General features: G+C 37.7%; 1 protein-coding gene and 1 pseudogene across 2 annotated transcripts; one reads left to right on the top strand and one right to left on the bottom strand.

The window, feature by feature from the left end:
• The first annotated feature begins 28,713 nt into the window (after nt 1-28,713).
• LOC125092612 (AP-1 complex subunit sigma-2-like) lies at nt 28,714-60,867 on the top strand. 2 transcript variants are annotated; one of them, XM_047717018.1, is made up of 5 exons: nt 28,714-29,310; nt 30,806-30,984; nt 38,920-39,028; nt 39,603-39,740; nt 59,237-60,867. In XM_047717018.1, the coding sequence occupies exons 2-5, from the start codon at nt 30,806-30,808 to the stop codon at nt 59,282-59,284; spliced, it is 474 nt and encodes a 157-aa protein (XP_047572974.1). In that variant the 5' UTR covers nt 28,714-29,310; the 3' UTR covers nt 59,285-60,867. The 2 variants fall into 2 exon arrangements, with proteins under 2 accessions (XP_047572974.1, XP_047572973.1); XM_047717017.1 differs by lacking the exon at nt 28,714-29,310 and adding an exon at nt 29,324-29,592.
• A 6,783-nt stretch (nt 60,868-67,650) lies between these two features.
• LOC125092620 (syncytin-1-like) lies at nt 67,651-69,107 on the bottom strand (annotated as a pseudogene).
• Nucleotides 69,108-72,089: the final 2,982 nt, after the last annotated feature.

Here is a 72,089-nt window from a genome sequence, read left to right as displayed (position 1 = left end):
TCGTCTCCTCTGGCAGGAGAAACAAAAGCAAAATGAAGTTTTCAGGACCATACCAAAAGAAAATCCTTTTGCAAAGTGAAGGAAACCATCTAGAAAACAATTAGACCACCTTCTGAATGGGAGAAGATATTTGCAAATAATATACCTAATAAGGGGTTAAAAGCCCAAATATAAAAAGAACATATACAAATCAATGCTAAAAAGCCCCACAAACAATCCAGTTAAAAAGCAGGCAAAGGACACGAATAGACAACTTTTCAAGGAAGACATCCAGATGACCAACAGACACATGAAAAGATGTTCAACATCACTATCAGGGAACGGCAAATCAAAACACAATGAGATACTAACTCACGGTTGCCAGAATGGCTGAAATAAAAGAGACAAGGAATAACAAGTGTTTGGGAGGATGTGGATGAAAATGAACCCTCTGCACTGTTATTGAGAATGCAAACTTGTGCAGCAACTGTGTAAAGCAGTATGGAGTGTCCCCAAAAAATCAAAAATGGAATTACCATATTGTCTAGTAATTCCACTTTTGGGTATTCATCCAAAGGAAATGGAACCACTAATTTGAAAAGATACATGGTAGCCTGTGTTTATTGCAACACTATTTACGATAATTATAAGATATGAAGGCAACCCAAAAGTGTGTGTGTGTGTATGTATACATACATATACACACATACATACACACATACATATTTGTGTCTATATACGTATATATAGATATACATACACAATGTATTTTACTCAGCATAAAAAAGGCTGAAATCTTGCCACTTGCAACAACATGGGTGGATCTTAAGGGTATTATGCTAAGTGAAATAAGTCAGTCAGAGAAAGACGAACATCATATGATTTTACTCATATATGGAATATAAGAAACAAAACAAACCTGGGGGGGAAAAAGCCAAACAAAAAAAAAACATTTTTAACTATAGAGAATAAATTGATGGTTACCAGAGGAGAGTTGGATGAGGGGATGGGTGAAATTAGTGAAGGGTATTAAGAGAACACTTATTTTATTAAAAAAAGGAAAGAGAGGGCGCCTGGGTGGCTCAGTGGGTTAAGCCTCTGCCTTCAGCTCAGGTCATGATCCCAGGGTCCTGGGATCAAGCCCCGCATCGGGCTCTCTGCTCTGCGGGGAGCCTGCTTCCCCCTCTCTATCTGCCTGCCTATCTGCCTACTTGTGATCTCTGTAAAATAAATAAAATCTTTAAAAAAAAAAACAGTTATTGTGAAATAACTGTCTGTCAAATAAATAAATAAAATCTTAAAAAAAAAAGAAAGAGAGAGAGAGAGAGTACACTCATCTTGATAAGGACTAAGCAATGTAAGAGTTGTCAAGTCACTATATTGTACACTTGAAATTAATATAGCATGTTTGTTAACTATACTGGAAATAACTAAAATTTTAAAAAAGAATAAATACCTACTCACATTAAAGAATACATTTTTTTGATGAGCACTAAGTGATAATAGAATTATTGAATGATTATATTGTACACTCAGCATTAATATAACACAGTATCTTAATTATACTTGAGTTTAAAAACAGAAGATATCACAAAAAGACGAATACCATGTGATTTCACTTATATCTGGAATCTAAAAAACAAAAGAAACACAAACCTAACTCATAGATACAGAGAGCAAACTGGTGATTGACATAGCTAGTTTCAGAGTGGGCAAAAGGGCAGCAGGGGGTCAAAAGTTATAATTTTCCATTTATAATATAAATAAATAATTAGGAGTAAGGTACACCATGATGATTAACTATAGGTAATCATATGTTGATTAATCATATTAACTATATCAGTTAATCAGTTATCAGTTATTATCAGTTGATCATATTAACTGTAGTTAATCATATGTTGCTAAGAGAGTAAATAAAAATCGTCATCAGAATAAGAAAGTTATGTAAATATGTTTGAGATAGATATTAACTAGACATACTGTCAGGATCATTTTGCAGTATATTCAAATATCAAATAGTTGCAGTACACATGAAACTTGTTCTATTTTTGACAGCATCAAAAACAAGAAATACTTAGGAATACAATTAACCAGGAAGCAAAAGACTTATACATTGAAAAGTAGAAAACGTTGCTAAAAGAAATTTATTTGTTTTATTATTTCTTTTCTTTACTTGAATTCAAACTATTTAACTTATAGTGTATTTTTAGTCTTGGGGGTGTAATTCAGTGATTCATCAGTTCCATATTCTACCCAGTGATCATCCCAGTGAGCGCCCTCCTTAATGCCCATCCCTCCTTTTCCCCATTCCCCCATCCCCCCAGCAACCCTCAGTTTGTTCCCTATAATTAAAGTCTCTTATGGTTTGTCCCCCTCTCTGATTTCATCTTATTTTGTTTTCCCTTCCCTTCCCCTATGTTCATCTGTCTTGTTTCTTAAATTCCACATATGGTGAAGTCATATGGTATTTGTTTTTCTCTGAATGACTTATTTCACTCAGAATTATACCCTCTAGCTCCATCCACATCATCATAAATGATAAGAATTCATTCTTTTTGATGGCTGAATAATCCCTGTGTGTGTGTGTGTGTGTGTGTGTTTGTGTGTATACCACATCTTATTTTTTTTTTTTTAAGATTTAGCTATTTATTTTTGGAGAGAGAGAGCATGAGTGGAGGGAGGGGCAGAAGTAGAAGGAGAATGACAGAAGCAGGCTTCCCACTGAATGTGGTACCCAAGGCAGGGTTTGATTTCTTAACCCAGAGATCATGATCTAAGCTGACTTCAAAAGCTGGATGTTTAACTGACTGAGCCACCTTAGGTGCCTCCCACATCTTCTTTAATCATTCACCAGATATTGGACATTTGGGCTCTCCATATTTGGCTATTGCAGATTGTGTGCTTATAAATACTCGGGTGGGGTGTATGTGCCCCTTTGAATCACTATTTTTATATCATTTGGTTATATACCTAGAAGTGCAATTGCTGACTTGTAGGGTAGCTCTACTTTTTTTAACCCTTTATTTATTTTTTGTTTATTTATTTATTTTTAATTTTTTTTCTCACCATAGCACATACCCTCCCTAATGTCTACCACCCAGCCACCCCATGCCTCCCCCACACCCAGCAACCCTCAGTTTATTTCCTGAGATTAAGAGTCTCTTAAAAAAAAAAAAAAAAAGAGAGTCTCTTATGGTTTGTCTCCTTCTCTGGTTTCATCTTGTTTCATTTTTCCCTCTCTCCCCCATGACCCTCTATCCTGTTTCTCAAATTCCTCATATCAGTGAGATCATCTGATAATTGTCTTTCTCTGATTGACTTATTCTACTTAGCTTAATACCCTCTAGTTCCATCCAGGTTACTGCAAAGGATAGCTCCATTTTAAACTTTTTGAAAAACCTCCACTATTTCCCAGAATAACTGCACCAGCTTGCGTTCCCAACAGTATAAGATGGTTCCTCTTTCTCTGCATCCTCACCAACATCTATTGTTTCCTGACTTTTAATTTTAGCATTCTGACCACTGTGAGGCAGTAACTCATTGTATTTCCCTGAGGGTGAGTAACGTTGAACAGTTTTCTATGTCTGTTAGGCATTTGTATATCTTCTTTGGAGAAATGTCTGTTCATGTCTTCTGCCCAATTCTTAACTGAATTTTTTTTGAGGGGGGGGAGGGTGGTGTTGAATTTGATAAGTTCCTTATAGGTTTTGGGTAAAAGAAATCTTGAAGAATAAAGGAAATACATCCTGCGTTCATGGGTTGGAAGACTTACTATTGTTAAAATGCCTATACCACCCAAAGCAACATATAGACTTAAAGCAATACTTATCATACTCTTGATTTTTTTTTGGTAGAAATATAAAAATGGTCCCATCAGAAGGGAACCAGAGTACTTATAGAAAGACTACTTAGGAGTGTACCACAATTGTCTGGGAGGTAGTTTTATCTTATGAAGCTGTCAGCTGTCATAGATAAAGCGTAGGCATATCTGTAAAGGTACAGCCCATAGAGCTTTATGATACATCACAATGGATAATGACACAGAAAAAAGCGACAGGTGGCTCTCACCTTACTTGACTTGTGAAACTGAGTGAATATTGATATCATGCATTATACGAAGACAAGTTCTAGGAGAGATAATCATGACTTTTCAATCATGGTTATGTTTGGCCATCCTGTAATGCGCTTATAAGTGATCACTGAAGCCATCCATGCACATGGATGATACTGGCTAGGAAAGGATATCATAAAAACAGAGAAGATCTGGACTGAGTCTTGAGAAGCTACATTATTTGATGGAAGACAAAACTGCAGAGTAGAGATGGTCTGGGTGGTAGGAAGAAAACCATAATAGGATAGAGTTTAGAGAGGTAGGTGTATCAAATATTTTTCATTGGGCATCAGTGAGAATGGCATGGAAGGAAGCTCCAAGGATACATTCCTTGAATGAAGCAATGAATAAGTTGTCAAAAACTGAAAATCAACTGTGTTAGAACTCTGGAATCAAAGCAAAGAGCTACCTCAGCCAGTTGGTACTTACGGAAGAAAGTAACTACTAAGTTTTGGTAGGAGAGAATTATGGTGTGTTGTTTACCTGCTTATCATTCTCCATTCTCTAGCTAAGTGGCCCTACTTTACTGTAGTATTAGACTTTGATGTCAAGGAATTATGGTTAGGTATTTTGTTCTGTGTGGCAATACCCTAAGAGATGAGCTGTTTTGCCCCTTTTGGGACTCTCCCAGGCTGTAACAACCTCCTAGGTGGCATTCAATAGTCAGTCTCTTGAATTACTGTTGAGAGGAGACTATACAGACAATGGATTTCCATATATACAAACTGAACTATGCCCCACAGCCTGCAGCAAAGATTGTGGTTGTGGTTGTAGTTTCCACAACCAGCCCAGAAAACCAACTCATTTTCTACAGTTAGAAGTCTTGGAAGCCAGGTTACTATCTATATATCAGCTTATAGACGGATCACTGTCTGTAGCAACTAGCTGTGGGAGCCAAATAATAACCCCTCTGATAATTGACCCATAAATATCCAAGACTTGATTAATAACTGAGGGCTTCTGTAATTTTAGCCCCTGCTTTTCTTCCAAGCTGGGCCCAAGTAGAGGAAGTCAGAAGTACACCTCTAGCCAAATACATAAAATCTCCTCTTCCAAGGAACCAAATTACAGCATTCCATGCAAACAGCCTCTAATCAGGACATACATAAGACCTTCCATTTTTTCACTGTGAAGTGTTCCTACTCTTTTGTTTGTCTTTGAGTATCTGCCAAAACACAGGTGATGGTGGTGACTCCCTTGCTATAGCAGGCTCTTAATAAATTGCCTTTGTCTATTTTCATTTTGTTGATGTTTGGCCAAGTGTGGTATTCTTAAAGACACTTACGCCATGCTGCTTGTAGCTTGCTGAGACTAGGAGAGTCACCAGATCTGAATTTTCACATCTTTGTGTTGATTTCCTTGGTTATTTTGTTTGTCATCCTTAGTAGAATCAAGCTATTGTTTTCCTGTCTTTTGTTAGTGTTTTCTGTTGTGTTGTCTTAACATGTTGTTTGTTATGAAAAGAAACCTTATAGGGTATACACCTATAAGTTCAAGCAGGTCTCCCAGACTTGTGAGTTTGCAGTTCTCACCTCACCAGTATGTACTCAAAGAAACTTTGCTGTGTGTCACTAGTAAATCCAAGTGAGGCCCCCCTTCTATCTCAATTTTGTGATCAGAAATATTGGTTTTGATCAGAGAGAGATGACTCTGTGGATTTCTGTCTACTATCTTGTGAAAATAAAAAGAAAACAAAAATCCATTAATTCAGATGATGGTGTCTGAAGAAAGAAAAAGCACCTCAAATCCTGCCATGCTCTTAAACATTCAAAATGAATCATCTATAAATCCAGATGTTCATCCTCATGAATTTCTGATCCGTAGGGGTGCTACTCTTTCTACAGTTAACTGTATCACTTCTTCCTCTGAGTAAACATATCACACAGGTAGTAGATAATTGAAATAACTCATAGATGTTACCTACTCCTCAGCCCTTCAACACTTAACTGGAAAACATTCCTTCCTTTTCTGTGGTACAACAGCTACAAATATAACAGGGAGAGATTCACTTTGCAAATGAAATTATAACCCCCAATGTACATCATAGGACTCTTTCCTGGGATTCTGGGAACGTCTCTATTCATAATCAAATCGTGTGTGGTCTGCCTGTACTTTTGCTTTCTCCACCATATTTGATGCATAACCCAGATAAGGGTTTTGACAGTGTACCAGAAAGACCATGGGCTAAAAATTTCACTGACATAAGAAAAATATTTAGAACAGAATTTATAAAAGTTCAGATAAAATACTGTCAAACCATCACCTAAATTTCCCCTAATATGTCTTGAAGCCACAGCAAAAGAAGGGATCAAATTTGTAGTAGAAAACCTTATATCTAAAGGCCTTTTTCATATCCTGCACTAGTCCCTGTCTTCCTTCTCTCCATCAGTAAACAAAACAGGCAAGGATATCAATGTGTTTATAGCCATCATACACTATGTGTCTTGTCATAGTCAAATTGATTATACAGAATCAGTATTGGAGAGGAAACTCTGCAATACAGCTGAGGCTCTATTTGGGTCATGGGTCACCTGTCGACAATATAATCTTGGAAGAAGTATTAGAGAGACATGGTTACAGAAACACTTTGTACACCTTCACAGGGGTCTTACCCACTTTCTACCCTCTAGTAAGTTGGATTATGTTTTAGTTATTGCATTCCTAATTTTAGGATGGGTTGAAGCACTTCCCTAACCAAAACTTCAGCCCTTATAGTCACTCAGAGCTTGGCTAGTTCTTCAGCTATTTGTTCTCAGTTTAGTACCTTGGTTTGTCATTGGTTTTGATTTGCTTGGCATCCTGGGTAAAATCAGGCTATTGTATTTCCTTTTTTTGACTGTCTTTGTGCTACTCTTTCCAACTTGGGGCATCAAAGTACACACTTTATAGGAACTATTAACGTTATCTCTTACTAAAATCGCACTGGCCTTATGCACACCATCTTCCAGAGAGGTTGAAAATACCAGTGGCACCCCTTTATTAAAATTAGTAAAACTTTCAGTAATTCTTGAACTCCACTGGGCAAAAGGACTCATATTACACCTTCTGACCCCTTCTGACCACACAGCCCCATCTCTTGAAGACACATTAGTCACTTTGCATAAAGCAATAACTGGAAGGTTCGTGTATCTAAGGATTTCACTTCCAGTACTAGACTTATGCCCTCCTGCATGCAAACATGGCAAAGTATTGGCAGAAATTCATATACTATTCCAAGTCACCAAGGCAGCCTTCCCACAGCATCTTCCTAAAGCATGTCTTTATAATCTTCAACTAGGATATTGAAAGACGTATCAGAGAAAAACTGTTTTTGAACCTTGTATCATATACTGTTTACAAAAATGAAAGCAGTGAAATTCCAAGGAGTTAATCTTTGGGTGCATGTGTCACAAGTAAAGAAGAATTTCAAAATGCACACAAATATCCCCTTTCTCCATTAGTGGGCCTTAAACTGAGAATTCTCAGAGATCCTTTAGAGGCAGATGATACACTTCTCCTCCTTTGTTGTTGTTGTTGTTATTTTAATCTTCTTTCTTATAATCCTTCTTCTCATTTTCTATAGCCTTTTTGTTGTCAGCTATGCATAATGGTCCTCTTACTCCTTTTTCTCCCCCCATTTCTTAGAAGTATTAGGTCAGAACGTACTCACTTTAATACCATTCTTAGATTATCCCAAACAGTAGCCATTGTTGCCAAACTTACTGGATGACAGATATGCCCTCCCTCAACAGATTTATATGATAAAAACTTCTGGGCAAATGAAGTCATAAGCAAGGGCATTTCCACTTGAAACTACATGGACAATTGACCATAATAAGTAAGTCAACCGTAACTTTGCTTGCTTGCATCTCTCTGTTAGAAAAAGAAACAATTACTACAGTCTGCAGGTAATTCTAAATTTAATTCAACAAACTTCATAGAGCTACAGGCCAAATACCATCTGGAAGGGACTGAGATGCAAACATGTAGCCTAGGTAAGGTAAGGCCCTGGTTCCGATATCATGTCATGATGACAGAATAAATAACTCCTTTATTTTTGAAATATCCATTTGCCCTTGCTATGTGCCCTTACTACTTCCTTATAGCCAGGATTCCTGGTTTCGTTGATCTCATATACTTAGGAATAGTATTCCAAGGTGTCTGGACATGGAGGCCTATTCTATAAATAACCCCTTTTGGAAATCCTGACTCAAACATGAGCTCCAAATAACACTATTCCCAATTACTTAGGCATACTACTAGGAAATTACTGACTCATTACTCTTATATAAACAATCAAGAGCAGTGTTCCCATCATCGAAATACAAATTCAAAAAGACTACCAAAAAAAAAAAAAAAACTCTCAATAACCATGGCAGAATTAGTGAACCTATCCCTGCCCTAGATGGAATATAGATCAGTCTCAATTCATTAGCCCATGCTAGGCCCCTATGAACTAAAGTAAAACTGAGTAAAAGGACAAAGTTAAGGAACAAAGCACGCTCATAAAAGTGCCCAAAAATTTATAATCAATGTGTACGTAGCACTCTTGAACTAAATAAGGAAACCAGTATTTGGTGGTAAAAGACTGGAAAGTCTATTTGGATGGAGTAGTTAAGAAAGTCACTTAGTTGCTTTGATGAAACTCTTTTCACAGCAGTAATAGAAAGGAAAGTTTGGTTGAAAGAGGTTCAAAAGTCTTTAAGAAGGAGAAATGGGTACAGTAATTTTCTCTGGAAAAATGTGTCAATTAGAGGTAACATGAGGTCTGCCAAGGCTGTGTTTGTGTGTGTGTGTGTGTGTGTGTGTGTGTGTGTGTGTGTATTTGAGATAGAGGCATCTTATATATAAGGTATCTTGGGGTATGTACATGGGAAGAGTAATGGTGAACATATTAGTCAAAGAAATACTGGAGGAAGCAATATCCTTATTCTAAGGGAAATGGGATGGCATGAATCTTGAAGGTGAGTTGAAGTGTGAGGTATTGTCAAAGTAAATAATTGGTTGACCAGTAGAAATCTCAGTAGACATGTGATTCCATTTTAAAGAATAAGTTTTATAGAGCTCAAACCCAAATCCATCTTACTATACAGATTAGCCAATCTTACAAAGTACAATAAGAAGCACTTCTGTCCCTGTCTGCCTAAAACTAGTAACTCTTGCAGCAGCATATTTTATTTGGGGTACAGGAACTTTTAGAGAGCACTCACAAAGTGACAGACATGATTTTCTCCAAAAAATATAATCATCTGAAGGGAATTTATCCCTTTACAGAAGTTAACTATTCAAACAGGTTTTTATAGATACCTCTTTGAAGACTTATGGTTACAACCACACTTGTCTTTGCTATTGGATATATGAGCTCTTTAGGAGGAAGTTTAAATCTTATGAGGAGCAAAAGGAATTGAAAGTGAGAAGGTGTGTCAAACTTGCCAAAAACAAAGAAATGAAAAGAACCAAAGAATGAATTGCAGGAAAAGAGGACTATAGAAGCACTGGAGAAGTTAACCATTTACAGGCAACTATTTCAGGCTCTAGCTCTTTGCTTGATATTATCTCCTGACCTATAATTCCTCTTGTTTCCTGTTTACAAATCTGTGTGATAACTAGTTGATAACAACTAGTTATGATAACAACTAGTTATCAGCAACTAGTTGATAACAACTAGTTGATAACAACTAGTTATCAACTACTCATGTAGTAGTTGATAACTCTACAGCAATCAAGAATTCCACCAAAGCAATTTTACTAGGAAAACCTTGAAAACGTGCTGTTAAATTCAGAGATACTCCCACACCACTTGGTAAATACCTGCTACTCCAGACCCCTTCACCTCTTTCCCATACTGACTGAACCACCTCAGGTCGGGAGAGCTCCAAGTTGGTAGGTGGCTGCCTGAGCACTTGGTGCCCAGTAGCCTTCCAGCCAGCCCACTACAACTCCCATATACCAGTGCCTATCTATATGTGTCCTCCCAGACAAGGCCCAGTCCACAGCTGGGAAGATGCCACTCTAGTGGGCAGTTTGGCACCCAATGGACAAATGCCCAGTACCCCTCTAGACCCTGAGTCATGGACAATCATCATAGGTTTTTTAACCCTTGAGTATTGCCCCTGCGTAACCACCTAATAAAACTACATCCTCCACAAGGTACCCAAGAAGTTATTTTATATATATATTTTTTAAAGATTTTATTTATTTTATTTTGATAGAGAGAGATCAGTAGGCAGAGAGGCAGGCAGAGAGAGAGAGGAGGAGGAGGCAGGCTCCCTGCTGAGCAGACAGCCCAATGCGGGACTCGATCCCAGGACCCTGAGATCATGACCTGAGCTGAAGGCAGAGGTGGCGTCCTCTGGGTGGCGTCCCAAAGTTATTTTATATTTTGAACACCACCTCTGATTGCGATCATGCCATTTTCAACATGCGTCCTTTATGCTGAATACATTACTATTACATCTGTTTTCTTTCAGATCCTCACTCCCTCATCCTAACATGAAAAGTCCACATGAACTTTCTGAAATGAGTGATTTCATAGAAAATATAAAATGTTTCTAATTTTCCTGCATTCTCTTGGGTTTATATTTCAAATAAGATGAATTTAGGCATGGGACCAAGACATTCTCCAAAAAAGAAGAAGGAGGAGGAATAAGGCAGGGGAGAAGAGGATGACAAAGAACTACTCTATGGGCTACAATGTTGTAAAGAAGAGGGACATTTCATTAAATCATATTAATAGATGAAAATGAAATGACAGAAAATACATCTTGGATGTACAAACAAGGGCAAACTGGTTTTTCATTCAAAGCAGTGTGTCACCCAGACTGAAGTCCTTACATGTTTATGTAATAGTTTCCACTCCCTTCCTAATTATCTCTCTTGTTGAAAACAAATGACTGTCACAGAATATGCCCAAATATTACCATCTTTCCCCTTCCTACTTTCCTCATAAACTGTCTCATTCTTAGGGTGTAGTTTCATAGGATGCAAAATATTTCCGGAACATATACGGTACATTATGGCATTATGGCAGAAACAATACTATGTTGGTTTATTTCTAGTTTTTTATTTTGTACTTTCTTTTCCTTATACTTTTAAAATTCTTTACTTACTTTGTATTGGTCACTCTGTTTTTCTTTATACCCAGTTTTTAGAAACTAGAGATTCCGTTCTTCCCCCCACCCTTTAAAAATAAAAAACAACAACTCTGTTTCGAGGTTTTTTTGGTCAAATTTTTATTTAAATTATAATTAATAAACACAGAGTGTAATGCAGGTTTCAAGAGTAGAATTTAGTGATTCCTCACTTAACATACAACATTGGTTGTATGTTAACATACAACAAGTGCCCTCCCTAATGCCCCTCACCCATTTAGCTCATCCGTGACCAACCTCCCCTCCAGCAACCCTCAGTGTGTTCTCTAGAGTATCTTATGGTTTGCTTCCTCTCTTCCCCCCCCAACCCCCTTATGTTTACCTGTTTTGTTTCTTAAATTCCACAAATGAGCGAAATCATATAGTATGCCTTTCTCTGACTGACTTGTTTCACTTAGCTTAATACACTCTAGCTTCACAGACATTGTATTCCTCAAGCATTTTTGAATGATTGTCATATTTTGTTTAATAAAATTAAAATGAAATTAATCTCTATTTAGAATAATGCAATGATAATTGATTTTTCAGCTCCCCTCCACTTCTCTATTATTCCGTTCAATATTTCAGTTTTACCTACATTCTAGATCCTTATTAGTTTTTATAGATTTCACATTGTGAATGTTTTCACTTTTTCTATTCATTTTCCGTTAAAAAATTATCCTTCTTTCTTTCATCTTAATTTATTCTGGATTCAACTTAACTTCTTATACATAAATATAGCTCTTTTAGTAAGAGCACCTGAGTAATTTTGTTCCTCTAAAATGCCATTCTTTCAACTTCGTATTTCAATACAGCTTAATGAGTAGAAATTCTAGATCGATCTTGTTTCTCTCAGCATAACAGAGATTTCACTGGGGGAAGATGGCAAAGTAGGATGACCCTGAGCTCACCCCGTGCCATGTTTACAGCTGGCTATCATCCATATCCACGTCCATCAACCAGAGAGTGACGTGGAGATGGGCAGAACAAATTCCACCACTAAATACAGAGAAGCAGCTTCATCTGAATGGTTACGGAGGTCAGAAAGGGGAGGGAGACTGCTTGCTGGACGGAGGGAGCTGCATGTGGAGAGGGCCGAGAAGTGGGCCCTCACACCAAGATGCTTGCATGGGGACTACTAATCTCATGATACTTGGCTTTAAACACCAGAGTGGGTAAATTCCATTCATTTATATAAGAAGTGGGCCTTGGAGCCTGGAGCTCTGGAGGTCCACTGACTCAGCCTTGGGCAAGCTGGGAGGGCAAATGATAGCTCTTCAGGAATCAGACCCTGCACAGAGAGGCGACATACAACTGGCAATTTACACAAAGTCATGGGCAAATGGGACAGATCTGTTTGACTGAGTTTAGAACGTGTTGGGGACTCCTCTGAAAATGAGGAAGCTGGCAGGTGCCATTGTCCTGTCGCACCTCCTAACATAACCACAAAGACACCTGCAGAAGGCAGGTCTGCACAGACATTTAGAGCCTCAACTCAGGGTTCAAGACAACTTTTGTTAAAGGTGCTCATATGCCCTGTCCAGCCATAGCACAGTACCAGCCCTGTAAACCCCAGCCATTGTGATGTGCCACACCAAGATACTGACTGGGTGCATAGCTGGCACTGCACTATACCACACAAAGCCACCTGCTCAAACACACACACAAATCAGGCCCAACCTCACGCTGCCAGCAGTCCCATGTGCAGTCCCACATGCAACCCCCAGATGCCACCACTTGGGGGTATCCGGCATAGGACTAGTGGTACAATGAAAATTTTGCTGAGAGTGCTATCCCACTATCAAGTTCCCCAGCAGGCAGGCCTTTCCCAGAGCTGGATTGCCTGGGTTATGACCATAGAGAGCAAGCACAGCCTACAATAGGCAGAGAATCAGTGGAGAGGAAAGACACTAAAATTCACATTGACTCAGAAACAACAGAGGGTGGGAGGAATACACATAGAATCCTGAAGTACACTAGAGGACACTCCAGGACCTCCTCTTCACAAAATCGCTACATTCAAGAGAAAAACATACAGAGAAACAGACACAAAGAGGCAAACAAAATGAGGAGTTAGAGAAATGTCTCCCAAATGAAAGAACAAGAGGAGGCTATAGTCACAGATCTGAGTGAAACACACATATCCAATGTGCCTGATAAAAAATTTAAAATATTTTTAAAATATATTAAAATTAATTTACTTTAAAGTAAATTTAAATTTAGCAATGATCATAAGCATACTCACTGGACTTAAGAAAAAGAGTGAAGGTGGGTGGGAGGTTGGGGGAGCCAGGTGGTGGGTATTATGGAGGGCACGTTATTGCATGGAGCACTGGGTGTGGTGCATAAACAATGAATTCTGTTATGCTGAAAAGAAATAAATAGGAAAGGGAAGGGAAGGGAAGGAAAAGAGTGAAGACATGAGTTAGACCCTTAATGCAGAGATAAGGAATAACATAGCACAGATAAAGGGCACGGTATACGAAACATAAGACTTTCTAGATGGAATGATCAGCAGGCTGGAAGAAACAGAGGAATGGATTCATGACCTATAAGACACAGTATCAAGCTGAAAGTAATCAAGCTGAACAAAAACCAGGTAGAGACAATGAGAATACACTGAAGGAATTAAGTGCCTTCATTAAATTTAACAACATTTGATTCATAAGAATCTCAGAAGAAAAAGAGGGGGGAAAGAGGGAAGAAAATTTTTTGGACACAGCTGAAAACTTCCCTAATCTGGGAAAGAAAACAGACATCCAGATCCAGACAGCCAGAAAATAGGCAGAGAAATCCCTGGCAGATTCAACAGAAGCAAGCAAACACCAAGAAATATGGGTAATTAAATTTACAAAATATGAAAGTTTTAAAAGCAGCAAGGAAAAAGCAGTCCTTAACTTATAAGGGAAAACCCATTAAGATAGCATGAGTTTTTTTTCAACAGAAACTTAGCAGGGGATAGCATGATATAGTGCACGTGCTGAATGGGAAAAACATGCAGCCAAGAATACTCTACCCAGTGAGGCTGTCATTCAGAATAGAAGGAGAAATAAAAGGGTTTCCCAGAGAAACAAAACAAAACAAAAAACAGCTAAAGGAGTTTGTGTCCACTAAACAAGAAATATTAAAGGGACTCCTTGAGTGCAAAGCAGAGACCCAACGTGACAGCAACAGTAAAAATAAGTATATGTGTGTTAAAAAAAAAAAAAAAAATCAGTCAAGAAACTCACATAAAGTATGATTTTAGCTGTGGGGTTTTTTCTATATGGCCTTTATTATGTTGAGGTATGTTCCCACTAATCCTACTTTGTTGAGGGTTTTCATCATAAATGGATGTTGCAGTTTGTCAAATGCTTTTTCTGCATCTGTTGACACAATCACATGGTTCTTATCCTTCCTCTTATTAATGTGATCGATTTACAAATATTGAACCCCCTTTCAGTCCAGGAATAAATTCAACTTGATCATGGTGAATGATTTTTTTAATGGATTCTCTGTGTTAGAAAAGGTCATTAAATCTCCTGCTTCTTAAAGGAGTGTCCTATGAAGAAGGGGTCATGTATTTCCCAGGGCCTGTCACTTCAGGGAGTGTCTCTGCCTTACACTGTGTACGTTCTGCTATTTTGTTTTGGCTGCTCTATCCTTCAGACCAGTTGCCTGCAGAGGCTGTCCTTGCCTGCAGTGGTCAGTGTTTGGTCCCTGGCATGAATGTGTTGAGTTCTAACTCTGGTGATCTGGTCTGCCTGTGAAATGAGTCCACCAGAACTGAAACCCTGCAGAACACTCTAATCAATAGAATTGCAGTGGACAGAGTTTCTTGGTGGTACTGGGACCGAGGCAGGCTGGCCAAAAAGGGCAGTCCTGCCAGTCCACAAAGGTCTGGCACTTGATATAAGCAAGTTACGCAGCCACTGTTGGGACTGAGCTGCTTCCTGCCGGTACCTCTGTCTACACACTCAGGGCTGGAGAAGGGAAGGGGTGCCAGCCAGCTCATTCCCACACCTTCCAGGCATCCCCATGAATACTGCTTCTCAGGGGAAGGCTCCAAGAAGACCGAGGAAGGATCTCCCCATTGAATCCCCCCAGATAGCCTTCAGATCACTGTTTCCACCCTGTCTCCCCCTCTACTCCAGGTTTTTTGCCTGTCTTTTCACCAGCTCCCTGGACTCTATATAGCTACACTGTTGTCTGCTGTCATTTAAAATTCCAGGCCTTTAAGCCCTGCAACTCATGAAATTCAGCCCCCTTTGTTCTCCCAGCCAAAGTCCTTGGGGAAACATTCTCCTTGTGCACTCCCCAGTGTGTTCTTTCTCTCTGGCCCTTCCCGGTGATCAGGGCTCCCTCCCCTTGCAGCACCTGTGATCTGTTTCTGTGATCTGTTTCACCCCCAAACCATGTGTCTGCACTTCCTATCATCTTCAATGAGGCCTCTTCTCTCCCTTTAGTTGTGAAGTTTGTTCTGTTAGTCTTTAGGATGATTTCTGGGGTATTTAGGATGATTTCATAATTATCTCATTGTGTTGGAGGAACAAGACAATTTTAGGGTCTTCCTACTGATGTAGAAAACTGCGATGGTTCAGAGCCAACAACCAAGAAAGGATTCTTGAGACATCTTTGATGCAAAGTCGGTAGAAAGACCTGTCCTGAGATTGTGATGGGTAACTGATTATATACTTTTAACTTGGGAGTTGGGTAACCATAGTATATGTCTCTAAGGAATTTTGGAAACAAGGTATCCAGGACCTTGAGGGGCTAGCTATTGCTGGGAAAAGGTCATTTATTACCATCTAGTAAAACCTGAGTCATAAGACCCTTCAGAGGTATATCAGTGGGTCATATTCTTAGAGGATGATTACCAACATGCATATTGGAGGCGTTTGGAGATAAAGTTTCCAAAGGAATTTTTATATGATAGGATCCTGGGGGTCAGGCTAAGATTGCCTTTTGCCCTTAGCAAAGTTTCAAAATTGAGGCAGCTGAGATCCCAGACAAAGGTCACTCTGTTTCAAGGACTTGTCAATGGTCTGTAAGTAGTAAGCAAAAATTCAGCTTTTTCTTTTGCCTTTGTTTCCCATATAATTACTATGCTAACATCTTCTTTAGCTCTTGTTCTTAATTTTCTGACTGCTGAATCTGTTTACTTTTGATAAAGGGGTACTATAGTCTATGATAATGAATTCATCCATTTCTCTGAGCAATTCTATTAGTTTTTGCCTCACATTATTTGAAGTTTGCACTTAAGAACTGACCCATTTATCATTAAGCAATACTTTTCTTCATCCATGCTATTCTTGTTTAAAGTCTGTTCTGGGGGCGCCTGGGTGGCTCAGTGCGTTAAGCCTCTGCCTTCGGCTCAGGTCATGATCCCAGGGTCCTGGGATTGAGCCCCACATCGGGCTCTCTGCTCAGCAGGGAGCCTGCTTCCTCCTCTCTCTGTGCCCAGTTCTCTGCCTACTTGTGATCTCTGTCTGTCAAATGAATAAATTTTAAAAACCTTAAAAAAAAAAGTCTATTCTGTTTGAAATTAATATATCTCCCCCGTTTTTGCTTTGACTAATATTAGGATAGTGTATCTTTCTGCGTTCATTTATTTTAAGTCAGGATGTGACTTTATTTAAATAGCACTTCCTGTACAACGTTTGGTTGAATCTTCTTTTTTTTTTACTCTGTCCTGACAATCTTTTTTTTTTACTATATTCTATTTTTTCTTTTAACTATAAGCATTTTACTGAAGTAATATCATCCTCTGAATCAGAACCTAAATTCTGATTCTGATTCTCTCATCCTACTTTTGCAGGTTAAAAAAATGAGCTTACAATTTCACCATCAATATGCACTTACCCTGAATACTCTTTCTGAATAAATAGAACCATCATCCCCTAGTGCCATCTTTTATTTGCCCTGCCATATGCCTACCTAAATGGCATCAGATCAATTAATCTACATCAATCTCATCTTTTAAAATCCTATCTATCTCCTCCTTATTCCCAGTTCAGACACTTGAAGTTAGCCCCAGCAGTAAAGCATGAGGACATCAGGTAATGCCCATCACTACTACATGCCCTCATCCTTATGTACTAGACCTAGAAAAGCCATGAAGGGCACCAACAGTCCTTGTAGCCACTGTGGAACCCAGCAGTTCTCACCACAATCACGCAGATATTAATGATGTGAATCCTAGAAGTCTGAGTTGGCAACCATTATGCCCCACCAGGACCGCTAATACCCCCACACTTGGCACATGCACCACTAAGTTGGGGATCACAATATGCACAGGGAATGTGTCCCCTCTTCCCCAAGACATGCATAGGTGAAGTAATTTCCTTTCCATGTTAGTCCCTAATTCTGGAAGAAGGGACTGCTTCTTAAGATACACAAACTACACAAGACTACAAAGATTATAAAGAATCAGGAAAACAAGACACCACCAAAGAAATACATTTCCAGTAACTGATCCTAAAGAAATGGACATACAAGAATTGCCTAACAAAGAATACACAATAACTGTAAAAATGATCAGACAGGTACAAAAGAACACATAATTTAGCAAAAGGAGTAAAACAATAAAGAACAAATATGAGGTTCAACAAAGTGATAGAAAAAATAAAAAAATTAAACAGAAATTTTGGAGCTAAAAAACACAATGACTGAACTAAAGAATTTAACAGGAGCTTCAAAGTCAAACTGAATGAAGCAGAAGAAAGAATCTGTGAACTTGAACATAACAATTTGAAACTATTTACTCAGGGGAGCAAAAAGGAAAAAGAATGAAAGGGATGAAGAAAGCTTATGGGACTTACGGAACCCATATAAACAATGTATGCATTATTGGAATTACAGAAGAAGGGGGTGAAAAGGTAACAAGCTTATTTAAAGAAATAACGACTAGCAGGTTCCCAAAACTGGGAGACATTTGACATCCAACTCATGAAGCTGAGAAGTACATAAATAGATTCAACTCAATTCTCCAAAACACATTATACTAAAACCGTAAAAAATTAAAACAAAAGAGAATTTTAAAGGAGCAAGAGAAAAGAAGATTGTCACTTACAGGGGAAGGCCTATACAACTATTAGTATATTTCTTACCAGAAACCTTACAAACCAGGAGAGAGTGGAATTATTTATTGAAATTTTTAAAAGGAGAAAAAAAAAAAAAAGAAGAAGGATGCCTGGGTGGCGCAGTGGGTTAAGCCTCTGCCTTCGGCTCAGGTCATGGTCTCAGGGTCCTGGGGTCGAGCCCCTCATTGGTCTCTCTGCTCAGCAGGGAGCCTGCTTCCCTCTCTCTCTCTCTCTCTCTGTCTCTCTCTCTGCCTGCTTGTGATCTCTCTGTGTCAAATAAATAAATAAAATCTTTAAAAAAGAAAGAAAGGGGGGAAAAAAAAAAGAAACCTCAAGAATATTTAATCCAGCAAAACTGTCCTTCAGAAATGAAGGAGAGTTAAGACTTTCCCAGACAAACAAAAAGTGAGGAAATTCATCAACTAGACCCATCTTATAAGAATTTTAAGAATCAATATGCAAGCTGAAATAAAAGGATGGTAATTAGTGACAGGGAAACATGTAAAAATATAAAACACATTAATAAAATTAAGAATCTAGTGAAATTTAAAATGCTTCAATATTGTTATATAGCATTGTGTTATCTTACTCTAATAAAGAGATTAAAGACCAGAAGTTCTAAAATAGCGACAGCTACAATTTTTTAATGGATACCCAGTTTAAATCCTGACAACCAAAATGTGTGTGGGAGGGAGGAGCTCAAGGGAAGATTTTTTTTTTTTTTTTAAATGGACTGAGGTTCAATTATTAGCCTGAAAGAGACTGTTATATCTCTAAGATATTTGGGCTTTTATTTTACCTTTAAACATAAGGCCTGAGGCCATAAAAGTCCTAGAAGAAAACATAGGAAAAAAACTTGACATTGGTCTTGGCAATGGTTTTTTGGATATGAGATGAAGATAAGGCAACAAAAGCAAAAATAAACACATGTCACTACATCAAACTAAGAAATTTAAGCACAGTGAAGGAAATAAGCAATAAAATAAAAATTCAATCTACACAATGGGAGATAACATTTACCAACTATAAATCTGAAGGGTTAGTAGTCAAAACATAAAAGAAGCTTGCATAACTCAACAGCAAAAAAAAACCAAAAACAAAAAAAAGTAGTCTGATTAATAAACAGGCAAAAGACCCAAACTGTTATTTTCAGGCATCCAGATGGCTAACAGACAAATGGAAAGATGCTCAACATCATTCATCATCAGGGAAATACAAATCAAAACCATAGGAACATATCAACTTATACCTGTTAGAATGGTGTTTATCAACAAGCCAAGACATACATGCTGGTGATGATGCGGAGGAAAAACTACTTTGCAATGTTGGTAGGATTATAAACTAGCATAGCTACAATGGAGAACAGTATGGAATTTCCCCCCAAAATTAAAAATAGGACTATCATGCATCAACCTGGTTGGCTCAGTCAGTTAAGAATCTGCCTTTGGCTCAAGTCTTGATCACAGGGTCCTGACTCGCAGCTCAGCAAAGAGTCTGCTTCTCCATCTTCCTCTCCCTCCGTCCCCCTGTGCTCTTTCCCTCCCTCTCTCCCTCTCTCTATCCCTCCATCTATCAAATAAATAAGTAAAATCTTTAAAAATTAAAAAATAATGAAAAATAAAACATAAAAATAGGACTACCTCCTGATTCACCAATTTCACTTTGGTGGCTACTTATCTGAAGGAAATGAAATCATTGATATGTACACCCCCATGTTTTTGTTTGTTTGTTTGTTTTTCTGTTTTTTAAGACTTTGTTTATTTATTTTACAGAGAGAGATCACAAGCAGGCAGAGAGGCAGGCAGAGAGAGAGGAGGAAGCAGGCTCCCGGCCGAACAGAGAGCCCGATGCAAGGATCCCAGGATCCTGAGGTCATGACTTGAGCTGAAGGCAGAAGCTTTAACCCACTGAGCCACCCAGGTGCCCCGACCCCCTTGTTTATTGCAGTATTATTCATTATACTCAACATGAAGACAATCTAATTATCCATCAACAGGTAAGTGGATGGGTAGATAAACAAAATGTCATGCATATAATATGTGTGTGTATATAATTTGTATATTCAGCTACAATTTATTCAATCATAAAAAAGAAGGCTATCTGCTATTTGCAAAACATGGATGCATCTTGAGGGTATTATCCTATGTGAAATAAGCCATATAGAAAAACACTGTGATTCACTTACATGTGGACTCTAAAAAAGTCAAACTACAGAGAGTAGATATATAGATGCCAGGACTTGGATCTCAGGGAAAAAAAGACGTGACAGTAAAGGGCATAAAGTTTTAGTTATAAGAGGAATAAGTTCAGGGATCTAATATATAGCAGGATGGCCACAATTAAGGAAACTCTAGTGTATACTTGGACGTTGATAAGAGAGTAGATCTTAAAATTTCTCAGCATAACAACAACAATGGAATTACAGGTAGTGAAAAATGTGTTAACCAACCTTACTGCAATAAACATTCTCCAAATTATACATGTATAAATCATTGCATTTTGCATTTTAAACTTATGCAGTGTTATAAGTCAATTATATTCTAAAGCTGGGGCAGAGGAAATAATTTTTTCATTTCCTCTTGGTGACTTTTAAGAGAGTAAATGAAGCAATGAATATAATGTACTTAGAGCAATATCTGACAGTGAGTAAAGGGTAGTCTTCATAAAAAAGAAGTTTGGGTTTTTTTGTCTTTTAGTGTGTGGGTTTTTTTTGTTTTTTTGTTTGTTTGTTTGTTTTTCACGATAACTGGATGTGATGTGCTGGGTTTAACGAACTAAGGTAAATATATCCTAAGCAATGTGCTGGTAAGATGTGGGGGATGGGCATCATTTTGTAGTCCTAGGATTAAGGACATCTCTGTACTGTGAACTTCAATAGTGCTTCTCAGTTTTTTGCCCTGAGTAGGAGGTAGAATGGGAGTTTGGTATTTCTTTTCCCATATGGCAATTAGACTCTGATAGAACTCCAATCATTTAGGCTATGGTTAAAAAAAAAAAAAAGTTTCTTCTCAGGAAAACTTTTAACATGTGCTCTAGTATACTTTGAAAATGGTTGCCTTCCCCCAAACTCTGTCAAAAATGTAAGTTTCCTCTGATAGTTACTATGAGGGCCTGATTGAGCTCCTGCAATGTAAAACTCTTTTAAGAAAACTGTGGAGGGTTCCTAGTGATTATACCCCTGTGGAGTTTTTAACTCTGAGATGTGGCCACGATGGGTGTCTAGAAACTGGTCAGTTTTATTTAGGTCCTCCTATCCTGATATTGGTTCCAAAGGAAGACACCGCCCATGGATTTGTCTTCCAGTAAGTTGTCAGTCTCTGTATTTGCCTCTCTTCAATTTTAGTGGCAATATTTAGGTTTGTCTCTGATGGATTAGAGTTTGATGGGTCTAAGAATAGTTACTGAGTTTCAGTTTCTTAGCTTGCCACGTGAGATATCTACCTATCCATCTATATATCTATATGTGTATGTAAATATATCCTCGAAGATGACAATGCGTTATCCATTTCCTCCTTACCGCCCACTCATAATTGCCCTTAACATCTATATTTCTAAGTATCTTTTCAAGGAAATCTTAGATTTTGCGATCAATTGTCTCAAAATTCTTTTAGCATGTATCTATTTACCAGTTCCATAGCAATCGCCACATTTTCGGTAGTTGTTACAGCAGTGCCAAAATATATATTAATTTCCTAGGGTTTAGTAATTGTTGCTAAATGTTCATGATGACATGTTTTTATTTCCTGTCCCTCCTGAAACATCATTAAGTGAAAATAAAGGACTATTTAAGGACATAGAAACAAGAGGAGATATTAAGATTAGAATGTCAACAAAATTTTGCAAGATAAAGTAGACACTGATAAGTGGTAACTGATATAGAAAAGCAGAGAAAGTTCTTGCAGAAAAGGCAACTAAATAAGTGCGAGCCAATTTATATGACAGACAAATAGGGGTGTACTGGAACTAGAGGCACTAACAGTGGAAGACTGAACCACAGCATGGTGTGAAAACTGAGAACTGTTTGAAAGCATGTACACAAAATGAGCAGACAACCAAGACTGAAACCCCAATAGACCAGTAAAACCAAGAATATGTACAAGAATGAAAACATTCATGATATACTTAGCTTTATAGAGAAAACTATACTTACATCATCATAACTTATACACTGAAAATATATGCAAAACATACACACACACACAGAGGTGGAGAGAGAGAAGATGGGAGAGCACTGTATTGTTTCAGGCAGTTAAATAGATAGCAATTCCTCAGTGTTTACACAGAGGTGTCTGAGAGCACAAAAATGAGAACAGACATAGAGAACTCATGACTCTATGAAGTATAATAACATTTGCATTAAAGGGACCCTAGAAAGAGTGAAAGAAAAAAAAAAAAAAAGCGGCCGGGAGGCAGAAAATGTATTTGAATAATAGCTGAAAACTTCCTGAATCCATGGAGGGAAACACACATCCAGATCCAGGAGGCACAGAGGTCTCATAACAAATTCAAAGCAAGGAGGTCCACATCAAGACACATAGTAATTAAAATGGCAAAACATAGTGATAAAGAAAGAAATTTAAAGCTTGCAAGAGAAGTCAATTGCATACAAAGGAAACCCCATAAAGTTGTCAGATGATTATTTAGCAAGCCAGAAGAAAGAAGCATGATTTAAAGTGCTGAACAGGAAAAATCTACAGCCAAAAATAAGTAATCCAACAATGCTTTCATTCATTCAGAGTAGAAAGAGAGATAGTTTCTAAGACAAACAGAAACTGAAGGACTTTGTGACTACTAAACCAGCCCTGCCAGAAATATTAATGGGCACTCTGTGAGTACAAAAGAGAGACCCTGAGTGAGACTATGAAAAGTAGGAAACACAAAAGCAGCAAAAACAACTATTCCTGTAAAAAAATTAGTCAAATGACACAGGAAATAAAAGAATGTAGAATAGGGGCACCTGGGTGGCTCAGTGGGTTAAGCCGCTGCTTTCAGCTCAGGTCAGGATCCCAGGTCCTGGGTTCGAGCACCACATCGGGCTTTCTGTTCAGCAGGGAGCCTGCTTCCTCCTCTCTCTCTGTCTGCCTCTGCCTACTTGTGATTTCTCTCTGTCAAATAAATAAATAAAATCTTTGGAAAAAAAAAAAAAAGAATGTAGAATATAACAACATATGCCTAAACAGGGGCGATGGGATTAAAGAATGAGTCAAAATCTAAGTGACCATCAACTTAATATAGACCGCTACTACAGAATACTTTGTATACAAACTTAATGGTAACCACAAAACAAAAACTACTAATACACAAAGAAAGGGAAAGGTTCTCAGTATATCACTAAAGGAAACCAGTAAACCATGAAAGAGAACAAGAAAGGATCCAACAAAAGCTTTGAAAAAAACATAAAACAAACAACAAAATGATATTAAATACATATCTATCAATAATTACTTTGAATGTAAATGGACTAAACAATCAAAAGATACGTTGACAGTGTGCATTAATATCAAGACTCTTCTCTATGCTGTCTACAAGAGACTCACTTCAAACCTAAGGACACCTGAGGATTGGAAGTGAGGGGATGGAGAAACATTTATCATGAAAATAGATGTCAAAAGAAAACCCGAGTAGTGATATTTGCTTTGGACAGAACAGACTTTAAAACAAAAACTGTTGGGGCACCTGGGTGGCTCAGTGGGTTAAGCCTTTGCCTTCAGCTCAGGTCATGGTCTCAGGGTCCTGGGACTGAGCCCCACAACGGGCTCTCTGCTCAGCAGGGAGCCTGCCTCCCCCACCCCCTCTCTCTCTCTGCCGCTCTTCCTACTTCTGACCTCTGTCAAGTAAATAAATAATACAAAGACTGTAATGAGACAAAGAAGGACATTATATAATCATAAAGGGGATAACAGAATAAGAAGGATATAGCAATTATAAATATTTATGCACCTAAAATGGGAGCACCCGAATACCTAAAACATTTAATAATTAACATAAAGGAACTAATCAATAACAATGCAATTATAGTAGAGGATCCCAACACCCCAATTCTATCAATAGACAGATTTTCCAAACAAAAAATAAAGAACAATGGCCTTGAATGACACACTGGACCAGATGGACATCACAGATATATTCAAAACATTCCATCCTAAAGCAACAGAATACATACTCTTCTCGAGTGCACATGGAATATTCTCCAGAATAGATCACATATAAGTCACAAATCAGGCTTCAGCAAATTCAAAAAGACTGAGATCAAACCATGAATCTCTTCTGAGCACAGCGCTATGAAACTTGAAGTCAACCATAATAAAAAGATCTGGAAAGATCACAAATATGTGGAGGTTAAATAATATACTACTAAACAATGAGTGGGCAAACCAAGAAGTCAAAGAAGAAATTAAAAAGTATATGGAAATAAATGAAAATGAAAATACAATGGACCAAAATCATTGGGATGTATCAAAAGCAGTCCTAAGAGATAAGTATATAGCAATACAAGCCTATCTTAAGAAGCAAGTCTGAAGTAAACCACCTGACCTTGAACCTAAGGGAGCTAGAAAAAGAATAGCAAACAAAACCCAAAACCATCAGAAGGAAAAGAAAAAATGTTAGAGCAAAATAAATGATATAGAAACTGAAAAAAGCATGAGTCAATGAAACCAGGGACTGGTTTTTTGGGAAAAAAAAAAAAAACAAACAATAAAATTAACAAATCTCTGGCCAGACTCACCAAGAATAAAAGAGAAAGAATTAAAAAAAAAAAAATCACAAAGGAGGCAGAAATAATAATCAGATCATAGGAATATAATTATTTAATGCCAATGTTATAATTATACATAATTATGGAAAACTATATGCCAATAAATTGGACAACCTAGAAGAAATGGATAAATTCCTGGAAACATATAATCTACCAAAACTGAAACATTAAGAAAGAAATATTTTGAACACACTGATAACCAGCAGAAAAATTTCATTGGTAATCAAAAATCTGCCAGCAAAGTCGTGCCCTAGATGGCTTCCCAGGTAAAGTACATCAAACATTTAAAGAAAAGTTAATATCTATTCTTCTCAAACTATTTGAAAAACAGAAAAGGAAGAAAAATTTCCAGACTCATTCTATGAGGCATTACCTCGATGCTGAAACTAGATAAAGACACCACAAACAGAGAGGACTGCAGGTCAGTATCTCTGATGAAAATGGATATTAAAAAATCCTGAATAAAGTACTCGCAAACTACATCCAAGAACACATTAAAAAAAAAAAAAATCATTCACCATGATGAAGTGGGACTCATTCCTTGGTTGCAAGTGTGGATATTTATGCGCAAGTCAATCAATGTGATACATCACATCAATAAGAGAAAGGATAAGAGCCATGTGATCATTTCAATAGATGCAGACAAAGCAGTTGACAAAGTACAATATCCATCTGTGATTAAAAAAAAAAAAATCCTCAATAAAGTATGCATAGAGGGACATACCGCCACATAATAAAAGCCATCTATGAAAAACCCACTGCTAACATCACCCACAATGGGGAAAAACAGAGAGCTTTCCCCTAAGGTCAGGAAAACAACAAATATGCCCCCTATCTCACCACTGCTATTCAACATAGTACTAGAAGTCCTAGCAATGGCAATCAGACAGCAAAAAGAAATAAAAGGCATCCAAATCGGCAAAGAATTAGTTAATCTCTCTCTCTGCAGATGAAATAATATATATAGAAAACCCAAAAGACCACTAAAAAATTGCTAGAACTAACAAATGAATTCAGTAAAGTTGCAGGATAAGTAAATCAATGTGTAGAAATCTGCTGAATTTCTGTACACTAAAAATGAAGTAGCAGAAAGAAAAATTAAAACAATTCCATTTACAATTGCACCAAAACCCATTAGGTACCTAGGAATAAATCTAACCAAAGAGTGAAAGACCTGTACTCTGAAATATAAAATGCTGAAGAAAGAAACTGAAGAGAATACAAAGAAATGGAAAGTCCATAGTCAGGGATTGGAAGAATAGATATTTTAAAAATATCTATACTATCCAAAGCCATCTACACATTTAAATGCAATTCATATGAAAATACCACCAGGATTTTTCACAGAGCTCAAACAAACAACCCTAATATTTACATGGAACCACAAATGACCCTGAATAGCTAAAGGAATGTTGAAAAAGGAAAAGATAGCTGGGGGCATCACAGTTCCAGACTTCAAGTTATATTACAAAGCTGTCGTAATCAAAACAGTACAGTACTGGCACAAAATACAGAATTAGATCAATGGGGCAAAATAAAAAACCCAGAAATAAACCCACAATTACATGGCAATTAATCTTCAACAAAGCAGGAAAGAATATCCAGTAGAAAAAAGACAGTCTCTTCAACAAATGGTGTTGGGAAAATGGACAGCCACATGCAGAAGAATGAACCTGGACCACTTTCTTACACCATACACAAAAATAAATTCAAAATGGATGAAAGACCTAAATGTGAGAGGAGAGTCATAAATGTAGATATTAGAGAACACAGATAGTAAACTCTTTGACATCAGTCACAGCAACTTCTTTCTGTATGTCCCCTGTGACAAGAAAAATGAAAGCAAAAATAAACTATCAGGACTACCTCAAGATAAAAAGCTTCTGCGCAGGAAAGGAAACATTCAATGAAAGTAAAAAGGAACCTACAGAATGGGGCAGATATTTGCAAATGATGTATCTGATAAAGGATTAGTATCCAAAATATATGAAGAAATGATATAACTTAACACGCAAAACCTAAATAATCCAATTTTAAAATGGGCAGGAGACATGAACAGACATTTCTCCAAAAACATGTCCAGATGGTAACAGACCCATTAAAAGATGCTCATCATACTTGTAACAGGGAAATGCAAATCAAAAGTGTGCAGCATCACCTCATATTTGTCAGAATGGCTAAACTCAGAAGCATAAGAAGCAACATATATTGGCAAGGAGGTAGGAACAAAGAAACCCTCTTTCACTATAGGTGGAAATGCAAACTGGTGCAGCCACTCTGGAAAACAGTATGGAGTGTCCTGAAAAAGTTAGCAGTAGAACTATGTTATGATCCACCAATGCCATTACTAGGTGTTTAGCTAAGGAATATAAAAAACTAATTGAAAGGAATACATGCGCTTCAATGTTTATAACAGCATTATTTATAATAGCTAAGTTATGGAAGAACCCTAATATCCATGAACAGATGAATGGATAAAGATGTGATGTATTAGAAAAAAAAAAGATGTGATGTATATATGCAATGAAATATTATTCAGCCACAAAAATGAAATCTTGCCATTTGCAACAACAAGGATGGAAATAGACAGTAGGATGCAAAGTGAGTAAGAGTAAGACAAATACAGTATGATTTCACTCATATTGGAAATTTAAGGAACAAAATAGGGGAAAAGAGATAGAGAAGGAGACCAGGAACCACTCTCTTTAATTATAGGGAAACAAACCGATGGTTTCACAAAGGAGGTCAGTGAGAGGATGGATGAAATAGATGATGGGGGATTAAAGAATTTACGATGAAAAGTAAAATATGCACAGAATGGCTAAATCAATATATTGAAACCTGAAACTAATAGAACACTAGATGTTGTTATACTGAAAATAAAATAATACCTAAAAAAAATTACTTGTAATTCACTCCCTTAATATAAGTACACTTATGATAAATGAGGATTTACCACTGCATAGAATTGTTCAATTCCTATATAGTATACCTGAAACTAATGCAACACTGTATATTAAATATACTGTAATTATAATTAAATGCTCAATTGAAAAAAGACCTTCTAGTTTTGAAAAAGATTCTGATGATTTATGTTTGGAATATTCAACAAAAAGTTTATGGGCCAACGTCCACTTTTTATTTCCTTTTTTAAGAAGCATTGATTGGTAATTAGTATTGCAGATGTGAAAACTCACGTGTATAAGGCTCCTCTTTAGTCAAGTGTATAAGAGAAGTTAGACTTGAGGGATCATATTTTTTTCCATTTAAAAAGAAGAAGAGGAAAAAAGAACACCCATTAGGTAGAAGACACTATGCTAAGCGGTATAGTTCTCTTCCTTTTAAATTTATTTTTTTTAAGATTTTGTTTATTTATTTGACAGACAGAGATCACAAGTAGGCAGAGAGGCAGGCAGAGAGAGAGAGAAGCAGGCTCCCCGCATAGCAGAGAGCCCGATGTGGGGTTCCATCCGAGGACCCTGGGATCATGACCTGAGCCGAAGGCAGAGCTTAACCCACTGAGCCACCTAGGCGCCCTTGAGCACTATAGTTCTTAACAAATCTATACTTTTATGTTCCTTGTCCGTCAACTGATTTTTTTTTTAAGTTTTTTCCAAATAGTGTATGAAGCTTATGTTACAAAATGAATGCTGAAATTGATGTGCCACAGACAGGAATGGGCGAATGGGTGAAAAAGAGAGAGTTTTGCAATGTTTGGACAGAGCCGTAGTGTGTGGATTCACATCCAAGTTGGGTTGGAAGGTAGCATGGCAGTGTTTAGTGCAGAAAGGAATGGGATTCATCTCGGAGATGAGCGGCTGTTTGGGTTATCACCAGTTTGTCACCAGGAGGACGGGCGAAGCAATCTATAGAAGACTGTCATGGAGAAGTGTGAGACAAAATGTAGAGCAGTATACTCCGGTTGGGGGGTGCTTCCCATTTTGAGTTTCAGGCGGTTTTGTAGCAGAAAAACTTGCAAAAGGTACTTCTAACGCCGGCAGTAACTTCATGAAAAGATCCCAGTTGTTTCATTCAGGGTAACAGCCCCGTTACCCCTATCATGCCCCAACGGAGACAAATTACTAGTCTTTTTGTTCACGGAGAATTACGCGGTGATTGAACCTGGAACTTAATTTGCAAAGCTACACAAACTTTCTACATTACCTAAGACAAATTCCTTCCGGGAGCTTCTTAGAAAGAAATGCGCAGGCGCGCAGCAGCACCAACGCCCTACCGCGGAAGCTGTTTCCGGGATACGCCTCCTTTGCCATTCCGGCTTCCTCGGATTGTGAGGTCAGTGCGCATGCTTCCAAGCGGTTGCTTGACCGCGGAGGTGCTTTCCTCGCGTAGAGCGGTGCGCCCTTACTGTTGGCACAACCTCGCCCCTTCTCTCCTCGGGTCCTTGGGGTGGCCCTGTTGGCGCACCTTCCCCTAGCCGCCTAAAACTTGCCTCGGTTAACTGGCTCCCCGCCCTACTGCAAAACGGCTTCTTCTCAGCCTGGCGACAGGGGCTTCCCCTCAACTGCCGCCAATGCGGCAGAACGAGCTCCAGAGAGCCCGCGGCCCTCGGCCGCAGTAAGTACTGGGGAACAAGCAGGGCGTCGAGAGCGGTGAACTAGTGTTGAGCACTGTTTCAGTCCGCGTTACCTTGGGAATGCGAAAGCCAGTGACGGACGTTGTGTGTCCTAACCCTAGTTATCTTTGGTTCTGGAATCATGAAATTTCGCTGGTCATATTGGGGAGGCGCTCGCGAAGAGGATTATGTGCACATCTGCGAATTTCTTAGTAGCTTTGCAAATTGACTATTCTTTTTCTAGTCTTTTTCTGTAAATTAACCCTTATTCAAATCTAAGAAGTGGAAAATATTGTTGATATCAGGCTTGAATTTTACTTGCAGTACCAAAATTAAAGAATTTTTTCTTATAATTAATGGAAACTTAACAAAGTGGAAAAAAAGACTGCCAATGTAAATTCTACCTTTAATCTTTCTAGAAATGGCACTTTTGTTTGCATTTCTACAGCCAGTTGAATTACAAGGGCTTTTCTTCAAAAGCTAAAGATGAACATAACATGCTTTCTAGATTCTAAATAAAAATATAAACGAAACGGCTTACAGATTTGCTAGATGTCAACACCCACTCCAAATGTACAAGCTCCTATTTATTATTTTGAAGGAAGACTGTGTAATACTTGTGGATCTACCTCTTTTCGCTTTTAAAGGCTTGTTTACTCTTATTGCATCAGTTCTGTATTGTATTCGTATTTGTGTTGGATTTTCTTAAAAGTGACAGGACAATACATACCTAAAAATTACCTTTTCAAGAAAATCCTGTATTAATAGGACTTGAGGTTTGTTTTTTTTTTCACTGTTTTTAGATTTTTAATGTTTGCTCAAAATATGCTAGCTGCCATTAACTGAAAAAACATTGTAAGTGAAACTATAAATGATTCTTTCTGGAAATGGAAACACCCAAGTGCCAGAAATTCTGGGTCTCTTTTTCTTCTTTATTTGTCTAAGCCAATTGATGGATAGAGTACTCTTTTTGTTGAAAATGGACTATGGAATGTACAGAAAACAGAAAATAGTTTTTTCAGTTGCATAGTTGACTGCAACAGGCAGTGCTTTTCTTCTTTTCTCCATTAATTTTTTTACACACCAAAGTAGGTTGGCAAAATTTTTCTACAAGAATTATCTATTTTGATTTTCTTCAGAGGCCTTTTATTTTGTACTCTTAACTGTATTGAATAAAAGCACCAAAGGTAACTTTGGTTTTATTTATCTTAACAGATGCAGTTTATGTTGCTTTTTAGTCGTCAGGGAAAGCTTCGACTGCAGAAATGGTATGTCTCACTATCAGAGAGAGAGAAGAAAAAAATCACAAGGGAAATTGTTCAGAATATTTTAGCACGTAAACCTAAAATGTGCAGCTTTCTCGAGTGGCGAGATCTGAAGATTGTTTATAAAAGGTATAATTTTTTATTTGTCAGAAATTTGGAAGTAGCAGAATCAAATGTTAGGTCGTTTATAATGTTGAAATCGCAGTCTTTTGAGAGAGAACATTTATAAACAGTAAAATTCTGATAAACCTACTTAGGTAGAAACTTGTATTTTTAAAATAACATTTTTTATTACCCAGATTAAATGTTAGAAGCAGGGGAATAGTTTTAACTAAATTTGCAAATAATTTTATCTTCTAAAATGTTTACCTTCTAGAAAAATTCACTGAACTCCTTTTCTTATAAGTTATTTAGGGTCAATATTTTAAGTCATCTGTTCTCTAATTTAGATAAGAATAGATAAGAGAATGTACTACTACATTCTCACACTCCACTCCACCTCTCCTTATGACTCTGTAATGACTGATATTGATAAGGCTTTTATCTGAGTTTTCAAGTCCTGTTCAATTATAAACGCATCTTGAATAGATAGACCTGTTCAGTCATATAGTTGTTTAAACACATTTATTTCGTAACTTACTTTTGTGTACAGGATCTGGTTTTTAGTTAGGTTTATTAATTTGAATTAAAATGAAGCAGTGTTAGAATTTTGAATAAATTTTCAGTTTTGGCCAGGATAACTTCTTTAAAATTTGATCTTACAGTCTGTCTCATTGATTCCTTTTAACAATTAAGTTACCCAAAAAAATGCTATCTTAATTATTATTGGAAAATAGAATATTCATTATTTTATTAATATCTGAAGCTTTAAAAAATTAAAATTCTATTTTAAAGACTCTTAGAAACTTAAAGAATACAATTTCTTTTATAGAATATCTGGGCCACATTTACTTTGTTTCTTCCCCATTCCTCTTCCCTTTAAGCTCTTTAATTTAAAGATAAATAACTACCTTAATGAATTCCAGATAAAGACAAGACAGTTTCTGTATGTAGAAAGTTGTTTCTTACATGGGGAGTGTGCAGGGAACTAACAGTATGAATGCAGTGAGGATTAAAAAGAAGTTTGATTTTCTGATCTGCTTTCATTTATTCCACTCTGGATATGGATGGTGATGATCTTTGTTGGAATGATGGCAGGAAAAGAAATGGAGATTATAGAATATATAGTGTCGTTTAAATATTCTAACAGAATGAATTTGATCTTTTTTTTTTAAATATTTGGTGTTTATTTTAGTGTTTACTAAGAAAATATGATAGAAAAATCATAGAAATTTAGAGCTAGGAAATACCTAGTTAGGATAGAACCTTAATAAGTAGAACAAGTAGAAGGGGGACTGCAATTGTAAAATCAGGAATAGGGAATCTGTGCCTTTGTCCATTGGCTTTTATCTTCTGCACAGAGTTTCTCAGTTAGAAAACTCTTGCTGTTGACCAAACCTCAAATTCAAAGAAGGAATTAGGAGTCTTGTCTGAAGAGTGAGCTGTGTGCCACTAAAACTCACATCTTAATCATAGAGATAAAAAGACCTCACACATAAGAGATCAGAGTTACATTTCTTAAAAAGATCATAATAATAGTAAGAGTTGAAGTTGTGTACTTCTGAAACTTAGTCCTAAAGGATGATCTGACAGAGCGTATTATAATGAGGTCCTGAACAAAGATAGTGGCCCTCAAGGAGTAGAAAAGAAAGCTCTACTAAAGCTAATTCTTATAAGACTTGGTTATTTGTAGAAGTAGGGAAGGCAATAAATGACGGAGGGGAATGGGCTGATTTCTGGTTCAGCTGAGCAGAAAAATGATAAACTAGAGAACTTGGCTTATTTTTTAGATGGTTTGTGAGGCCTGTGTGATTTGGATTTGCCAGTTTTAGTTTTTGATGGAATGAGTGTGCTAAAAAGTCTGTTGAAATTTTTTATATAAATTGTTAATAGCAGCATTTAAACATTTGGCAAAAGGGTAGAAGAAAAAAACCTCTAGAGTGGAATAAGAACCAGACAATGAGTATAATCAGTGTAAAGTCCCAGACTCCCCAAGATTATCCTCAGATCTGACACCATATATAAAGTCAGGATTTCCTAAGACTACTGTAGGTTCATAGCTCACTATAAGTTAATTTTATCATAATTCACAAAATTTACTGAGAAGTAGTATATTCATGGTTACTACGGGGAAAGGATCCAGATTACAGTAAGTCAAAAAAAGAGGAGCATAGTATACAGTTGGAAAGAGTTCCATCCTTGAACTTTCTGTTTTCTCTCACTGGAGTTAGGACATTGTCTATGCTGTAAATGTCAAGAAATATGAATGAAACATTCCAACCAGGGGAGTCTTGGTGACCACTTTTTATTGGAGTTTTCTTGGTTACATAAATGTAACTGAATGGCCAGCTTCAGGTGGTAAGTGGTGGCCCAGAATTCCCACATAAATGACTCTCAGCATAGACCATGTGACATCCCCAAGGCTTCCAGGTAAACAGAGATACTCTCATCAGACAGGGAATTGCAAAATGTTAGATATTAGAGATAATCTTCTAGAACCCAGATGTCTTTTTGGGCAAGGCTGTTCCTCTAGTATACTATCGAGTTTTCAATCTGTAAGGTAATCTATTTAAAAATAAGATTTATTAAAAATAATTAATTTATTAAAAATAAGATTACTGGTTCAAATGTGGCTCAAAATGGCAGATAAAGTTCAATTAGAATGAAGAAATAATGCTCTAGATTTTACAGTGGGCATTTCATAAATGCCTTTTGCCAAAACATCTTCAGTAGAGTAGTAGAGGCAGAACTCCCTATGTAGTGAAATGCAATGTGAAGAAATGAAGAAATTTAAAAGGCAAGTGTAGACTATTTGGGGGAGCTTTGCCATGAAAGAAAAGAAGAGGTGGTATCCACCCATACTCATAGACTGGGAGATACGGCTTCAAAAGGATTGAGAATCTTAAGATTGTTTATACATAGAGGGAGGAGTCCCTATTAGAGAGGAAGATTTGAAAGTGCCATTAAGAGAATAAATCACAGGAGTCAAAATTCCTGTATTTGAAGGAAAAGGGTGGTTAAATGGATGAAAGGAGAAGCAGTAGTGTTCCTACACCTAATAATGAGCCTGTCCCTGCCTTTTAATAGCTGTAGTATGTAATCTTTTGTGATTGATACTTGAATTGAGGGAAAATTCACATGAAAAATTCTGTGTCATTTATAACCAGTGTACCTATTAAAATCTGCTCACCCCATTTTGTGTTGAAGGCTCATTTATGCTACTATTTAATGAAATATTTTTTGTTGGTATAAGCAGGTGATTTGTTTTCTCTAGCCCAGCTGGAAGAGGAAAGACTCTTAAGCGAGAATTACCTTTGAGCATCAGAAAAATTCTGATTTTTTACTATTCATATCAACAGGTGGTCTTCATATCTTCATTAACTTACACATTGTGTTCTGTCTTATCCATATTCTTTATCCTGAATATCTCTTACGAGATTTTCCCTGTTTGGGAAAGAAAGATAAGGAGTAAGGACAATAGAGATGCAAAAAAAACAAAACAAAACAAAACCAGATGAAAATCTAGAGACTTCAGTTTCATTCCCTGTTTCTACCACTACCATTTTCCCTTTGTTTCTTTATCTCTAAAGAAACTGTTCTTAAAGATTGCTCAAAGATAGAAGATAGAATTGAATGCTTTTTTTTTGTCGGGGGAAGAGGCTCTGGATTTACATTTACTAGAAAGTAAACATACTTCCAAATTACCATTTTGAGAATTTGTTAAAGAATGTTACTAAACAGATTTCCTTTAAAAACAAAACAATTTTTATTAATATACCAGTGGGTATTACATTTAGCTATATTCATGGGCAGTGTACATATTTAGCTGACTGAGAAATCAAGTGTTTTGAATATATGAACAGAAAGCTAATAACTTTTTTTTAGCTTTTTTTAGCTTTAAAATTTAATTTTTTGAAAGCTAATAATTAAGCTTAAAGTCACTGTTAAAAATGACCAGATAATTTCTTACTGCTCTGTTTTTTTTTCTTTAACAATTTTTTTGAGATATAACTAGCATATCACACAATTCAGTCATTCAAAGTGTATAATACAGTGGCTTTTAATATATTTACTATATTCACAGACCTGTGCATCCAGAATGATCAATTTAGAACATTTCCAGTCCCCCTCCCAAAAAAACCATGTAGCTTGTAGCAGGTGACTGCCACTCTACCCAAAATCCATCCTCCTGGACTTAAGTAACTAATAACTTAACAGCATTATAGATTTGCCTATATTTCATGTAAATTTCATATAAATGGAGTCCTAAAACATGTACATATTTCATGTAAATGGAGTCCTAAAACATGTGATCCTAAAACATGTCACTGACCTCTTTAACATAGCATTACACTTCAAAGACTTACTGTAGCATGTATTAGCATTTCATTTCTTTTCATTGTCACATGTGTTCTGTTACACGGATAGGGAACATTTTATTCATTAATGATGGATAGTCTATCATTAGTTGATGTACATTTTAGTTGTTTTTACTTCACAGTTATTATAGGTAAAGTGAGCATTTGTGTACAAACTTTTTGTAGACCTATTTTTTAATTTCTCTTAGATTTATACCTGGGAATAGAATTCTGGATCATAAAGTAACCGCTTGAGGAACTGCTAAAGTGTTTTCCAAAATATATGTACAATTTTATGTTTCTAGTAATAGGTTGTGAGGATTCCAGTTTCCATCCACTATGCCAACAGATGTTGTTCCCTGTCATTTTTTATTACAACCATTCTATTAGGTATAAATGGTATCCCGTTGTGTTTTCCTAGGTTGATAGAAAATTCACATAAACCATTAGCCCTTACATTATACATTATTTTTACTATATGTAGAGTTGTGCAGTTATTACCTGTTATCACCTCTGATTTCATCATCACCAAAGAAACTTCATGCATATATGTAACAACTATATATTTATATCTGTCATTTCCCTTGTGACACTAATCTTTTGTCTATGTAGATTTATCTTCTTCTGGACACTTCAGGTAAATGGAACCATGTGATATGGGCCCTTTGCATGTTACTTTTTTCATTTAAAATAATGTTTTCAAGATTTGACTATGCCAAAACACATATCAATACTTCACTCCTTTTTATGATTGCATAATATTCTGTACCATGGATTTACCACATTGTTTATACATTCATTTGTTGGTTGACATTTAAATTGTTTCTAATTTTTGGCCATTGAATAGTGCTACTATGAACATTCATGTGCAAGTATTTTCTTGACTACCTGTTTTCAGTTCTTCTGGCTATAGAACTAGGAGTGGAGTTGCTGAGTTGTAAGGGAATTTTGTGTTTATCTTTATGAAGTTCCGCCAGGTTATTTCTGCTATGGCTCTAGTAGTTCACAGTCCCAGTAGAAATGTAGAAGAGTTCTGGGGTACGATGGCTTAGTTGGTTCAGTGTCCGGTTCTTGATTTCAGCTCAGGGTTGATAGTTGGAGACCCATGTCAGGCTATGTGTTTAGCAGGGAGTCTCCCCAAGGATTCATTCTCTCTCTCTTTCTCTCTCTCTCTCTCTCTCTCTCTCTCACTCTTGCGCACTCCCTCTCCCTTTGCCCTCTGCCCCTCCCCCGTCAAAAAATATGTAAATACAAAAGGCGTTCAAATTTCTCTATAAGCTTACCAGTTCTTAATTTGCTTTTTTCCCTTGTTAATAGTCATCCTGGTAAGTGTGAAGTGATGTTGTGGTTTCAGTTTGCATTTTTTTTTTTAATTTTTTTTTTAAAGATTTTATTTATTTATTTGACAGAGAGAAATCACAAGTAGGCAGAGAGGCAGGCAGAGAGAGAGGAGGAAGCAGGCTCCCTGCTGAGCAGAAAGCCCGATGTGGGGCTCAAACCCAGGACCTGGGATCATGATCTGAGCCCAAGGCAGCGGCTTAACCCACTGAGCCACCCAGGCGCCCAGTTTGCATTTTTTTAATGAGTAACAATATCGATCATTTTCTTGTACTATTTGGTCATTTGTTTATCTTCTGTGGAGAAAAATCTATTCAAGTCCTTTGCCTGTTATCATAAAAAGGTGCTGGATTTTGGTTGCTTTGTGCATCACTTAAAATGATTATGTGGTTTATAGCTTTCATTCTTTTACTGTAATGTATTGTAACATTTTTTTTCTTCTGTATGTTGAGGACCCTTGAATTTTTTTGAAACCATACCTGGTCATAATGTACAGTCCTTTTAACATGTTGATGGATTCAGTTTGTTATTCTGTTGAGGAATTTTGTATTTGTATTTATAAAGGATACTGATCTGTAGTTGTCTTGTGAAATCTTTTATCTGGCTTAGCTTTCATGATAATGGTGACATCCCAAAATAAGTTAAATTCCTCCTCCTGTCTATTTGGGGAGAAATTTAGAGCTTGGTATTAATTATTCTGTAAATGTAATAGGATTTATCATTGAAGCAGTCTGCTCATGAGTGCTTCATTGTTGGGAGGTTTTGCCTACCAGTTCAGTCTCTTTACTTGATAGAAATTTATTCAGATTTTCTCTTTTTTTAGTCATTTGGAACTTTGTGTATTCCTTTGGATTTTCCATTTTTGTCTAGATTGTCTCATTTGTTGGTACTCAGTTGTTTTTAGTGTTCTGATATACTCCTTTTTTATTTCTGAAACTTAGAAGTGGTATTCCCACTTCTATTTCAGATTTTAGTGGCTGGGATCCTCTAGTTTCTTGGTTGATTTCTGTTGTTGTTTTTGAGGATTTTTGCACTTTACATATGTAATACCACTGCTGGTTTCCCGAGTTTCTGAATAGCAATCAGCACTTAATATTATCGAGGATCTATGTACTTGATGAGTTTGTTCCCTTTCGGTGTTTTCAAGATTATGTCTTTTGTCCTTTGGCAGTTTGAATATAATTTGTTTCACTATAGCTCTCTTTGAACTTTTTTGTATGGAATTGATAGGGAATATTTAAATGTGTAAATTCATTTATTTCATCACATTTGGGAAGTTTTGGGTCATTTCTTCAGATATTCCCGAGTGTCTGTCCAGACTTTTTCTGAGCATGTGTCCCGCCATGGACATGCATGTGATGTTCTAAACTGCCCAGAATACCTTAAAAACTCTCTTACCGCAGTGTCTCCTTACCCTCTCTCACACAAGTTTTTACGTCTGTCTTGCTGTCTGTTGCTTCTCCCAGCTATTATCTCCTTCCCATTGTTGCTATAGCCAATAATTTTGCCCTTAAACACTTTGGGGCGAAAGCTGCCTGTGAAGTTATCCTAGGTCCCAGTGGGAAGAAATAGACACATCCATTCCTAGTCTTCGAGGAATCCACTGGACCAGTTCTTTGTGAATTATAGTACGTATTGTACTTTCTGGCATTAGCAGCCAGCACCAGAAATGTGAGCTGCCATTAACCTGGGTAATGGGTTAGTAGGTAAAACCACACCGTGTGCTTATTTCATTGCAGCAGTTTCTTTCTTCTTTTATTATTTTATGTAAAACTTGTGGCCTGGAGTGAAATCTTTATTATATTCCTTACCCTGGGCCCCTTACTAACTAAGCCATATTCTTTGGTTAGGATTATTATGATGATTCGAATGACAATATCTTCAGTAAATCCTTTATTTTCTTCTTTGCTTACTTGTCCTTTGAATTAACTATAGAGTGTATTTTGTTTTAATTAAATAAACTCAGGAAAAAAACCTGGATCCTCAGAGTTTTAAAATACTCCTAGAAAGGAACCTGAAAGAAAGAATAGCAAAATATGGTACCCTTTCTGCTTTATGTGATTGGATGATGTTTTTCTTTCTCCTTTTGTGTACTTTTCAGAATTTCTCTTAGGAACATTTATTATTTTTTTAGTCTAGAAGAAAAATAATCTGCACTATGAGAAGAAAAAAATGTGTAAGTCTGGGGATTCTCACAATAGTGTATAAAAATGTATTTAGAAAACAAGTACAGGGTAAAATTTTATCCCACATTTATATTTTGTTACAGATATGCTAGCTTGTATTTTTGCTGTGCTATTGAGGATCAGGAAAATGAACTGATTACTCTGGAAATAATTCATCGTTATGTGGAATTACTTGACAAATACTTTGGCAGTGTGAGTAGTATTGTAAGAAATTGAATGCCTTAGTAATTTTTTAACCTTCATAATGAGTTTATTATTTGTTTTATGGATGCTATTTAAATGTTACTGTTACTGAGAGGTAAAGAATGACAACTTCCTATAAGTGTGAATAGTCCGTTAATTGTAAAATTCCATTCCCCTAGAGACCTAGTCACTTAATTACAGTACTAAGAATAAGATTTAAGATCCCGAAATTGAAAGGAGTTCAACTGCAGATATTTTAATGTTTTGAAATGTTTAGTATGAAATTTAGACTTGGATAGCAGTTACCTTTACCTTTTAAATAAGAACTGAAAAATTAGTTTTAAAGGTAGAAAATTTTTGCTGGCAACATGCAAAATCAAATATTATTTAACTCGTATACATTGTGTTTTTAGGTACTTCAAATTTGAAAAGTCAGTGATGCTTACACTGGTATAATTACTATTTTACAGGGAGTTAAGATTGATTCACTTGTGTTGGGTTTTATTTTACCAACTGATAGGGGATAAGCAAAATTTGCCTCCTTCAGTTTAACATTATCATTCTTATTATTTTTGCTTTTTAGGTGTGTGAACTTGATATCATCTTTAATTTTGAGAAGGCTTATTTTATTTTGGATGAGTTTCTTTTAGCGGGGGAAGTTCAGGAAACATCCAAGAAAAATGTCCTAAAAGCAACTGAGCAGGCAGATCTACTTCAGGAGGTAAGCTACTCTAGTAGACTTCTTTACTAGGACTATCATGTTTTGTTGTTGTTAGAGAAGTTTTGGTGATCATTTTTCATACTTTCAGAAAGTACCCAGAAAGAGGGCCACCTAGGTGGCTCGGTTAAGCCACTGCCCTCCGCTCAGGTCATGATCCCAGGGTCCTGAGATCGAGTCCCACATCTGGCTCCTTGTCCAGCTGGGGGCCTGCTTCCCTTTCTGCCTCTGCCTGCCACTCTGCCTGCTTGTGCTCTCTCTCTGACAAATAAATAAATAAAATCTGAAAAAAAAAAAGATAGTACTCAGAAACATAGTTGGAATATAGTGTCCATGTGCAGGTTGTTTGTTTCATAAAACACATGTTCAGTCACATCAACTCAGTTATCTATAGATTGTTCACTTTGAAAATAGTCTGTTGGTAAGGCTCTCTCTGTTCCTATTTTTTAGCACTCAGAATACTAGAGCCTAAACGTTAAGGAAAAAAAGGAATCAGAGTTAACATTAATTATTTCAAGAACTTTACTATGTATTGTTTCTGTTACTTAAGAAAACCTCCTCTTTTTAGGCTAGATAATTGAGCCTGGCATTTTTTTCCCAGTTGATCATTATTTTCAATTGATGCCTAATGATGCCAATGTAGCAAAGCAGATTAGAGTTTTCTTAAGGTATTGTTCTGCTTTTTCCCCTTTGGGGAAATGTATTTCACTGTTTTCTTCATATTTTTCTATTACTTCTCACAGTTGTTAGGATTTGGTAAATCAGGTATTCCCCACCCATGTATTTTTTTAAAAAGTCTTTTTTTATTGTCTTAAAGTACACGTAAAATAAAATTTACATTTTAACTGTTTCGAAGTACATAATTCAATTTCACTAATTACTTTCACAGTGTTGTATAACCATCATCACTCTCCATTTCTAGAACTTTTTATCATGCCCATACTGAAACATTCAACCATTAAATAATAGCATCTCCCTGCTACTCTTTACCAATCTCTGTAGTCTTTATTCTGTTTTTTGTCTCTTGCCTATTCTACTTCATTTTGGCCTTTTGTGTCTGGTTTATTTCACTTAGCATAATGTCCTCAAGCTTCAGCCATGTTTTACCATCAGAATTATGGCTGAATAATACTCAGTTGCATATACATGTGTTTGTCCATTCATCCATTGATGGACATTTGGATCATTTCCACCTTTTGGGTATGGTGAATAATATGCTATGATTGTGGGTATAAAGGTATCTGTCTCTACCTGCTTTCCATTTTCTTGGGTATGTATGTACCTAAAAATAAAATTCGTGAGTCATGGTAATTCTATTTAACTTATGGAAGAATAGGCAAATTATTTTTCACAGTACCTGCTCATTTATGCTTTTCTACCAGCAAAATATGAGGGTTTCAGTCTGTTCCCTCTTTGCCAATAGTTGTTTTTTGTTGTTATTGTTGTCGTTATGCTCATTGTAATAGGTATGAAGTACAATTGTGTACTTTTGATTTGTATTTCCATAATGAGTAATGATTTGGGGCATCTTTTCATGTAGTTGTTTGCAGTTTATATCTTCTTTGGAGAAATGTTTATCCAAGTTTTTTGCCATTTTGAATTGGTTGTTTGTCTTTTTATGGTTAAACTGCAGTATTTTTTTATATATTATGAAAATTAGGGCTACATGGGTGGCTCAGTCAGTTAAGTATCTCATTCTTGATTTTGGCTCAGGTCATCACCTCAGGGCTGTGAGATCAAGTCCCAAATCAGGCTCTGTGCTCATTGAGGAGTTTCCTTGAGATTCGCTCTCTCTCTGCCTTCCACTACCCTTCTCTGTCTCTTAAAGGAAGAGAGGAAAGAAAATATTAAATGCATATCAAAAATACGGTTTTCAGATGTTTTTGCCCATTCTGTATGTTAGCTTTGGATCTTGTTGATTATATCCTTTTTTGTATAGAAGTGTTAAGCTTGAGAAAGTGCAATTTATCTTTTTTCTTTTATTAGTAATGATTGTGCTGTTATACATGTGGATCTGTTGTTAAGTCCAAGGTCATCTGATCTACACCTGTGTTTTTGTCTAGGTGTTTAATGTTTTAGCTCTTACATTTATATCGGTGGTCCATTTTGAAATAATTTTTATATATAATAAAAGTTGAAATGGGTCCCTATCTCTTTTTTCATGTGGAAATCCAGTGAGTCGAGCAGCATATATTGAATAGACTATTTTTTTAACCATTTAGTGTTCTTGCCATCCTTGTCAAAAAATCAGTTGGCCAACAGGTACGTGAAAGGATTTTCAGCATTACTAATTGTTAGGGAAATGCAAATCAGAACCACAATGAAGTATTATACTTGGCCATCATCAAAAAGATAAGAGATAAATACTGGTGAAATATGAAGAAAAGGGAACCGTTGTGCCCTTTTAGAGGCATTGTAAATTGGTATAGTCACAATGGAAAACAGTTCCATTATTCCCTAAAAGATTATAATTGGAACTGTCATATCCAGCAGTTCCACTTCTGGAAATATATCCAAAAGAAATGAAAACACTAATTTGAAAAGTCATTTGCACCCCCATGTATGTAGTAGCATTATTTATAAAGCCAGAATATAGAAATACAGCCCTAAACACTCATGGCTGGATGAATGGTGAAAGAAATTGTGAGCTAGATGTGTAGGTAGGTAGATAAATATAATGGAGTATTATTCAGTCATAAAAATGAGAAAATCCTGTCAAAGGCATGTGGATGGACTGGAGGCATTATGCTGAGTAAATAAGTCCGATAAAGACAGATCTCACATGTGGAATCTAAGGGGAAAAAATCATGGAAAAAGAGGTCAGATTTGTATTTACTGAGGATGGAGGAAGGGGGGCTATGGAGGAAGATGGTTAAAAGGTACAAACTTCCATTTATAAGATAAATTAGTACTAGAGTTAGAATGTACAGCATGATAACTATAACACTTCTGCATGATATACAGGAAAGTTAAGAGTGGTATATCATTACAAGGAAGAAGTTTAGTTTCTGTTTCTTTTTATTGTATCCAAATGTTGATTGATGTTAACCAAATGTAATCATTTCACAATACATGTAAGTCAAACCTTTGTGCTGTATATCTGAAACTCATACAATGATAAATGTTAGATCTTAATAAAATTGGGGGAAATAAAAAGAATACTTGCAATAAAGATGCTTCTAGGAAAACTACTTCAGTCTGCATATATGACACAATTATTTTACCATTTGAAAGTGATCCCCATTCTGTAAGGCATGTAGTGCAGTATTTAAGAAAATTTATAATAAATAGATTACTAATAAAAACAAAAAATCAGTTGGCCACAGACGTATGATGGTCTTATTTATGGGTTCTCAGTTCTAATTGGTCTTTATGTCTTTTATGCCAGAACCACACAGTTTTGACTACAGAAGCTTTACATTAAGTTTTGAAATCAAGAAATCTGAGATCCCTGCCTTGTCGTTCTTCAAGATTGTTTTCACTTTTGAAGTTTGACTTTTTAAAATAGTTTAGACCTTTGCGATTTTATATGAATTTTAAGATAGATTTTTCAGTTTCTGCAAAGCACCATTGGGAGTGCATTGAACCTGTGGATGACTTTGTGGAGTTATGGACATCTTAATGTTAATAAGTCTTCCAGTAGTGAACACTAGATGTTTTTCCACTTGTGTTTTAATTTCTTTAGCAAAGTTTTGTATTTTTCAGTGCACAAGTCTTTTACCTCCTTGTTGGTTAGTCTGTTCCTAAATATTTTACTTTTCCCAATGCTATTGTCAATGGGTTGTTTTTTTTGTTTGTTTGTTTGGTTTTTTTTTTAGTTCCTCTTGAGATACTCATTTCTAGTGTGTGGAAATAAAAGTGATTTTTGCATGTTGATTTATCTTTCAATTTTGGTCACTTTGTTGTTTTGTGTGGAATTTGTAGGGCTTTTTACATAAGGTGTATATTACAATAGACATAATTTTACTTTTTTCTTTCTAATCTGGATTTTTTAATTCTTTTTTTTAATTGCTCTAAGACTTTAAGGACTATGCTGAATAAAGTGGAGAGAATGGGCACCCTTATCTTACTCCTGATCTTTAGAGGAAGAGCCTTTAGAGTTTTCATCACTGAATATGAATGTAGACTTGTCATATATAGCCTTATTATCTCTGTTCCTGAAATGTTGAGTTTTTTTTTTTAATCATGAAAGGGTATTAAATTTATCAGGTGATTTTATTTGCAGCAGTGGAGATGAGTATGTGGGGTTTTTTTCTCTGAATTTCTTTCAGTGTGGTTTCTTACATTGATTGACACTGACATGTTGAATGAACCTGATATTCTATGAGTAAATTGCACTTGGTTGTGGTATATAATTTTTTAATTTTGCTTTGAATTATGTTAGTAACTTGTTAAGGATTTTAAGATCAATATTTACCAGGGATACTCATTTGTAGTTTTCTTGTAGTGCTTTTGTTTGGCTTTGGTATCAAAGTAATACTGGCATTGGAATAATTTTGGAAGTGTTCTTTGCTTTTCAATTTTATTGAAGAGTATGTAAAGAATTGGTGTTCTTCTTTAAATGTTTGGATAAGTCAGCATTGAAGACATCACATATGGCTTGCTTTTCTTGATTGGGAAATTTTGATTCCTGATTCAGTCTTATTAGCTATGGATCTGTTCAGATTTTTTATTTTTTTATAACTCTTGATAGGTTATGTTTCTAGGAATACATACATCTCATTTCGTTATCCAGTTTTTAGTCAATCTAGTTAAAGTTTTATCAGTTACTTTAAATTGTTTTTTAAATTCAATTTAGTTAACATACACTGTATTAGTGCTTTCAGGGGTTGTCAATTTTGGTCTTTTCAAAGGCCAAACTTTCAGTTTCTTTGATGTTCTCTATTTTTCCATTCTATATGTTGTTTATATGCTCTAAGTCTACTATTTTTCTCCCTTCTCCTAGCTTTGGGTTTAAGTTTGTTCTTTTCTTTTTTCTGTAAGGAGTAAGTTTAGGTTGTTGGTTTTGAGATCTTTTCTCTTTTTTAATGAAAACCTGTAGCAAAAACTAGAATTTTAACATTGCTAAGAACTTTATCCCATAAGTTTTGTTATGTTTTTTTAATTGAATTATTTTTCATTTATTTTATTTCTTATTTATTTTATATTTATTTATTTTAATTGTTTTATTTTTCTTCTTTCAAGATAGTTTTTAATTTCTTTGATTTTCTCTTTGACCCATTGGGTAGTTAAGATTATATCATTTAACTTTGTGGATTTATTTGTGGATTTTTCTCATTTCTTCAGCTGTTGATTTCTAGCTTGATTCATTGTGACAGGAAAAGATAATCTCAAATGTATTAAGACTTATTTGGTGGTCTAGTACATGGTCTTATGTGCACTAGAGAAGAATACATATTCAGGTGTTGGTGCGTAGAGTATTCTTGTCTTTGTCTTTTTTTTTTTTTTTTTTTTTAGATTTATTTATTTGACAGAGGAAGATCACAAGTAGACAAAGAGGCAGGCAGAGAGAGAGGAGGAAGCAGGCTTTCTGCGGAGCAGAGCTCCCAATGTGGGGCTCAATCCCAGGACCCTGGGATCATGACCTGAGCCGAAGGCAGAGGCTTTAACCCACTGAGCCACCCAGGCACCCCTTGTCTTTGTCTTTTAAATCCACTTGTGTCATAGTATTTATTGTTCAAGCTCTAAATTTTCTTACTGAGCTTCAGTCTGATTACATGTAGAGTAGCAATAGTATTTTTTCCTCAGTGTAATTACTGAAAAATGTAAATGGGCTTACCTGGGTGATACAGTTGGTTGAGTGTCCAACTGTTAATTTTGCTTCAGGTTATGATCTCAGGGTGGTGCAATTGAGCCCTACCCGCAGCTTTACATTGGGTGTGGAACCTGCTTCAGATTTTCTCTCTCTCTTCCTCTAGTTTTTTCAGCTCACTTTCTATTCTGTGTCTTTTCCTGTAATCTCGAGTTACCCATGGGTCTGCAGCATCCCTACAACTTTTCACACACCATGGCATCTTTATTTTAAGTAGCCTCCAACTTGATACCCAAATTATGGCACTCTTCCCATCATCATTTTTTAGTTAAGTGAACAGATACCATTCCTTGGAGTAGCCCCATACAAACCAGAATATTACAAACAAGTTCCAAATTTGTTCTTCTAACTCAGAGGACCAGAAATGGGGTGGATTTGTCTCTACTGGGGTTACCACTGGTTTTAGCTTTGCTGGGGAAACATGTAATTTAAGGGTGAGATGAAGATGTTATGAAATTTCTTTTATTTGAGTTTAGCTTTTGCTTGTTTTAGTGTTTGTTTGGTTATTGCAGCTTCCTAACTGACTCTTAGAGTTAATTATCTCAGTGATAATTTGGTTTTTATTATTGCTTATTGGTGTAATAATGGGAGAACAAATGCCTGGGTCTCCCTAGTTCAGTCTTTCTTTTATTCCTCTCCAGATGTCTTTATCTGCGGGTGCCAGGGTGGCTCAGTGGGGTAAAGCCTCTGCCTTCGGCTCAGGTCATGATCCCAGTATCCTGGAATTGAGCCCTGCATTGGGCTCTCTGGTCGGTCAGCAGGGAGCCTGTTTCCTTTCCTCTCTCTCTCTGCCTGCCTCTCTGCCTGCTTGTGATGTCTGTCAAGTAAATAAATCTTTAAAAAAAAAAAAAAAGTATTTATCTGGCTTTGGATCAGAGTAATGGTGGCTTCAAAATATGTTAGGAAATGTTTCCTTCTCTTCTGTTTTTGCAAAAGTATGTTTCCCAAGAAATCTCCTATAGCTTTCCCTTAAAGCCTTAAGTAGTCCATTGTAGGTCTTACCTTTGCCCCCAAACACTTGCTAGTTTGCTTTATAGTTTTTGCCCAAAGCCCACATGAAAGCCCTTTTGCTACATGAAAGAGCCTTACATCAATTTTTCAGAGAGCCTGCAGACAGTTTAGTACAGATACAGGCTGTACTTTAGAAATAAGTTCTACTTTGCTCCTTCCAGAGCCAGAGATCAAGGTCCTATATAGTTGGATGCCTATCTGTACTTCAGAACTGCCACAATGCCCTATAGGGAGTAGGAGGAAGTATAGAAAACACTGCAAAACTTTCCTACCATTTTCAAGTTACCTTTTTCTTCATTCAGAATTTACTTGGTTCCTGTAAACTTGACTGGATTCCAGTATCCTGACAAAATTGTTTTTTGATAGTTCACCGCTTTTTTTAATATTTCTTTAGAGGAATGACAGGTTGGCAACTGCCTATGCTACCATTTTGCTGCTATCACTCCCTAATTCTTAATTTTCCTTTGACTCCAAAGATGTACTGATGTCATGAAGATCCACAATACTGAATTTCTACTTACCCCATTATAATATTTTCTTGATACAAAGAGAACAAAATGAGTTGGTTAATTTGGAGGGATATATATAATTTAACCAAAAATCAATTTTAAATATTTAAATGTCATTAAGGCATTTATTTTTGGCTGAGTCTTTCAGAGATGACTTTTTTTTTCCTTTGCATGGTTTCTTTTTTTTTTTTTTCTTTTACATTTTATTTATTTTAAGAGAGAGTGAGATGGGGAGGGGCAGAAGGAGAGGGTGAGAGAGAATCTCAAGCAAACACCATGCTGAGTGCAGAGCCAAACATGAGGCTTGATCTCAAGACTGAGAGCATGATCGGAGCAGAAATCATGAGTCAGATGATTAACTAAGCCATCCAGGCAGCCCATGGTGTCTTTGTTTTATTTTTTTGCTGCTGTTTTTTGTTTTTATTAATTAATTTTTTTAATTTTTTTTATAAACATATAATGTTTTATTAGCCCCAGGGGTACAGGTCTATGTATCACCAGGTTTACATACTTCACAGCACTCACCATAGCACATACCCTCCCCAATGTCCATAACCCCACCACCCTCTCCCTACCCTGCCCCCGCCAGCAACCCTCGATTTGTTTTGTGACATTAAGAGTTTCTTACGGTTTATGTCTCTCACGATCCCATCTTGTTTCATTTATTCTTTTCTTACCCCCAAGTCCCCCACGTTGCATCATTTTATGATAGTTGTTGTTCCCTGATTGACTGAGTTTGCTAAGCATAATACCCTCTAGTTCCATCCACGTCATCTCAGATGGCAAGATTTCATTTCTTTTGATGGCTGCATAGTATTTCATTGTCTATGTATACCACATCTTTCTTTCCATAGTTTGGCTACTGTGGACACTGCTGCTATAAATATTCGGGAGCATGTGCCCCTTCGGATCACTACATTTGTATCTTTAGGGTAGATACCCAGTAGTGCAATTGCTAGGTCATAGGGTAGCTCTATTTTCAACTTTTTGAGGAACCTCCATGCTGTTTTCCAGAGTGGTTGCACCAGTTTACATTCTCACCAATAGTGCAGGAGAGCTCTTCTTTCTCCGCATCATCACCAGCATCTGTCATTTCCTGACCTGCTAATTTTAGCCATTCTGACTGGTGTGCAGTGGTGTCTCATTGTGGTTTTGATTTGTATTTCCCTGACGCCGGGTGATGTGGAGCAATTTTTCATGTGTCTTTTGGTCATCTGGATGTCTTCTTTGCAGAAATGTCTGTTCATGTCCTCTGCCCATTTCTTGATTGGATTATTGGTTCTTTGGGTGTTGAGTTTGATAAGCTCTTTATAGATTTTGGATACTAGCCCTTTATCTGATATGTCGTTTACAAATACCTTCTCCCATTCTGTCAGTTGTCTTTTGGTTTTGATGACTGTTTCCTTTGCTGTGCAGAAGGCTTTGATCTTGATGAAGTCCCAATAGTTCATTTTTGCCCTTGCTTCACTTACCTCTGGCGATGTTCCTAGGAAGAAGTTACTACGGCTGAGGTCGAAGAGGTTGCTGCCCGTGTTCTCCTCAAGGATTTGGATGGATTCCTTACTCACATTGAGGTCCTTCATCCATTTGGAGTCTGTTTTCATGTGTGGTGTAAGGAAGTAGTCCAATTTCATTTTTCTGCATGTGGCTGTCCAGTTTCCCCAACACTATTTGTTGAAGAGGCTGTCTTTTTTCCATTGGACATTCTTTCCTGCTTTGTCAAAGATTAGTTGATCATGGAATTGAGGGTCTATTTCTGGGTTCTCTATTCCATTCCATTGATCTATCTGTTTGTTTTTGTGCCAGTACCGTACTGTCTTGATGATGACAGCTTTGTAATAGAGCTTGAAGTCTGGAATTGTGATGCCACCAACTTTGGCTTTCTTTTTCAACATTTCTCTATTTGAGGTCTTTTCTGGTTCCATATAAATTTTAGGATTATTTTTCCATTTCTTTGAAAAAAAAATGTATGGGATTTTGATAGGGATTGCATTAAATGTGTAGATTGTTTTAGGTAACATTGACATGTTCACAATATTTTTTCTTCCAATCCATGAGCATGGAACATTTTTCCATTTCTTTGTGTCTTCCTCAATTTCTTTCATGAGTATTCTATAGTTTTCTGAGTATAGAGTTTTTGTCTCCTTGGTTAGGTTTATTCCTAGGTATCTTACAGTTTTGGGTGCAATTGTAAATGGGATTGACTCCTTAATTTCTCCTTCTTCTGTCTTGTTGATGGTGTATAGAAATGGAACTGATTTCTGTGCATTGATTTTATATCCTGACACTTTACTGAATTCCTGTACAAGTTCTAGCAGATTTGGAGTGGAGTCTTTTGGGTTTTCCACATATAGTATCATATCATCTGCGAAGAGTGAGAGTTTGACTTCTTCTTTGCCGTTTGGATGCCTTTAATTGCCTTTTGTTGTCTGATTGCTGAGGCTAGGACTTCTAGTACTGTGTTGAATAGCAGTGGTGATAATGGACATCCCTGCCATGTTCCTGACCTTAGCGGAAAAGCTTTCAATTTTTCTCCAATGAGAATGATATTTGTGGTGGGATTTTCATAGATGGCTTTGATAATATTGAGGTATATGCCCTCTGTCCCTACACTTTGAAGAGTTTTGATCAGGAAGGGACGCTGTACTTTGTGAAATGCTTTTTCAGCATCTATTGAGAGTATCATATGGTTCTTGTTCTTTCTTTTATTAATGTATTGTATCACATTGATTTGCGGATATCGAACCAACCTTGCAGCCCTGGAATAAATCCCACTTGGTCGTGGTGAATAATCCTTTTTATGTACTAATGGGTCCTATTGGCTAGTATTTCGGTGAGAATTTTTGCATCTGTGTGCATCAAGGATATTGGTCTGTAATTCTCTTTTTTGATGGGATCCTTGTCTGGTTTTGGGATCAAGGTGATGCTGGCCTCATAAAATGAGTTTGGAAGTTTTCCTTCCATTTCTATTTTTTGGAACAGTTTCAGGAGAACAGGAATTAATTCTTTAAATATTTGGTACAATTCCCTTGGGAAGCCATTTGGCCCTGGCCTTTGTTTGTTTGGACATTTTTGATAATTCCTTCAATCTCCTTACTGGTCATGGGTTTGTTCAGGTTTTCTATTTCTTCCTGGTTCAATTGTGGTAGTTCTTTCCAAATTTCCTCCTGTGATTGAGTTCTAGCTTCAGAGCATTGTGATCTGAAAATATGCAAGGAATGATCCCAATCTTTTGATACCAGTTGAGACTCGATTTATGATCCAGGATATGATCTATTCTGGAGAATGTTCCACATGCAGTAGTGAAGAATGTGTATTCTGTTGCTTTGGGATGGAATGTTCTGAATATATCTGTGATGTCCATCTGGTCCAGTGTGTCATATAAGGCCTTTATTTCCTTGTTGATCTTTTGCTTGATCTGTCCATTTCAGTAAGGGGAATGTTAATGTCCCCTACTATTATTATATTATTTTCGATGCGTTTCTTTGATTTTGTTATTAATTTGTTTATATAGTTGGCTGCTCCCACGTTAGGGGCATAGATATAAAATTGTTAGATCTTCTTGTTGGACAAACCCTTTGAGTATGATATAGTGTCCTTCCTCATCTCTTATTTTTGTCTTTGGCTTAAAATCCTCATTGATCTGATATAAGGATTGCCACCCCAGCTTTCTTTTGATGTCCATTAGCATGGTAAATTGTTTTCCACCCCCTCGCTTTAAATCTGGAGGTGTCTTTGGGTCTAAAATGAATTTCTTTTAGACAGCACATTGATGTGGGGGTTTTTTTTGTTTTTGTTTTTGTTTTTTTTTAGATTTTTATTTATTTATTTGACAGACAGAGATCACAGGTAGGCAGAGAGGCAGGCAGAGAGAGGAAGGGAAGCAGGCTCCCCGCTGAGCAGAGAGCCCGATGTGGGGCTCGATCCCAGGACCCTGGGATCATGACCCGAGCCGAAGGCAGAGGCTTTAACCCGCTGAGCCACCCAGGCGCCCCTGTTTTTGGGGTTTTTTTTTGTTTTTTTTAATCCATTCTGATAACCTGTGTCTTTTGATTGGGGCATTTAGCCCATTTACATTCAGGGTGACTATTGAGAGATATGAATTTAGTGCCGTTGTATTGCCTGTAAGGTGCATGTTACATACATTGTCTCTGTTCCTTTCTGGTTTGTTACTTTTATGCTCTCTCTTTGCTTTGAGGACCGCTTTCAATATTTCCTGTAGAGATGGTTTGGTGTTTACAAATTCTTTCAGTTTTTGTTTGTCCTGGAAGCTTTTTGTCTCTCCTCCTATTTTCAATGATAGCATAGCTGGATATAGTATTTTTGGTTGCAGTTTTTCTCGTTTAGTGCTCTGAATATATCATGCCAGTTCTTTCTGGCTTGCCAGGTCTCTGTGGATAAGTCTGCTGCCAATCTAGTATTTTTACCATTGTATGTTACAGACTTCTTTTCCCTGGCTGCTTTCAGGATTTTCTCTTTGTCTCTAAGACTTGTAAATTTTACTGTTAGGTGATGCGGTGTGGACTTATTCTTGTTGATTTTGAGGGGGTTCTCTGCACCTCCTGGATTTTGATGCTTGTTCCCTTTGCTATGTTAGGGAAATTATCTACAATAATTCTTTCCAATATACCTTCTGCTCTCCTCTCTCTTTCTTCTTCTGGAATCCCAATTATTCTAATGTTTCATCTTATGGTGTCACTTATCTCTCGAATTCTACCCTCGTGGTCCAGTAACTGTTTGTCTCTCTTTTGCTCAGCTTCTTTATTCTCTGTCTTTTGGTCTTCTATATCACTAATTCTTTCTTCTGCCTCGTTTATCCTAGAGTAAGAGCCTCCATTTTTTATTGCACCTCATTAATAACTTTTTTAATTTCAACTTGGTTAGATTATAGTTCTTTTATTTCTCCAGAAAGGGCTTTTATTTCTCCAGAGAGGATTTCTCTAATATCTCCATGCCTTTTTCGAGCTTGGCTAGAACCTTGAGAATCGTCATTTTGAACTCTGGATCTGACATATTCCCAATGTCTGTATTGATTAGGTCCCTAGCCTTAGGTACTGCCTCTTGTTCTTTTTTTTTTATGGTGAGTTTTTCTGCCTTGTCATTTTGTCCAGATAAGAATACATGAAGGAACAAATAAATACTGAAAGGGTGGCAAAGACCCAGGAAAATGTGCTTTAACCAAATCAGAAGAGACCCCAAATCATGGGTCGGGGAGAAAGGGGATAAAAGAAGTTCATAAAAAGAAATTTAAAAAAGAAAACAATAGGAAAAAATATAAAAAGAAAAAATATATATATTTAGACTGGTGAATAGAACAGGGTCTCCCACTTAATTTCGGGAGTATTTTGGTCTCTTAGAAGAAACTACCTACCAAAATTTTAAAGAATGAAAAACATATGTAAGGGTAAACACAATGAAGAGGTGCAATATGACTATAAAGATGAAAAAAAAAATTTCTTCTAAATTTCTAAAAAAGGAGCTGATAAGTTGATTGGGAGATAAAGAAAAAGAAAGTGGAGAGAATTTGCTCAGGCTGGAGACTAGAACAAGCCTGGTGCTAGATTTAGGGTGTATTTTGATCTGTTAGAAGTTGTACCCCAAATTTTTTAGAAAAAAAAATCTTATGTGTATACAAAAAATAAAGTTAGCTACAATGAAGGATAAAATATGACTAATAATGAAGGTTCAAAAAGATTTTTTTTTTATGAAAGGTATTGTTAAGATAAACTAGTTTAAAAGCATTAAAAGAGGAAAGGGTGAAAGTTTAAAAAAATTTAGCAGAAGAAAAAAAAATAAAATTTAAAAAAATTAATTAACTTTGCAAGACTAAAGAATCATGGGGAGAAAGCCATGAATTCCATGTTTTGCTTTCTCCTCCTCTGGAATTCCGCTTTCTCCTTGGTTAGTGAACTTGGTCTTGGCTGGATTTCTTGTTGATCTTCTGGGGGAAGGGCCTGTTGTAGTGATTCTTAAGTGTCTTTGCCCGAGGTTTAATTGTACTGCCCTTACCAGGGGCCAGGCTAAGAAATCCACTTGGGTTCGCTTTCGGGAGATTTTGTTCTCTGAACGCCTCCCAGTCTCCGGCCTGAAGGAGTCGAGAGCTCGTGGCCCCACTCCTCAGCCACCCTCAGAGAAAAGTGCTCAATATTTCCCATCTCCCTGGACTCCGTCTGCACTCTCACTTCACCCCGCCTTGGACCAAGCATCTCTGTCTCTGGCACACAGCTCCACCTGGAATCTCTGAACCCTGCAGATCCCTGAGGTCTTCCAGGGGGGTCCCCCCTGGATCTTGTGGGAACCTCACTCACAGAGCAGTGGCCTATGCCATGGATTACAGTTCCAGGGAGCCCTGAGTTGAGAGCTCGCTCCTCAGTTCTGACTCTGTAGCCAGCTTCACTGCTCTAATACCTGCGAGATCTGCGACACTCAGACACCCCCAATCCATTTGTGATCCCCACGTGGGCTTCACCCTGGTTTAGCCTCTGGAGCGATGTCCCTCAGTGGAGCAGACTTTTAAAAGTCCTGATTTTGTGCTCCATTGCTCTGTCGCTTGCCGGGACCCGGACCCTCCCCCCGCGGTCTATCTTCCTGTGGCTTTGGATTTACTTCACCGGTCCTGCCTTTCAGAAAGTGATTTTCTGTTTCTAGAATTGTTGCTCTTCTCTTCGATCTTTTGTTGGATTTGTAGGTGTTCTGAATGGTTTGATAAGCTATCTAGCTGATCTCCTGCTACCTGATGTCATCTCAGCCTGCTACTTCTCCGCCATCTTGACTCCTCCCCGAGAGATGGCTTTTAAGGCTGTTTTCTCTTACAGTGAAGAGGGTTTTTCTCCCAACTAAAGAATGACCTTCATAGTTGATAAATGTTAATTTTTTTATTTTAGTAGAATAATTATTGCCAACAAGGAATACTCTGACTTATTATCAATCCTTGTTTAAAGTAAAAAGATCTCCTTATCTATGTAGTTGTAGAGATGGCTAGAATTATCACATTCTGTAAGTGTTCATTCATATAGGCTTGTTTATTCTCTTTCATAATAAGTCTCTTACAGAACTTAGAAACTTTGGATAATGAGTTAATATACAGAATATATCAAGAATTCTTAACAACTCAACAAAAAACTGATTTTAAAAATGGACAAAGGACTTGGTAGACATTTTCCAAAAGAAGACATACAAATGGACAACTAATATATGAAAAGATGCATAATATCACACTACCCAACTGAAGAGCACTGACATACTACCTTATACACAGTAGGATGGCTAGTATCAAAAAGCAGAATCTAACAGCTGATGATGAAGATAATGGAAATTGGACCCCTTATACACTCAGTGGGAATGCAAAATAGTATGCTTTGCATACTTTGCAAAATACTATAGAAGTTCTTCAAAATATTAATAATAGAACTACCATATGATCCAGCAATCCCATTTCTGTGTGTGTATCTAAAAATGAAACACTATTCACAATAGCTAAGATGTGGAAACAACCTAAATTTTCATCAGTAGATGAATATCTAAAGAAAGTGTGGATATATACATACAAAGGAATATTTAACCTTAAAAAAGAAATTCTCAATATGTAACAGCATCACTAACCTTGAGGATGTTTAGGATAAATGAAATAAGCCAGTCAGAAACACAGATTAAAAGTTCAAAAACTAGTAGGATATAGGAAATCTTACTTGTATTTATAATTTTGTCACATTTGCCATTTATGTTTTCATATTACATGAAAAGTCTAATTGTATCACAAGAGATAGCACCAAATATTTCATTAAATTGTTAACTTTTATTGGGAATTTTGCTGTTAATTGTTATTTTTATTGGAGTTTTTTCCAATTTACAGGGAAAAATTCCAATATTTTTATTGGAAATTTTGCTGTGACATGTTATCATCAGAGCTTATAATGCAATTTTTCTAGAGAGAATTTTGAAATTGATCCAGAATTTCATCAGAAAAATAAAATAATGTGAATCACTAATGGCGTTAAGAAATAGATTCCCCCCAGAAAGTAAGATCTTTTGTAAGTGAATGAATTGTGTTTGTGTTTAACTTACCTTAACTTACAGCTTCATTCCATTTTAATTATAATCTAAGTGGAAAAAAGAAGTAAATATCTCTTTAAAATGTTTGGGAGTGGACTAAGGGTTACTATTTAACTGGCTTTTCTCCATTTAATGGTTCTATAAGTTTAAGTTGAAATGTAACTACATTTTTTTTAGAATACTTTACATAATTTCATACCTTAAGTATTCAGTGTTTATGGTTAAATATTTAAATGAGATACTTAAAAAGATACTTTAAAAATATTCACTGCTTTTTAAAATTAACAGTTTTAACTTTGGGTGTTATAGGTATTTGGGGTGGGAGATATAATCCCTTTAAGAGCCTGAAGGGCCAGGGACCCTCTCCCTAGGAAAAAATGTACAAAGCTGTTGTCTCTAATGTTAAGGGTTTCTTGAATTGTTAGAAGTCCATCCATGAGCTTTATAAGGGTCAGTAAAAATGTTCTTCTTTCCTATGGTAATGAGACACACATGTTTTTAAATTTATGTGGGCATCTAACACATCTATTTGGGAAATTCTTTAAAATCTGTGTAGTGTTTTGTTTATTTTCCTAAAGTAATATCCTTAGTTTCAAAGTCATTCTTTTGGCTTTTTTTGTTGTTGTTCAGAGTGGAGTTTAATAGTTAGAAATCTGCATTACTATTTAAAGTGGCTGATGAGAAACTACTTTTCCACTTTTCCTTGGGAAGAATTTTCCTTGGTGATCTTTAGGATTTTATGATCACATTTAAAATCTAATGATTATTACAATGTAATAATTTTCATGAAGGGAATGAATAATAAGATCCTGTTTAACTTAATTCTGATAAACTGACAGGTTAGAGTATTCTAATTGAATTTTCAGTTAATTCAGTATTCAGCAGACAGACTGTACTGAAAATCTTTCCATTATTATTAAAGTGCTTCATGATTCTGTAGGAGATAAGTTGTCATTTTCAATGAGTATCATGATATACATTAAGATAGAAATACTAAAGAGGAATCTGAAATTGAGCATTCTTTTGAAGCTAAATATTAACAATCATAAAACAAAAGCAAAATTTGTTTTTGTTTTACTGTGCACTAAGTGTTGTAGAAGTCTTACTGTATGTAAACTTAACATATTCTACGTAAGAACATGCCCATTTCTTTCTCTGCCATGTTATGATATTCTGATAACTGGTATGCTAAATAACTAGTCATCTTTTTAACAGAAACATAAAGAGCTGACACACTTATGAAAATCTACTTATGAATGAAGATACACTAAAGCTCAGTGTAGATCCAGTATTTTTACAATTCTATATTTCCCTCACTACAACTCTAATCCTGTTCTTTTTTATTGCATGTGTGATCTTTGTATAGCTTATTCCTGCCCACAGTTGACATATTTCTTATTGAAAAAAAAATTTTTGGCCTATGAACATTTGAGAAATATTTCTTTTTAAACACATAATGTTTTTAAAGATGAAACATCATGAATTTCATTGTAATGCTATCTCTGGTTAACCTTGTAAGATTGAAATCTGCAATTATTAAAATGTTTACTAAAGAAAATGAAGACTTGGAATACTAGGTTAGCCCATAAGTAGTGCCATAATCAACAATGTAGTTTGGTCTTCAAACCAATAGTTGATATATTTAAGACTATTAAAACTTAGTATGTTTTATGTTATATCACATTCTATATGAGCTTGTATATATCACTTAGTTTTGTCACATAATATTAGTTGGAAACAATATTCAAGTAAAATTAATTTTTCCATTATCTAATATTTAAGTTAAACATTTCTTAGCAATCTTAAGGATTTCTAATGCCTCATTTATTGAATCATATTTTGCTATATAAGGGTATCTAGCATTCTCTCTTTAGGATCTCAAAACTGTGTCAGAAAACATACATGTGTCAGAAGACATACATGTTGCTCAGTAGTAACCCTTTAAAGGTATTATTATAACTTTATTTATAGAGTTAAAATATCAGTCTGTTTTGGGGCATTGGGGAGCTCAGTCAGTTAAGTGTCTGCCTTTAGCCCAGATGTTGATCTCAGGCTCCTGGGATCCCCTTGTTTGGCTGCCTGCCCAGCAAGGAGTCTGCCTCTCCCTCTCCCTGTGCCCCTCTTGCCCTCCCTCTCTCTCTCATCTCTCAAATAAAATTAAAAAAAAAAAAAAAATCAATCTGGTTAAGCACTTTTTACCAAAATATGGTGTTGGTTTTGTAATATAGTTTAAGTGTCATTTTATTATAGTTGATGATTTTTTCATTATGCTTTTATATATAAAATATTAAATGCTTTTATATTATAAAATATTAAGACTTTTGGGGGCACCTCGGTGGCCAGTGGGTTAAGCCGCTGCCTTCGGCTCAGGTCATGATCTCAGAGTCCTGGGATCGAGCCCCGCATCGGGCTCTCTGCTCGGCAGGGAGCCTGCTTCCTCCTCTCTCTGCCTGCCTCTCTGCCTGCTTGTGATCTCTCTGTCAAATAAATAAATAAAATCTTTAAAAAAAAAAAAAGACTTTAATATTGGATGTGCTCTTATTAAAACATGCATCATATTTCATATAAAAGGAAAAGTACATGATAATTCATTGTTAATATCTAGAGACTTTAATGTATGAGTTAAGTTACAATTAAAAAGTAAATTCGAAAGTTATTCAAACTGGTTTACCCCTAAAAGAGGCCTATTTACCTAAACTTTAGTGTTATGGACATATACAGTTGATCCTTGAATAAGGGATTGAACTGTATAGGTTTGATTGGTGGATTTTTTTCAATAAATATAGTCCTATCTTCTTATGATTCTTTAGTAATATTTTCTTTTCTGTATATAATACAGAGTAGATACAAAATATGTGTTAATTATTTATGTTATAGATAAGGTATTAGAATTATTTTGATAATCTCAGTGCATGAGGTAAGTACTGTTTTTGTTTTCCACATGCAGACCATAGTTAAGCAGTTAAATGAAGATTACAATGTTTAGTGCTCTAAACTCATTAAATCTAATATTTTAACAATTTGTGGTTTTATATAATTTGTATTTTCTGTTTTGTGCTATACCATGATTAGGATGCAAAAGTAAGTTTATGTATTTACTTGATGGATATTATAAAATTAAACTTTTTTTTTTTCATTAACATACACTTCACCTTTAAATTACAAAATTGTTGGGGCGCCTGGGTGGCTCAGTGGGTTAAAGCCTCTGCCTTCGGCTCAGGTCATGATCCCAGGGTCCTGCGATCGAGCCCCACATCGGGCTCTCTGCTCAGCAGGGAGCCTGCTTCCTCCTCTCTCTCTCTCTGACTGCTTCTCTGCCTACTTGTGATCTGTCAAATAAATAAATAAAATCTTTGAAAAAAAAAATAAAATAAATTACAAAATTGTTGGTAGTAAAACCTGAAATTTAACTTACTCGGTACCTTTTTTTCTTTTCTTTTTTTCTTTTTTTTTTTTTTTTTTTTTTTTTTTTTGATGTGCAAAACCAGCCATCACAAAAATTTTTCAAAATTTTTCTTAATATTCTTGCTTTGGTTTGTCCTCTTTGAAATTTAGCAATGACTAGCAGTTGTTAAATAGGACTTTTTGTCCCCGAGCATTGTTTCTCTGTGTTGCCTCTACCATTGCCATTGGTTGCTTCTGAACGGCTCCAGGCACTGTTTTCAAAGGTTTTCCACTGTGAATAATTAATTTAGCAGAATTTTAAAAATATATGTATGTATATTTTTTTAAAAACATGACCAGAAAACAGCATGAAAAACAACTTTTAAAGATTTATGGAAACAGTAGTTTTTGTTTGTTTCTTTCAATTTGAAGAAGAGGATTTCAATTTTAGAAATTGCTGGTCAGTTTGCAGTTTTGTGTTATAGAGTATGGTAGGCAGTCTTTAGGTATTTAATGAATGTTGATCCCAGATGTCTTGGGCCCCAAACCCTAAATAATCACTGGCTATCACTAGTAGAGTACTCTATAATCCTGAGTTGTGTTTTTTTTTTTTTTAAGGTTTTCTATTTTGCTTTCTTTATTCTTCTAGGCATGTACATTACTTCCATGTTAATTTCACACTTTTAAACCTCTCCAGATATCTTTACCAATCTCACATTTTCCCTCCACAGGAAGCTGAAACCCCATGCAGTGTTCTTGAAGAAATTGGGCTGACATAACTCTCATCCCTTGTTGATGACTTTTTGTGGCATTTCACACACCATAGATGTCATTGCTATACTTCTCAGAGTTACCTAATAGTGTTTGTTAAATGATGTCATTGTTACTGTTTTATAAGCCACTTCTTCAAACCTACACAAAAACATTTTTTGTTGTTGTTCCCCAGAGGAAACTTTGGTTAACCAATAAATAAGTTACTTTAAATATGAATTAGCCTGATGGAGCACAGAAAAGATGCCTTTTATGGATATTTTAGTTTGAATGTTCTCTTACATGACACACAAACACACACACACACACACACACACACACGTATATATGTAAAATTTAGGTGATATACATTTATTACATTACTGTTTTTGGCAAAGAAATCTGAAATTAAATAATGTGAAAAGTAGTATTATAACTAAAAACCAAAGAAGCATTTCAGTATATATGGGTAGATATATTGCAAATTAATGAAATTTTAATAACTCAACTAGAACTTAATATATATATATATCATATATGTAACAATATCTATATATTAATATGTAACTTAATATGTACATATTAAGTTCTAGTAGATCTACACACACACACACACATACACACATATGTATACATACCAAAGACCTGTTGGAAGTTATGTATCTTAAAACACAACCAATTCCACATAATTTAAGTGACTTTGTTAGAACAATGTTATTTCACGCTAAATATTATCACTTAGGGATTTTGAGCCTGGGGCCAGATAGGTCGTTCCATGATAGTACTTTTTTTTTTTTTTCTTTCTGTGGCAAGAACATATGACTATGAAAAGTTCTTTGTGATCATAATAATTTGGTCACTTGTTTTAATATTCCAAGAAAAAGTAAAATGGCTGTCAGGAATTCTTCATAACACTATTTTGACAATATACATTGTTCATACCACAAAATGTGACAGAACTTACTGTTTAAAGCAAGAATGTTCCTTTGGGAGTGCTTGCTACAACCAAATTTATTTTGCACTCTGCTACTCTACTGCTTCCCTCCACATAGAAGTACTGCATATTTTAGGGCAATTTCCTTCTGTGGCATATGACATTTTTCTGATTATCAAAAGGCTTAAAAACAAAAAACACCTCTCAAGTAAGAGTTGAATGAGCTAAAACAGCATTAGTAGTGCCTATAATTTTAAGTTCTGTAACTTTCATTGTCACTTTTACAAATACTTGTGTATATGTAAAAATGTCTTCACAGTTTACAGTTTGACATGTATAAGTTCTGTGCTGTGTTTAATCGTTCTTGTGCTGATATTCAGTCTATGTAGCATTATCTTGCCACATTACCAATTGGTTGTAATATTTAACACACCATTCTATGTTTTTATGTGTTTCTGAAAGTAGTTAAGCTAGGGAGAGTTTGTTAAGGAAGCACTTTAAATTTTTCAGTAAAATGTTAAATACTCATTTCCATTTGAATGTAGAGTTTGTTGTAAGCACACACAAGATAAGTGGGGATTTAAGGAGTTTGCATGCACTTCAAGTTCATTAAAAAATGTTAATTCTTTGCTACCAGAATTGTGTCTGCGTAAATAAATGCCTCTTTTAAAACTTTGATGTAATTGACTCTCTTTTTGAATGAATAACTTAGATTGTTCTAGGCAGTGAAAGAGAATTTGATTCCTACCCCTTTTTTCCCTATTATGAGGGAACAGAAGGCTGGCTGAGGACAAAGCAAAAGCTGACCTCCTCCAACCTTCCCCCAACCCCACTCCTGGGTGGGACATATGTGACATTCTTTAGGAATTTTCCACCCATCTTAAGGTTAGTACTTTACTAGAGGGCAAAACAACCTTGGCAATGGCAAGGCCTCTGGTATCTGGTATCCTGTAGGTCCTCTTTAGCATATGAAAGTTCTATTGAAACCTCCCTTTTCCTTACCTCCCCCACCCCCACGGTACATAACCTGCCACCCTTCACAACCCCAGGGCAGCAGCTCTTCCTGCCCATGGGTCCTGTCCCCGTGCTTCAATAAACCACCATTTTGCACCAAAGATGTCTCAAGAATTCTTTCTTGGTCATCAGCTCCAGACCTCACCCCAATGAACCTTACTTATATCCTAAAACCATCATTTGGCGCCCAACATTGGGTTGTGAGTCTTTACATTTGGACTCTGAGCTTCAGTGCAAAATTGGTGAGTACTCTCTCTTCTTCCCTTACTCTCATTTCAAGGCCTTTTCTGGGAGTATGGTCTTATTGAACACTTGCATGTCGATTGCTCAGGCTGTAATCCTCTAGCCCATGGCAACTCTACGGGGAGGAGAACGTCTGCCTTTTGACTCTAAGTTAGTAGCCTGACCGAAGTGGTAATAAGACCCAGAAACTGATGGCCTCTTTTTATTCCTGTTCTTACATAAAGTTGTCTCTCTCGTGCATGGAACAGCCACCTAAGTCACCAGGACAGCTGCCAATCTTGACTCCTATGTGAGGTTTACTCCTGATTGATCTAATGTGATCCACTCCACATCCCTGTTCTACCTACTTCTGGCCAAGAGACCTCCACTGGGAGCTGGCCGAAACCAGTACCCAGCTGAATTAAAATGCAACCAGGGACCGTTTCCTAGGGAAGTTGGCTGTAAGGAACACATGTGTTGGAATGTCGCATAGGCCATGATGGATTTCAGTCTTTACTGTTTCTTGTCAGTGTCTTCTACAAACTACTTAAAGCTACAAAATTGGTTAATTTCCCCTTGTAAAAATTTTTCTGGTATTCTCATGGGTTAAAATAGCAAAACAGTATGCAATCTTCAGGACAAACAATGGCATGGCATGGCACAGTAGTTTGGTCCATTCACCAGGCACCCATTGGCAGCTTAGGATGCGAAGGGGAAGGGTGGGGGCACCAGCACTCCTCCAGGGCCTTTTATGGCAGGAATGTCTTCCAAGGGAAGTCAGGATCATGATCAATAGTGCTGTCTTGTTGAGGGATGCCTCCGGTCGCTTTTGCCACAGGGGAACCTCTGACATGTCCTGCGTGGGATGCCACCCAGGCATCAGGGGGGATTTGTAATGGACTTTCTTTACTTTTCTGGGAACATGCCTCAGTAGGCTTCTTCAGTTCCTAAGGACTCTCTACCTCAGGGTGCCTTTTAACCCACTAGAAATAATTTATATTGCAAAACTTAGGAAAGGACTGAGCTCTGGTAACATTACATGGCCTCACTAGGAAATTTCAGTTAGATCTAGGCCTTCATTGCTCTATACCCAACCTAAGGACCTTTTGCAGAATGTGTTTGCCTGAATGAGTCAACTAGTAAACCTCCTCCTGACATTGGATGATAAATATGTAAATAAGCCTCTTAGTAAACCCAGGTTGCTGGAGGATACACAGGCCATCCGTAGCAAAGGGGACTCTGACTTTATCTCTCTGTGTTCCACTTGTGTTCCTTCTCCCTCCCTCATTTCCCTTGTTAATGGCTGTAACTGGAGCCAACTGGGGTTAGTCTAGACTAAGTTGAGATGGAGACTTTAGGGAATATTTACAAGCAGCTACCAAAACACCCTTTGTTTTGGAGAAATTCCCTGTCTTCTCTAGCCTGAGCTGGACTGCTTAACCCCACCCCCATTGTTGGAGGGAAAAATCATGTATGCTTCTCTGTTGGGGCTGATGAGCTCTAAAACCGGGAATCCTTTCTCTGCCTTCTGGCAGTACTTTTTGTTTCTTCTGTCTCCCCCTTCTCCTGTTTCTGCACCAACATGCATGTGGCCTGCATAACTGGCTTCTAGACTGTCCTTGTGCCTCCTGTGCAACGGCTCCTTCCCTGTTCACTGTCAAGGAGCAAGAAGAGCAGCCCCTGGACCTAACATTGCCCCTCTCCAGATTTCCCCACTCGTGTCTCAGGTAAACATTCAAACTTGAGTGGGTCCAGGTGAAACGTAAATCAGTATTTAAACCAAGTTTGTTAGTTTAATTAAGATAGACATGTCTTTGAAGTTACAGCAGTAAATGTGAAGCTTTTATTCTATCAAGGTTTACTGAAGATCAGATAACCTCGTGTTAACTCTGTTGGGTTATTCATCAAAAGGATGACTAAACTAATGGTTCATTGTCTGTCCCAGAGTTTTCATGGGTAATTGTTAATACAGCTTTCAAACTCTTTGGTAACCTGAAAGTTTATATAGTTTTGCTTGGATGACAAATTGAATTAAGTTGGTAGGACATCTATGTCTTACAAATAGGATAAAATGCTAAGTCATTAATTACTGGATGTAGGTCTGTGCTTTTGACTTCTTACAGCAAAGAAAAAAATATTTAAATCATTTAGTAAACATGTTTTGTGCTTAACTGATTCATAATGAATTCTGTCCTAACAGTTCACAATTAATACTTAACTGACTAGAGACTAAGGTTTTTCTATCAGTACAAAATTCTAACTGTAATGTAATATTTTTAATGGAAATAAGGGAAACAACTCTGTATGTGGAAGAGTAGATATGTAAGAAAGGTAAGGAATGCGAATGCATTTTGTTAAAGATAAAAGGTAATTTTGTACTAAATCAGATGGCGTTTGGAAAGAAATGGCTTGGGACACAATCTAAATGCAAAGAAAAGTTGTAGAAGGTCTGTGAAGGGAAATCTTCAGGAAAAGAATTTTAAGTGTGGTCAGGACAGACTAAGATTGAAATGAATGGGTTTTAAAGGTACTTTGTTATAAGATTGAAATTCTCTCTGTTCAAGAAGACAAAAGTTAAATTAATTGTTCTGCTATTAAGAACATGTAAACAATAGTTTACTCTTTTCCTGTCCAAAAAAACTGTTCCACATTTCACCTGTATCAGGTCTTTAGCATCCCTAAGTATATTTAGGCCTGTGCTTTAAAAGTTTATAAGATTTTAGCAAATGTTGACAAGATTTAAATTGTAAATGAAATTTCTTTTAACTCATTAGGCTTTTCCTTGGTATGCTAAGTTACTCAGGGAATACTGCTAAACAAATGATAAACTTTGGATTACATTTGTATAAATGCTATAACTATTCTAGAGATTCTATGCATTTCCTAAAGTTTTAGTGTTTTGATAGATCATCACTTGATATTGTAATTATTGAAGTGTTATGTGTCACAGAAATAACCTGATTTCCTTGACAGCTAAGTTGTAAACTCATCTTATCAGCTCTTTAACCATAAACATTTTGAGTTTTTTGTCATTTATAGGTGTTTGAATTCTCTTGTAAAATGAGTTTCACCTTAAAGGAGAGTTCATATAAAGGACTTTCAGGACAAATACAGATATTTGATATATTTGAAAACCCTAAAACTGAAATGGGCAAGAATTTCCAGAACTAACTAAAGCTGCATTCAAACTAAACCAGAACTAGTAACATGGGACTAAATGAACTAACAGATTATAGTGTTATGTCTCTTATTTTAGACATTGCTCATTCTCTAATGTTTACTTTTCCAGACTAAGAAAAATTAAAAATATTCATTTGTAAACAAAGCATTCAACTTTTCTCTGTACTTGAACCCTCTGAAACTCAAAAGGTCTCAGTAAGTATTCCTCCATGGTAATCAGTCATTTGCATAACTTCAATAAGAATCTATTCTCCTTGTAACAGAACACTATTGGAAACACTGGTTATTTTACCAAGGCTTAGACTACAATGTCATATTTGAGAAAGACTCATATGACCAGACAGCTTTAAGGAACTAAGGTTGACTTTATGAAATCTGGAGCCACAACACCCCTTGGAACTGTTGGCCTGATACCTTGCTTATAGAGTTCCCATCAGCCTCACCAGGTGAGTAAAGAATGTCACTTCCTGGCAGGTGCAGGAACCTCACGATACTTTGGAACCTCGTGAAACACAATCTGCCCAAAACTACAGGTATTGCAGGCATGTCTGATGGCAAGTACGTGGCTTGGCTTCTGGCCTGGGAAGACTACTTAAAAGTTGAACCTAGAGATTCCTTATAAAAAGTTCCAGCAAAACAGATTCTAAAAGATCTATATGATCACTCACTGTTCTTGGTGAGCTACCATATAAATAATTAGGTCAAGTTTGTTAAAACTGGACTTGTTTTTTCAAATAAATTAGTCCTGATTTGGCCATTTCTGGAAATGAGGGTTATTTTAGAGAGAAAAATTATGTTTCAATAACACACCTTTGTGGATGTTAAGTTCTAGGTTTGATTGTCTTTAAATGTTGGTTGTTTACCTAAGCTAGACAACGAGAGGTAAACTTAAAAGAGAAATTATCACAGTAACTCATATACAGACAGTCTTCTGCTGATTATTCTATGGGGATAATAACAGGACCCCATGGGCAATTAACAATTTAAATAGCTGAAAAATGGATTGATTCCCCAACAATTATATAACTTACAACTTGACCAATTCTGTGGGGCTAGGATAATTGCCTAAAAGCCAGAAGCATACCCCACTCCATAGGATTAACTATGGACTTGTGGAGATAATGGATGACCCCACTTTCTTTGGATTGGATTGGATTGGATGATGCATGGGGGACTCCCCTTATTTCTTGACAAGTTTTCTCCCACTTGCCAGTGATCCTTTGTAATTAGGATGTTGTTAAGGCTGGACCACTCAAAGGGCTTCTTAATGGTTTCATCCCTTAGTCATATTTATCCTAGAAGCCAACTATATTGAGGTACAGTTGCAAACAAAGGCTTTAGCTAAGCTTAGAATAGCCCTCCTTGTAAAAGGAGTCTCAAAGCTCACTATGGGACAGTCCCTGTAATGACTTCACATCAGGCCCAAAATGTCTTAGAAACCAAAGGCCACCAGTGGGTGATGGAGGCAGACTTATTAAATACTGGGCTACACTTATAGATATGCCAGAAATAAAACTTGTCAAACTTTAAACCTCGTTACCTGTGTGCCTCAACCTGATCATTGTGCTTCTTTCTCTATAGAGCAGAAACTGTTCAGAGATTATTAATCTTGCTTACTCTAGTTGGCCAGATTTAAGATGCCCCTATTAAAATACAAATGGCAATTGGTTTACTGATGACAGTAGTTTTCATAAAAGGAATTAGAAAAGCTGGATATGCCATAGGGCTCACTAGCACTTTGCAATTGCCAGAGCTTTAAAAATTAATATTAATATTGACTCTGAATATGTTTTCCTAGTCCTACATGTCCATAGAGCAATTTGGAAAAAAGGGGATTATTATCAAGCCATCACTCCGCAATCAAATACAGGCCTAAAATTATTACTCTTCTTAAGGCTGTACACGACCTAAGGAGATAGCTGTAATTCACTTCAAAGGAGGTCAAAGGATACAACCTTAGGAACCAATGAATGTAATACAGGGTTTACACCAGGCCACTGATTTGGGCAAAAAGGCCATGGAGGTGATAAACTTTGTGAAAGAAAATTGTCCCTAGGTTTGGACACCTCCCTACAGAGTAACAATGGACTGCCCTTTGTTACACATTAAAAGATGGCCTTCCAAAACTGAATAGCCCTTGATACCTTGACTGCAGTTGTAGAAACCCAGAATTGGAGGACTGTCTCCTAACGGGACCCAATGGTTATATTGTAAGGTTTTACAGGCGAGATAAACAAGACACCAGGTGAAGTGTCTTGCAAGGCAAGATTTATTAAAGGCACTCTCCTGCGAAGTTTCAGAGCTCAGGAGAAGGGGAGCCAGGAAAGTTGTGCCGGGAGGAGGTGGGCACTCTATGGCGAGGTTTCGTGACTCTGGAAAGCAGAGTGGGGGAAGTCGCGCCAAGGCATGGAGAAGGGGGCTTTTGGCAAGTTTCCCTTATTTGGATATTTTGCCTACTCGTCGGGGTCCCATTGGTTCACTGGAGCCCGGAGTGGGGGTCTCAGATTCCCGCTTGTCAGGGTCCCATTGGTCCACAGGAGCCCGGAGCAGGGGTCTCAGATTCCTGCTTGGGTCTTTGTTCTCCTGTCCGAGCTCAGGTCTTCTGGCAGGAACTTTCGCCATCTTAAGTAGCCCTTTCTTTCTGCCAACCCAACATTCCAACCTTTTGCTTTATATAATGGTGCCAGGGGCGTTGACTCAGTTCTGGCTACTTCCTGCTGACGGGGGGCGGGGGCGTATTGTCATCATAGGGGTAGTCAGAAGTGGGCAGGCGAGAGTAGGGCTGGAGGAGGAGTTGATTGACGGACACCCAGGCAAGTTCTTGTAGGTGACCCTGCAAACATCGGAAAAGACAGGGAGCAACTGAGATTAGAAGGAGGATTATGCATACAGGTCCCACCAAAGGGAGCAGCCAGGTTACCCAGGTGTAAGGGTCCAGGCCCCAGAAAGACGTGTCTTGTCACCATGCTTGAATCCGATCCCTGAGTTCTTTGATCCTGAAGGTAACTATACCTGATTGGTTAACAAAGTAACAATATTCTTTATTTAAGTATAGGCATGCCCCCCTTTTTTGGCAGTCAGAAGGTCTAAAGCCCGTCGGTTCTGCAGAGCTAAGGCCGCCAGGCTGGTAACTTGCGTCTGTAGGGCTGTGAGGGAGTCAGCAATCTGTTCCATGTCATCATTCAGGGCTTGGGAGAGTTTGTAATAAAAGTCTATGGAAGTTCCTATCCCTGCTGTTCCGGTTGCCACCCCTGTAGCTATTCCTGCCCCTATTATGAATGGAAGGAAGGCAGCCCTTCACAGTGTTGGGGGAATAGGATGGATTGCAGCTGGGATTCAGAGTAGATGGTGGTATAGTAGAAGGAGATAGTAGAATGAATATACAGCCTAAGGAGTCATTAGTGGTCAGGCAGCGATAGCTTCCCTGAGGGCACAAGAGGAATGTTCCCAAGGGAGTACAATATAGGACAGAGAAGTTAGTGATGGTGGCAGCTGCAGTGGTAAGCGGGGAGGACACATTAATAATAGGTATGTTTCCCCCATGGGGCCGATATGGACCGTATTATTAGTGGTCATGGAGTTGGGGAGTGGCCAGTCACTAGGGAGGGGTACCCCTACAATGTTGGAACGTGTTGAAAAACGGAAACAGATCCAGCAGTCACTGTCACTGTTCTTCGACACATTTCACCATAGGTTGTAACTAGAGTTCAGGAGGGCCACTGTCAGTTGTTCGGTGGTAGGGAATTTTTGGATGCTACCAAGATTGATGCCCTCATAGACTGGGTCACTGGGGGTTTGGAGTCATTTAGTCAGGTCCGTGGCCGCTGTTTTAATGCGTTCATGGCTAGCCTAGTCCTAGACACCCCCCTCCCCGTGAGAGAGACCGACATGACCCAGATAGGTCCAGCAAACTTTTCCAGACCTGGGGTAGATGTTGTAGGGGGCAACACTGCGTTTGGCTGTCATGAGGTCAGAGACCCAGTAGGTTTTCTGGTCATACGTACAAGTTGTTGGTTTCTTTCCCTGGTAGCAGGTTGCAGGCATATAAGTAAAGGCTGAGAAATAGCGAGAGGTACCTGAACCCCTCATGCAGCTAGGCTCACATGGGTCCGCCTGGTTTGTCTGGATTAGAAGGAATATGAGAAAGGGCCCTAACCAAGCAGAGTTTGGTGGGGCCTGCCATCTGGGAAGTCCAATTAGTATCTGTGGGTGCCCTTTTGAGATTGTTGATATGTACCCATGCAGAGTTCCCCAACAGTTTCGCAGCAGTTGGGGTGGTAAGGACGACCATGTGAGGTCTGGTCCACTGGGTTTGTAAGGAGCATGGCCACAAGCTTTTGAGGAGGACCTAGTCCCCAGGAGATAGATCTCGTATACCCCCTTCAGAAGCATGGTCGCTTGGGGCTGGGATGACAGTGTTGGTGTGGGCCCTTAAGAGAGCTCGGAGGAGAGTGAGGTAAGGTAGATAGGATAAAAGAGGCGGAGAAATGGCTGGAAGGCTATGATTTATAAGACAGGGCCTGCAGTATAGTAATTCGAATGGGCTTAAGCCCGAAGGCCCGCAGGGCTCAGGGCATAGCCCGGAGTCTGGTGAGACAGGGGCAGAAGTGTGGGCCAGGAAAGGCTGGTCTCTAGGGTAAGTTTGGTGAGTTGGGCTTTGAGCAGCCCGTTGGCCTTTTCTACCTTACCCGATGACTGTGGGTGGTATGGTATGTGAAGTTTCTAGGTTATGTTGAGGCTCTCAGCTACCTGTTGGGTTACACTGGAGATGAAGGCATGTCCGTTGTCTGACTGGAGGGTCCTGGGCAATCTGAACCTCGGGATGATGTGCTCGATGAGTATTGTAGCCACCATGTCCACCATTTCCCGGGCCGTGAGGTATGCCTCAATCCAGCCTGTGAATATATCAACCAAGGTTAATAGGTAGTGAAAGGTTTTATGGCGAGGCATGTGAGTGAAGTCCAGTTGCCAGTTTTCCCCCGGCTGATGGCCTCGGAGCTGATGGTTAGGCCCTGGTCTGCGGATTCCTCCTTGTGAATTCACGGCCTAACAGGTTTTACAGGCCCTGTGGACAACTTCTATTACCTTAGCTAAGGAAGGATGATAGAACAATGACTGAAGAAATTGGTGGAGAGCCTTTGGGCCAATATGGAAGGATCGGTGGATGTCAGTAATTAAGGTGTGCGCAAGATTGCCTGGCAGGGCAATTCTGTCCTGAATGTAGATCCACCCCTTATCTCCAATCTTTCCTCTCCATGTCTGGAGGGCGTGTGTTTCCTTTGTAGAGTAGGAAGTCTGGTGAGGGGTGTTAACAAAGAGGATAGGAGACGCAGGGATATTAAGGGCCCTTTGTCTGGCCACTGAGTCTGCCCTGTTGTTACCTAGGGAGACCAGATCCTTGGCCATTTGGTGGCCTCGACAGTGAACAACTGCTACCTCAGCGGGCAAACTAAGGGCCTCAAGCAACTTGGCGATGAGGGATCCATTGGCTATAGGGGTGCCCTTGGTCATTAGGAACCCCCATTCTTACCAAAGAGTAGAGTGTGTGTGAGTTATGAGGTAGGCATATTATGAGTCCGTGTAAATGGTGACTCATTGTCCCTTCGACAGGTGTAATGCCCTGGTGGGAGCTACAAGTTCAGCCTTCTGGGAGGTGGTTCCGATTGGGAGGGGAGCCGTCTCTAATACCGCATCCGTGGTGACCACAGCGTAAGCAGCGTGTCTTTGGCCATCTGAGGCCAGGAGGGAACTGCCGTCCACGAAGAGTACGCGGTCAGGGTTGGATAGTGGTTGATCAGAGAGACCGGGATGGAGAAGAGTGAGGTACTCTATAAGTTGTAGGCAGGAATGAATGGGTTCCGGGGTGGGTGAGGGTATAGGCAATAAAGTTGTGGGGTTTAAGCGGGGGGAGGTAGAGAGAGAGATATGCGGGTTTTCTAGGAATAGCAGATGGAATAGCTGGAGATGAGGAGTCAGATGGGCCAGGGATCAGTGGCTAAGGAGGTCCGTGAGTCGGTGGGGAGAGTAGACCGTGATGGGCTGCCCTAAGGTCAGTTGAGGGCCTCCTTTGTAAGAGAAGCAGCTGCCGCTAGGGCCCTGAGGCAGGGCTGCTATCCCTGGGCGGTGACATCCAGTTGCTTGGACAGGTAGGCTATAGTCCTATGCGTAGGCCCCACCAGTTGTGTTAGGAGGCTGGTGGCCGAGCTGGAGCACTCATCAGTGAAGAGATGGAATGGTTTAGAGAGATCGGGTAGGGCTAAGACTGGCCCAGTGGTAAAGCGGTCCCTTAGTTTAGAGAATGAGTGGCGAATCCAAGTGGGATCAGTTAGGGGACCCTGGGGGTCTCTTTAGCCACCTGGTACAGAGGACGGGCCAGGATAGAGAAATTTGGAACCCAGTGTTTGAAGAACCCAACCAATCCAAGAAAACAGAGTATTTCTTCTGCTGTTTGGGAAGGTTGGAGTTCTTGGAGGAGTCGTATGCGGTCCCCGGTAAGAGACTTAGAAGTGGGAGTCAGAAGTATGCCCAGATAGGTAACCGAAGGGGCACACAATTGGGCCTTAGAAGGGGTGACTCGATATCCCTTGGCCCCCAGGAAGTTAAGTAGGGTGGAGGTGTCGTCTTGGGAAACCAAGAGGGAGGGGCTACAGAGGAGGAGGTCATCACATATTGTAGTAGAGTACTGGCATTAAGGATGCACTGCTGTAAGTCTATAGTCAAGGCCTGGCCGAAAATGTGGGGGCTGTCCCTGAACCCCTGGGGTAGGACAGTCCAAGTTAGTTGTCCAGAAGCATGCATGTCGGGGTCCTCCCAGGTGAAGGCAAAAAGAAAATAGGAATCAGGGTGCAAGGGGATGGTGAAAAAGGCGTCCTTTAGGTCCAGTACTGTAAAGTGAGAGGTGTTTGGGGAAACACGAGACAATAGGGTGTAGGGGTTAGGAACGACTGGGTGGAGGGGGACCATGGCCTCGTTGATAAGGTCTTGTACCAGTCGATAAGCCCCTGAGGGCTTGCGTACTGGGAGAATAGGGATGTTACAGGGGGAACTGATGGGAATCAGGAGTCCCTGACATTTAAGCCATTCTATGATAGGTTTCAGGCCCCACTGGTGGGCTAAGGAAATAGGAAACTGAGCTCGAGAGGTAAATTTGGAGTTATCCTTAAGCTGTACTTTAACCAGGGTAAGGTGGGAAGCGATGATGGGCTCTGAGGTGTCCCACACCCGAGGATCTACAGTGGGTAGGTCATCTGGAGAGGGGGTCGAGGGAGTGGAGAGGTGTAGGATGAGATGGGTTGAGGTGGAGGGAGGGGAGGAAGGGGAGAGGCAGATAGTTACCCTCAGTTTCTGGAGAATGTCCCTCCCCAGTAGAGGGACCAGGCAGGAAGGAATCACTAGGAACGAGTGGGAGAAGGGGAACCCATCCAGGCTACAGGTAAGGGGAAGGGTCTAGGATTGGAGGAGGTCCCATCGATCCCCATAACAGT

This window comes from Lutra lutra, chromosome Y (assembly GCF_902655055.1).
Source record: "Lutra lutra chromosome Y, mLutLut1.2, whole genome shotgun sequence".
Lineage (NCBI taxonomy): Eukaryota > Metazoa > Chordata > Mammalia > Carnivora > Mustelidae > Lutra > Lutra lutra.
This window is presented reverse-complemented; position numbering and strand designations above follow the sequence as displayed.

Bases quoted from the DNA above. Each gene is read 5' to 3' on its own strand.
- LOC125092612 (XM_047717018.1), top strand. From the start codon at position 30,806: ATGCAGTTTATGTTGCTTTTTAGTCGTCAGGGAAAGCTTCGACTGCAG. The intron at 30,985-38,919 runs GTATAATTTTTT...ATTTTGTTACAG, and splicing joins CTGAAGATTGTTTATAAAAG to ATATGCTAGCTTGTATTTTT. The intron at 39,741-59,236 runs GTAAGCTACTCT...TTCCCTCCACAG, and splicing joins AGGCAGATCTACTTCAGGAG to GAAGCTGAAACCCCATGCAG.